At 39.0% G+C, this 72,089-nt stretch overlaps 1 long non-coding RNA gene across 2 annotated transcripts; it reads right to left on the bottom strand.

The window, feature by feature from the left end:
- Window positions 1–27,984: 27,984 nt before the first annotated feature.
- LOC109027210 (uncharacterized) lies at window positions 27,985–38,216 on the bottom strand. Of its 2 annotated transcripts, XR_008680768.2 has the most exons (4): window positions 37,230–38,216; window positions 36,166–36,340; window positions 35,629–35,898; window positions 27,985–32,549 (listed from the first exon to the last, which is right to left on the bottom strand). It is a non-coding gene; the product is annotated as an uncharacterized lncRNA (long non-coding RNA). The 2 variants fall into 2 exon arrangements; XR_002006315.3 differs by having other exon boundaries at window positions 36,166–38,216.
- Between the last annotated feature and the right edge of the window lie 33,873 nt (window positions 38,217–72,089).

The raw sequence follows: 72,089 nt of genomic DNA, 5'->3' as shown, positions 1-72,089 counted from the left end.
TGGGAGAAGCTCATGGGCGAGTAAGTCTTCCTCATTCTATCCATTCCCGGTTTGCTTCACGGTGTTAGTGCCCCCGGGCATAGGCTTCTAGTGTCCCTGGGTGTACCTCATGGGCAGCCTTATCCACAGCATGGTGACAGCAGCTAGAAAGGCCAGTGCATCTACCTGAGGTTTGTCTGGTAATATCACTTCCATATTACTGTTGAAGGTTTTTTTTGATGTATAAAACTTGCTTTGTTTGTTGTTTGTTTGTTTATTTGTTTTTGAGACGGAGTCTTGCTCTGTCACCCAGGCTGGAGTGCAGTGGCATGATCTCGGCTCACTGCAGCCGTCATCTCCTGGGTTCAAGAGATTCTCTTGCCTCAGCCTCCTGAGTAGCTGGGACTACAGGTGCGCAACACCACACCTGGCTAATCTTTGTAGTTTTAGTAGAGACAAAACTTCACTATGTTGGCCAGGCTGGTCTCAAACTCTTGACCTCAAGGGATCCACCCACCTTGGCCTCCCAAATTGCTGGGATTACAGGTGTGAGCCACTGCGCCTAGCCTGAAACTTGTATTTTTATAGATAAATGAATACTTAGCGTCGTGAGAAGACCTGTTTCATGTGTAAATAGCTAAGTATGCACATGAGGCACTACTTCCACTTTATTGCAGGGGTCAGTGCTAGTTTTTGCTTTTCTTCTTAAAGCACTAGGATTTTTAATTGAATGTACCTTAGCTCTGAGTTTGATTTGCAGAAGCGTACAAACCATATATATATATATATTTATATATATATTTATATTTATATATATATTTATATTTTTATATATATTTTATATATATATATACAAAGCAAATAGTCTCGTGATTCAGGCTTGATGTTATAATATACTACGTAAATTATAAAAGCCATGTACAGAAGAGAGTGAGGCAGTATTGGTTTGTTCCGTTCATTACTGAGCTGAGTTAGGTCTTGCTGGTTTTCTTTTTCCGAATCTGTTTCATCATTCATAAAATGAATGAGTGGATGTCTGATCAGCTTCTAATGTCAGTATCTGTGTCTCTCATTTTGTGAAAGAGACCCATTCCATTTTTTTACATTAGACATCTAAGAAATATTAAGTTAGAAAATACTAAATAATGTTTAACATTCCAGTGACATTAAATGTATTTTAAAACTTCTTTCAAAATTCAAAAAAGGGGGTACAATAGGCAACAGGAATCTAATAACTGAGGTTTACTGAATTATGAAAAATTATTCTCTGTAAAAATTCACAAGTTGAACATATGTATTTATAGAACTGACCTATAAATATGGACACATTACTATTTAATGTATATGAATATTTGAAGTAAACGAATGTTCCACATTTGAAATGAAATTTTCTTAAAAAATCACTGTTTTTAACTATAACCAATTGGAAAACTCATTCCTGTGAATAATTATAAACCCTGAATATGTGTTTATCTCATGATTATTTATATTTTCTCTCTCATTAGCCCTTTGTTACATTTTTTAGGCAATTTTTTATTCAGTTATAACAATGCTAGTGGGCACCTTTCTATGAATTAATATTTAGCTACAAATTTCAAACATCTGGGCAGTGAGTAGCAATTTATTTTGTTGAACACTGATTTTTCATAAATATTCAATAAGAAAAGTAATTAAAGAATAATTTCATTTGCCAGCTACAGAACTCTTCTACAGTATTTTTCTTTGGTCTTTACCTAATTTTCTTCTTGTAAAAGTACAACTTCTGACCTTCATTGGCAGCCTATTTTTCATAATCCTTTAGTAAAACCTGAAAATTTCTTTAAGAGGCCACATCTTTGAATCGAGAAAGAACGAATGAATTCCCAGATGAACTGATATCCTGTTGCCTCAGCTTAGTAAAAAATCCCAGACTTTAAAATAAACATGAGAAATAATATATTAAAATAATTATTACCTTCCACATACAAAAATGCTACTTAAGGATGGCATCTGCATCCACCAACCTTGGTGGTTATTCAGGACATATTTATAAAACCTCCCAAAGTATCTTTGGAGCCTAGAACTAGCTTATCTAAAGATTCTAAGTGGCAGCAAACTTTTTTCTCGTGTGTGTGTGTGTGTGTGTGTGTGTGTGTGTGTGTGTGTGCACTTTGACATCCCATTGCTATTTAAAGCAAAACGTGCTTGGTGGCTAACCCTAATACTATTTGCGATCAGAAATAAGACATGCTTATAAAATAATGAAATTTATTTATTCTGTGTTTTATAAGCTGTTCCTAAAGTCAATTCCCTTGAAAACATTATACAATAACTTTGAACCATGGCAGCTTCATTATAACAAGTATATAACCCTTTTAAATGAATAATTTAAATAGTGTTGTAAATGACAGAACACCATGGGTTGACTTAAGTAAAAACACCATCTATCAGATCAAATGACCAAAGCATCTGGCTGTAGGAACGGCTTGACCCAGGGGTGCAAACGTTACCTGTACTTGTTTTCACCTCTCAGACTATCTTCAGTTATATGGACTTTGGTATCTGACTCCATTTAAGCAGACAGCCATGCATTCACGTCTGGCTGAGAAGGGTTTATCTCTACCTGGCAACTTCAGATAAGTCTTGGAATTTACTCTTATGAAATAAAATTGGGTCCCAGTAGATGTAATTGCATTATTTGGTGGATCCTAGGCCATGTATCTATCAGTGAATCCATTGGGTGAAAAAGTGTAATGTTCCATTAAATGTAACTTTTGTCACATGCTTCATCCTTGGGCTGCCGCTGAAGGCCCACCCTAACACCTGGACCAGAGGAGCAAGATGTTTGTTTCCTCAAAGCAAAGCCACTATTAATGTAGAAAAGGAAAATGGATGTTGAGGTGGCAGGAACAACCTATTAGCCTACAAACTGATGCTTTTGAAATCAAATGTTGGCTTATGCTGCTGAAAAAAAATTCTCATTATTGTAAGCAATCAGATATGAATGTAGATGTGAAGATCTGGAACATAACTCTGTGTGCACATCCATTTTCATTGCTATAAAAGAATACCTAAGCCTGGGTAACTCATAATAAAAAGAGGTTTATTTGGCTCATGGTTCTGCAGGCTGTACAGGAAGCATGGGGCTGGAATCTGCTTCTTGTAAGGGCCTCAGGAAGCTTCCAATCATGGTGGATGTTGAAGGATAGTCAGTGTGTCACACGGAGTGAGAGAGAAATGTACCCTTTGTCACATGATTCATCCTTGGGCTGCCGTTGGAGCCCCACCCTAACACCTGGACCAGAGGAGCAAGAGAGAGAGGGGAGATGCACACTCTTTTTAAACAACCAAATAACACACGAACTCAGAGTGAGAACTCATTCATTACTGTGAGAAAGGCACCAAATCACTCATGAGGGATCCACCTCTATGACCCAAACACCTTCCACTAGGCCCACCTTCAACATTAGAGGTCATATTTTAACATAAGATTTTGAGAGGACAAAACATCTAAGTCATATTGTTCCGTCCCTGGCCCCTCAAATGTCATGTTCTCCTCACATTGAAAAATACAGTTATCCCTTCCCGATAGTTCCCCAATGTCTTAACTCATTTCAGCATCATTCAGAAGTCCAAAGTCTCATGTGAGACTCAAGGTAAATTCCTTCCACCTATGAGCCTGTAAAATCAAAAATAAGTGATTTAGTGATTTACTTCCAATATACATTGGTGGTACAGGTATTGTATAAACATTTCCACTCCAAAAGGGATAAATCAGCCAAAAGAAAGGGGCAACAGGCACTACACAAATATGAAACCCAGCAGACATTAAATCTTAAAGCTCCAAAATAAGCTTTGACTGTATTTGCTGCATCCTGGGCATACTGGTTCAAGAGCTGGGCCCCCAGGGCTTCAGGCAGCCCTGCCCCTGTGGCTTTGCAGGGCATAGTCCCTGCCCCTGTGGCTTTGCAGGGTGTAGTCCCTGCCCCTGTGGCTTTGCAGGGTGTAGTCCCTGTCCCTGTGGCTTTGCAGGGCATAGTCCCTGTGGCTGCTATCACAGGCTGCAGTTGAGTGCCTGTGGTGTTTCCAGGATCAGGGTGCAAGCTGCCAGTGGCTCCACTAATCTCAGGTCTGGAAGATGGCAGTCCCCTTCCCACAGCTCCATAGGCAGTACCATCATTGGGACTCAGTGTGGGGGCTTCAATCCCACATTTTCCCTTGGCATTTCCCTAGTAGAGTTCCTCTGTGGGTGTTCTGCCCCTGTGGCAGTCTTCTTCCTGGGCACCCAGGCTTTCCCAAACACCCTCTGAAATCTAGGCAGAGTCTGCCAAGCCCCCTTCACGCTTGCATTCTGTACAACTGCAGGCTTAATACCATTTGCAAGCCACCAAGGCTTATGGTTTTGTTCTCTTCAGAGTGGTGACCAGACCAATATCTGGGGCCCTTTGAGCCAAGGCTGGAGCCAGAGCAGTGGGGATGTGAGGAACATCCTTGTAGGGTGGCTCCTAAAAGCTGTGCCCTGGACCTGGACCCTGAAACCATTCTTTCCTCCTAGGCCTCTGGGCTTCCAGTGGGTGGGGCTATCCTGAAAATCTATAAAATGCCTTTGAGACCTTTTTCTAATTACCTTGTATATTGGCACTTGGCTCCCATTTAATTACGCTAATCTCTCTAGCAAGTGGTTGCTCCACAGCCCACTTATATTCCTCTCCTGAAAATGCTTTTTCTCTCTCTACTACATGGCCAGGCTGTGAATTTTCCAAATTTTTATGCTGTGTTTCCTTTTTAAATGTACGTTTCAACTTTAAGTCATTTCTTAGGTCCCATATCTGACCGTACGTTGTCAGAAGCAGCCATGTCACATCTTGAGTGCTTTGCTGCTTAAAGATTTCTTTCGCTAGATACCCCAAGTCATCATTCTTCAGTTCAACATTCCACCAGTCTCCTGGGCATGGACACAATACAGCCAAGTTCTTTGCTATACTATAACAGGGGAGATCTTTGCTCCAGTTTTCAATAAATTCCTTATTTCTTTCTGAGACCCTGTCAGCCTGGCGTTGTTCATATATCTATCAGCACATTGGTCACCACCACCTAACCAGTCTCTAAGAAGTTACAAACTTTCTCTCATTTTCCTTTCTTCTTCTGAGCCCTCCAAACTCTTCCAGCCTCTTACCCAGCCTGTTACCAATTTCCAAAGCCACTTTTACATTTTCAGGTAGCTTTATAGCAACACTCCACTCCCAGTACCAACTTTTTTGCATTAGTCCATTTGCATCGCCATAAAGTAATTCCTAAGACAGGGTAATTTATAAGGAAAAGAGGTTTATTTGGCTCACAGTTCTGCAGGCTCTACAAAAAGTGTGGTGCCAGCATCTGCTTCTAGTGGGGCCTCAGGAAATTTCCACTCATGGCAGAAGGCGAAGTGGAGTCAGCATGTCACACAGAGAGAGGGGAGTGAGAGAATAGGGAGGTGCCACACTATTTTTAAAGAACCAGAGATCACATAAACTGAAAGTGAGAACTCAGTCATTACTGTGGTGAGGGCACCAAGCCATTCCTGAGGGATGCACTCCCATGACCCGAATGCTTCCCACTAGGCCCCATCTCAAACACTGGAGGTCAAATTTCCATGGGAGATTTGGAGGAGACAGCAAATCCAAACGATATCACCTAGTGTTAAAACTAGCTTCATTAGAAGTATTAAAAAATGGATTCAAATTCACAATACTGTATTATTATTCTCCATTCATCATCTCCTGTAGGACAACTGTGGGTAATGAACCAGGCTCCCTTGTTATCACTGTCATTCTTTCAGGAAACTACCCTTACCTACTTAGGCACAGCTCAATGCTTAGAGATTTGCCCAATTTGATATGCAAGTTGAGTAGTTTTATTTTTTTTTAGTATCAATTTAATTAAAATCTGTAAGGTGTTCCACATATTTTTATGTATTTATCTTAAAGGCTTCACTTGTGGCTTTAATTTCTTCTATAACCTACTTGTTTTTGCCCTTTTATATGATAAAATAATCATATAAATGTCATGCAGGATAAGATGCAGGTTAGTATGTCATTTATCACTATATAAATGACAATTTAGTGTCCACTTCTTTTTTCCATACTGCATATTTAGATCAATTCCTAAAGCATCTTTCATCTTTAGAAGTCAGTAGACTACTCACTGTTCTCTCTTCCTATTATAAAATAATATATTACCACTTATTTTCTAACTTTCTGTGTTGCTAAAATATTCAACCCATTATCTCATGAAGCTATGCTGAGAAGATATAGAAAAAGGAGAAGTAGAGGGAAAAGAGGAACACTTGGCCTTGAAACCTACACTACTGTACTCTACTCTACTCTTCTACTCTACACTAGTCTACTCTACTCTTGGCCTTGAAATCTTCTCTTGAAGCTAGAGTTAGATAATTGGCCAAACTGTATTTTGTACTTGGTTCTGTCGCTGGAATTGAACATGATCTCTCAATATGTATTTTTTTCCAAATTTGCAATATAAATTGTAAAAAGGCACTTAAATCTAAAAAACATCATTTCCTTAGTATAAAATAAATTACTTCATTCTTTCTCTAATAGTTTTTGAAACAATGTAGACTGATGTATAAAAAGTATTAAGCAAATTTTAAAAATTTTTCTTCTTTTTTTTTCTTTTTTCTTTTCTTTTCTTTTATTATTATTATACTTTAAGTTTTAGGGTACATGTGCACAATGTGCAGGTTAGTTACATATGTATACATGTGCCATGCTGGTGTGCTGCACCCATTAATTCGTCAGTTAGCATTAGGTATATCTCCTAATGCTATCCCTCCCCCCTCCCCCAACGCCACAACAGTCCTGAGACTGTGATGTTCCCCTTCCTGTGTCCGTGTGTTCTCATTGTTCAGTTCCCACCTATGAGTCAGAACATGCAGTGTTTGGTTTTTTGTCCTTGCGATACTTTACTGAGAATGATGATTTCCAATTTCATCCATGTCCCTACAGAGGACATGAACTCATCCTTTTTTATGGCTGCATAGTATTCCGTGGTGTATATGTGCCACATTTTCTTAATCCAGTCTATCATTGTTGGACATTTGGGTTGGTTCCAAGTCTTTGCTATTGTGAATAGTGCCGCAATAAACATACGTGTGCATGTGTCTTTATAGCAGCATGATTTATAGTCCTTTGGGTATATAACCAGTAATGGGATGGCTGGGTGAAATGGTATTTCCAGTTCTAGATCCCTGAGGAATCGCCACACTGATTTCCACAATGGTTGAACTAGTTTACAGTCCCACCAACAGTGTAAAAGTGTTCCTATTTCTCCACATCCTCTCCAGCACCTGTTGTTTCCTGACTTTCTAATGATTGCCATTCTAACTGGTGTGAGATAGTATCTCATTGTGGTTTTGATTTGCATTTCTCTGATGGCCAGTGATGGTGAGCATTTTTTCATGTGCTTTTTGGATGCATAAATGTCTTCTTTGGAGAAGTGTCTGTTCATGTCCTTCACCCACTTTTTGATGGGGTTGTTTGTTTTTTTCTTGTAAATTTGTTTGAGTTCTTTGTAGATTCTGGATATTAGCCCTTTGTCAGATGAATAGGTTGCAAAAATTTTCTCCCATTTTGTAGGTTGCCTGTTCACTCTGATGGTAGTTTCTTTTGCTGTGCAGAAGCTCTTTAGTTTAATTAGATCCCATTTGTCAATTTTGTCTTTTGTTGCCATTGCTTTTGGTGTTTTAGACACGAAGTCCTTGCCCATGCCTATGTCCTGAATGGTAATGCCTAGGTTTTCTTCTAGGGTTTTTATGGTTTTAGGTCTAACATTTAAGTCTTTATTCCATCTTGAATTAATTTTTGTATAAGGTGTAAGGAAGGGATCCAGTTTCAGCTTTCTCCATATGGCTAGCCAGTTTTCCCAGCACCATTTATTAAATAGGGAATCCTTTCCCCATTGCTTGTTTTTCTCAGGTTTGCCAAAGATCAGATAGTTGTAGATATGCAGCGTTATTTCTGAGGGCTCTGTTCTGTTCCATTGCTATATCTCTGTTTTGGTACCAGTACCATGCTGTTTTGGTTACTGTAGCCTTGTAGTATAGTTTGAAGTCAGGTAGCATGATGCCTCCAGCTTTGTTCTTTTGGCTAGGATTGACTTGGTGATGCGGGCTCTTTTTTGGTTCCATATGAACTTTAAAGTATTTTTTTCCAATTCTGTGAAGAAAGTCATTGGTAGCTTGATGGAGATGGCATTGAATCTATAAATTACCTTGGGCAGTATGGCCATTTTCACGATATTGATTTTTCCTACCCATGAGCATGGAATGTTCTTCCATTTGTGTGTATCCTCTTTTATTTCATTGAGCAGTGGTTTGTAGTTCTCCTTGAAGAGGTCCTTCGTGTCCCTTGTAAGGTGGATTCCTAGGTATTTTATTCTCTTTGAAGCAATTGTGAATGGGAGTTCACTCATGATTTGACTCTGTTTGTCTGTTATTGGTGTATAAGAATGCTTGTGATTTTTGTACATTGATTTTTTATCCTGAGACTTTGCTGAAGTTGCTTATCAGCTTAAGGAGATTTTGGGCTGAGACAATGGGGTTTTCTAGATATACAATCATGTCATCTGCAAACAGGGACAATTTGATTTCCTCCTTTCCTAATTGAATATCCTTTATTTCCTTCTCCTGCCTAATTGCCCTGGCCAGAACTTCCAACACTATGTTGAATAGGAGTGGTGAGAGAGGGCATCCCTGTCTTGTGCCAGTTTTCAAAGGGAATGCTTCCAGTTTTTGCCCATTCAGTATGATATTGGCTGTGGGTTTGTCATAGATAGCTCTTATTATTTTGAGATACGTCCCATCAATACCTAATTTATTGAGAGTTTTTAGCATGAAGGTTGTTGAATTTTGTCAAAGGCCTTTTCTGCATCTATTGAGATAATCATGTGGTTTTTGTCTTTGGTTCTGTTTATATGCTGGATTACGTTTATTGATTTGCGTATATTGAACCAGCCTTGCATCCCAGGGATGAAGCCCACTTGATCATGGTGGATAAGCTTTTTGATGTGCTGCTGGATTTGGTTTGCCAGTATTTTATTGAGGATTTTTGCATCAATGTTCATCAAGGATACTGGTCTAAAATTCTCTTTTCAGGCTGTGTCTCTGCCTGGCTTTGGTATCAGGATGATGCTGGCCTCATAAAATGAGTTAGGGAGGATTCCCTCTTTTTCTATTGATTGGAATAGTTTCAGAAGGAATGGTACCAGTTCCTCCTTGTACCTGTGGTAGAATTCGGCGGTGAATCCATCTGGTCCTGGACTCTTTTTGGTTGGTAAGCTATTGATTATTGCCACAATTTCAGAGCCCGTTATTGGTCTATTCAGAGAGTCAACTTCTTCCTGGTTTGGTGTTGGGAGGTTGTATGTGTAGAGGAATTTATCCATTTCTTCTAGATTTTCTAGTTTATTTGCATAGAGGTGTTTGTAGTATTCTCTGATGGTAGTTTGTATTTCTGTGGGATCGGTGGTGATATCCCCTTTATCATTTTTTATTGCATCTATTTGATTCTTCTCTCTTTTCTTCTTTATTAGTCTTGCTAGCGGTCTATCAATTTTGTTGATCCTTTCAAAAAACCAGCTCCTGGATTCATAAGGCCATTACATAATGGTAAAGGGATCAATTCAACAAGAAGAGCTAACTATCCTAAATATACATGCACCCAATACAGGAGCACCCAGATTCATAAAGCAAGTCCTGAGTGACCTACAAAGAGACTTAGACTCCCACACATTAATAATGGGAGACTTTAACACCCCACCGTCAACATTAGACAGATCAATGAGACAGAAAGTTAACAAGGATACCCAGGAATTGAACTCAGCTCTGCACCAAGCAGACCTAATAGACATCTACAGAACTCTCCACCCCAAATCAACAGGATATACATTTTTTTCAGCACCACACCACACCTATTCCAAAATTGACCACACAGTTTGAAGTAAAGCTCTCCTCAGCAAATGTAAAAGAACAGAAATTATAACAAGCTGTCTCTCAGACCACAGTGCAATCAAACTAGAACTCAGGATTAAGAAACTCACTCAAAACCGCTCAGCTACATGGAAACTGAACAACCTGCTCCTAAATGACTACTGGGTACATAACGAAATGAAGGCAGAAATAAGGATGTTCTTTGAAACCAATGAGAACAAAGACACAACATACCAGAATCTCTGGGACACATTCAAAGCAGTGTGTAGAGCGAAATTTATAGCACTAAATGCCCACAAGAGAAAGCAGGAAAGATCCAAAATTGACACCCTAACATCACAATTAAAAGAACTAGGAAATGCAAGAGCAAACACATTCAAAAGCTAGCAGAAGGCAAGAAATAACTAAAATCAGAGCAGAACTGAAGGAAATAGAGACACAAAAATTTTGTTTTCATTTCATTTGAGTTTTCTTTTTATTCTTTTTCATGTTATTGACATACTTTATTTTAAATAATATTTAAATATTGCTAGGATGAGTAGAAATTGAGAAGCAGAAAGTTATTACTGTTGTATGCAATTTGTTTCCAGTATTTCAACAGTGAAATCTGTAAAACACATTCATTAACTCACTGCTAATGTACAAAATGGAAAATTTTCTATTTATACAATGAAAGTCTTTGAGGATATTTTCCTCAAGTAAGGAGAGAGGAGATCTTTTTATAGTAATTTGTCACTATCATTTCCTTTCTCTAAATACTTTAAAAAATAACCAGTCACCAGTTGAGAGTAAATGCTCACCAAGGATCCATATGCTCTCTTGTCTTTCCCAGGATCTTGTGTGGAGCCCTAGGAGTAGCTCCAGCCAGTAGACTAGGAGAAGTCCAAGGAGGTGAAGAGCAGTGTGACCTCTCCATAACTCTTTTATTTGCCACAAAAATCTTGAAGACCATATGTGCCATATGGCACAGTCACAAGAAGGAGGAAGGCTGGTCTACCTGAACTGCACATTGTACGACTGATAACTAAAATTGTACATTGTTAAACTATAACATTTTCAGATTTGAGCACCCTGATGGGTAAAATTAATCCAGATACATGCACCAAATTTTATTTAAAACACTTGTCTTACTCTCAATTGTAAAAACATTATGTAATCCTTGTAAATAAAACTTAAAAAAAACATGTAAAAAACAACTACTTTATGTCATCATAATTAGTATGACTATTCTTTGGTTTTCTACTACCCTATTATTATATTATATTATTATTTAGCATAGATTTATTGGTTTATAATCAGTAAAAAATCTCCTATATAGTAAAAGTGTGCACATTTATCAGCAGCTATATTAAAAAGATGACAGAGCATTATACCTGTGTCACCATGTCACCACTCCAAAGAGCAGTATAGTTTCAATCAGCCACTGTTTTGAGATTTAAATCCCACAAAAGGATAAACAGGTTGATGAGGACAGGCCTGCCTACCTCAGGGGGCTGCACCAGCTGCCTCCAGACTCCTATTTTTGGTATGCTTAGATGACATCAATTCCACACCTAAGCTTACTAACTTTGTTTTTTGACTGGAGCAAATTTAATATTAGGCTCAAGAAAAAAGTCCTTTGGAGTTAAGGTGCATGCTTCCATCTCATGGGGATTAATGGAGCAGCTCCTGATACATATCTTGGTTATAACTTCTAGGCAGAGAGGTCTGGGCACAAACGCAATGAGACTCAGGAATGCTATTCCACAATATTTTCAGACCAATTTAGAATTAACTCTTGCTCAAAAGTCAGACTGCTCACCTGAGCTGCTTGCAAAATAAAGCAAGCATACTGAAATTCTGTACAAAGAAAAGCTACTTTAAGAATCCAACAGACCTTAGAACGCAATCTGGAACTGGGTTTAGAAGCATGTAACCTGTCACATCCTAGTATTGTTGTTTATTTAATAATGAAGTCCAGATGTTATTTTAGAACCAAAAGACCCTTGGCTGGATGCCGCAGAATAATTCAGTATGTGCAGGAATACACGTGGGTGCTGTGAATGTAGAAAAAAATGGTGATTTTGGAAATGGCACACCTATAAACAATCGTGTATGCTTTCATTGAAAGGCTAGTATGTGTGCTTGAAATCTGGAATATAAAAAAAGTGATACCCGGTGGCTGTTCTCAAGGAGCTCAGAGTCAGGCAGAATATGGGTGTAACGATATAAGCAAAGCATAATAAGGTAAATACTATAACCAAGGGAACACAAAGAGCCGAGGAAATGACAGGCATCAACATTTAGTACTTGCTGGGTTTTCAGGGAGAGATACTGGAGAAAGAAGTATTATTGAATGTGAGTTTCAGAAATAAGTTGACAGGGAAGGGAAGGGCATTATCACGAGAGGATAGCTAACACAAACAGATGGAAGTAAAATGGATTTGTGAAAAAAAAAACAAGTAATAATGTATAGGATGGCTGCCCAAGAGTCACTTTTGCAACTTGAAGGCAGGCTACAAAGAACATTACATTTTGCTAAGGATTATTTTATTTATTTTTGACAGAAATTAACAGCCATCCATATATTTTTTTAATTATGGAAAATTACAAACACATAAAAACAGAAAAATATGCTATATACTTATAGCTTGAAACATTATCAACTCATGGTTAATCTTGTTTTATCAAAACAGAACAACACACACACACATACATTTTATTCATATCCAAGATTATTTAGAAGCAAAGAAAAAAAATTTATTCATAAATATTTTAGTGTATACCCCTACAGGATAAAAGCTCTGGGAAAACATAAGAATTCCATTATCTCACCTAAAACAATAAAAATATATTTTAATATTAATAACCACCTAATTGGTGTTTAATTGTCTTATTTATTTTATTTTTTTGAGACAGAATCTCTCTCTGTCACCTAGGCCGGAGTGCAGTGGTGTCATCTCAGCTCACTGCAACCTCTGTCTCCTGGGTTCAAGCAACTCTTGTCCTTGTCTTGTAAACTCTTGTGGAAAAATTGCTAATTGCATTCCTGTGGTATCTTTTAATATGTTCCTGTAACCCCCGAATTTTCTGTAAACTGGTAGCATGAACTAAAGGTTTACTCTGAAAACAAAGTTTACCAAACACACTTCTTAGATGGTGTTGTCTGGTTCCTTTTATCAGGAAGCACAAATTTCAGTTATCTTTCTTTTGCAATGAGAGCAATTACTGATGTTTATAACCTTGTTCCACAGTTTCACTAGGTGTCATAAAATAGTAATAATCTGATTATTATTCATTGATATATTCTTCATTTATTATTTTGGTCACTTCTGTCAAAAAACTTCTCACTACCTTTGCTCATACTGTGATCAAGTTCATAAAGTCAAGGCAAGCTAAATGCTTGATTTATTTTTTATTTTTATTTATTTTTACCAGTTTTCTTTCTTTCTGTTCTTCTTTTTTTTTTTTTTTTTTTTTAGACAGAGTCTTGCTCTGTCGCCCAGGCTGGAGTGCAGTGGTGCGATCTCGGCTCACTGCAACCTCCACCTCCCAGGTTCAAGCAATTCTCTGTCTCAGCCTCCCGAGCAGCTGGGATTACAGGTGAGATTACCACCACACCTGGCTAATTTTTTTTTTTTTTGTATTTTTAGTAGAGATGGGGTTTCACCACCTTGGCCAGGCTTATCTTGAATTCCTGACCTTGTGATCCACCTGCCTTGGCCTCCCAAAGCGCTGGGATTACAGGCGTGAGCCATGGCGCGTGGCCCTTTTTACCAGTTTTCAAACAAATGATTAGATTCCATATTTCCTGACAAGGTGACCAAAAAGGTCAGTTATTTGTATCTTTTATATTTTTAAAAACTAAGGGAGTCAGACATGTTGTGTATTCAGTCCACTGTGGTTATGATACTTACAGATGCTCAATTTTTTACTGTTTTTGGCCAGTGAAAGCTTCTGTGGGTTTTTTCATAAGCATTTTTATGGGAATATAACATACATATAGAATAGACAATATTAGTGTATAGTTCACTGAATTTTCACAAACTAGAATGGTCAGATCATGGAACAGGACATTACTAGCACGCTAGAAGCTAACCTATGATAATTGCTAAATATGGAAACTATAGGGAGGGTAGGTGGGAATAAGACTTCTGGCCATTTCATTGAACAATTTTTTTTTTTTTTGAGATGGAGTCTTACTCTGCCACTCAGGCTGGAGTGCAGTGGTGTGAACTCGGCTTACTGCAACCTCTGCCTCCCAGGTTCAAGTGATTCTCCTGCCTCAGCCTTCCAAGTAGTGGGGATTTCAGGCACCTGCCACCACGCCCAGCTAAATTTTGTATTTTTAGTAGAGAGAGCAATTCACCATGTTGGCCAGGCTGGTCTCGAACTCCTGACCTCAAGTGGTCTGCCTGCCTTGGCCTCCCAAAGTGCTGGGATTACAGGTGTGAGCCACTACACCCAGCCAACAATTTCTATTTATTACAGAGGTGGGTATCTTAGTCCATTTTATGTTTCTGTAACAGAATACCACAGACTAGGTAATTTAAAATGGACAGGAAATGTATTTGGCTCATATTTCTGGAGGATAGGAAGTCCAAGAGCCCAGAATTGGCATCTGGTAAGGGTCTTTGTGCTGCGTCATCCCATGGCAGAAGTGGCAGAAGGTGGAAGGGCAAGACAGTGTGCAAGAAAGAGACCAGAGGGGCCCAAACTCACTTTTATAGCAAGCCCACTCTCACAATAACACTCATCGCCCTCATGACCTAGTCTTCTCTTATTAGAACCCGCTTCCTCTCACTGTTGCACTGGGGATGAAGTTTCCAACATACGATCTTTAGGGGGCCGTTCAAACCATAGCAGGAGGTAAACAAATAGTCGCTTGGGAACAACTTGGTTAAAACTCACATGGTAGCATTGAAAGTCCAGGGTCTTCCTTCCAACAGAACAATCTGATATTGGAAAGTGTCTACAGATTCCTAAAGGAATTCTAGGACTTGGAACAACATTTGCAGATGATGAGCAATTATTTAAGGAGGAAGTTCTTTCCTAAATTGTAGGTTACAAGAAGAGCTCTCCCTTCTACAACCCAACCTTGACAAAATTTTAGCCCTGATATTTGAGTTGTAGCTTTGTATTACAATCCAATCGTGGTTTGCCAGCCTTATGTGTTTCAGGGAATGAGTTGAGCCTACATGAACATAGTCTGCTTAAGGAGTTTGCAAACAGGAAGATAAGTTGTGATGAAAAGTGGAAAATTAATATTTATTAAATATTATTATGTCAGGGACAACCTTTGGTTCTTTATCTAAGCATCACAACCAAGCTTTACCAGAGTTCCTTAGGCAAGTCTAAATAGAAAAGCTGACGTTTTGAAAACAAACATGAGGTGACTAATTCAAGGCCAAAAAATTGGCAAGTGATTGACCCTGAAACTGAAATCCTTTCTACCATACCACATATTTCTGTTAGAATACACCAGTGTTCCTCTTCACCTCAGACTAAATGGGGAAAGGTATATTAATAGACTCTTAAAACAGGCTGGAAGCTTACCAGCAACTGTTCTGATATCTTACTGAAAAAAATCAGTAATTGCCCACAAGAGTCAATTCTATTACACTGATAATCACATACCCTCTCAAGTTATCAATTCTTGTCTCTATCTATACTAATAACTGAAGATTTGGGAAAAGTCTAAGAGATTCTGCACAAGGCTTTGTCTATGCAAGGCCTTGTTCTCTGCTATCAATATCCTATAAGTTCCACGCCAAAGAGCTGTGGGCTCATACCTTTATAAGTTCCACACCAAGGAGCTGTGGGTTCATACCTTTATAACTGATGTCACAGAACCAATGTCAAGACAGGCCCAGAAAGGTGATGTTCTCTTGTGGCGCGAAACGTTAACCTACTGGAAAGATGATTCTCCCAGGGTTACTTGGCAAAAGACAGAGTCCCTGGAACCACGTTCTCCTGGATAATGTGGTTTTGAATTTTTATTTTGCCACCTGGAATGTCATTAAGGCTACACAGGAAAATCAGTTAACAATTCTTATTTATTTTCGTTGTGAGGCTCATATTACTCCCATCCTTTGTAGTATCCAAAGATAACTCCATCAGAAGATGTACATTGCTGGTTGAAATAACCAACACCAACAGAGAAGGCAGACATGCGTATTAGGTAAGCCAAAGGTGACTGTGGTGCCATATTATCTGTGACATTGGTTTGTCACTGCATTTTGCATCCCACAGTGATTTTGCCAATAATGTTTTTCACAGCAGTAAAGCATGGTTTTGTTGAAGATTTCATCATAGATTGATACTTTGATTACTATCAATAACATATCACTTTTTAAATTTTATTTTATTATTATTATACTTTAAGTTTTAGGGTACATGTGCACAATGTGCAGGTTAATTACATATGTATACATGTGCCATGCTGGTGTGCTGCACCCATTAACTCATCATTTAGCATTACGTATATCTCCTAATGCTATCCTTCCCCACTCCCCCCACCCCACAACAGTCCCCAGAGTGTGATGTTCCCCTTCCTGTGTCCATGTGTTCTCACTGTTCAATTCACTCCTTTGAGTGAGAATATGCAGTGTTTGGTTTTTTGTTCTTGCGATAGTTTACTGAGAATGATGATTTCCAATTTCATCCATGTCCCTACAAAGGACATGAACTCATCATTTTTTATGGCTGCATAGTATTCCATGGTGTATATGTGCCACATTTTCTTAATCCAGTCTATCATTGTTGGATATCTGGGTTGGTTCCAAGTCTTTGCTATTGTGAATAGTGCCGCAATAAACATATGTGTGCATGTGTCTTTATAGCAGCATGATTTATAGTCCTTTGGGTATATACCCAGTAATGGAATGGCTGGGTGAAATGGTATTTCTAGTTCTAGATCCCTGAAGAATCGCCACACTGACTTCCACCATGGTTGAACTAGTTTACAGTCCCACCAACAGTGTAAAAGTGTTCCTATTTCTCCACATCCTCTCCAGCACCTGTTGTTTCCTGACTTTTTAATGATTGCCATTCTAACTGGTGTGAGATGGTATCTCATTGTGGTTTGGAATTGCATTTCTCTGATGGCCAGTGATGGTGAGCATTTTTTCATGTGTTTTTTGGCTGCATAAATGTCTTCTTTGGAGAAGTGTCTGTTCATGTCCTTCACCCACTTTTTGATGGGGTTGTTTGTTTTTTTCTTGTAAATTTGTTTGAGTTCATTGTAGATTCTGGATATTAGCCCTTTGTCAGATGAATAGGTTGCAAAAATTTTCTCCCATTTTGTAGGTTGCCTGTTCACTCTGATGGTAGTTTCTTTTGCTGTGCAGAAGCTCTTTAGTTTAATTAGATCCCATTTGTCAATTTTGGCTTCTGTTGCCATTGCTTTTGGTGTTTTAGACATGAAGTCCTTGCCCATGCCTATGTCCTGAATGGTAATGCCTAGGTTTTCTTCTAGGGTTTTTATGGTTTTAGGTCTAACATTTAAGTCTTTATTCCATCTTGAATTAATTTTTGTATAAGGTGTAAGGAAGGGATCCAGTTTCAGCTTTCTCCATATGGCTAGCCAGTTTTCCCAGCACCATTTATTAAATAGGGAATCCTTTCCCCATTGCTTGTTTTTCTCAGGTTTGCCAAAGATCAGATAGTTGTAGATATGCAGCGTTATTTCTGAGGGCTCTGTTCTGTTCCATTGATCTATATCTCTGTTTTGGTACCAGTACCATGATGTTTTGGTTACTGTAGCCTTGTAGTATAGTTTGAAGTCAGGTAGCATGATGCCTCCAGCTTTGTTCTTTTGGCTTAGGATTGACTTGACGATGCGGGCTCTTTTTTGGTTCCATATGAACTTTAAAGTATTTTTTTCCAATTCTGTGAAGAAAGTCATTGGTAGCTTGATGGGGATCGCATTGAATCTATAAATTACCTTGGGCAGTATGGCCATTTTCACGATATTGATTTTTCCTACCCATGAGCATGGAATGTTCTTCCATTTGTTTGTATCCTCTTTTATTTCATTGAGCAGTGGTATGTGGTTCTCCTTGAAGAGGTCCTTCACATCTCTTGTAAGCAGGAAAGATCCAAAATTGACACCCTAACATCACAATTAAAAGAACTAGAAAAGCAAGAGCAAACACATTCAAAAGCTAGCAGAAGGCAAGAAATAACTAAAATCAGAGCAGAACTGAAGGAAATAGAGACACAAAAAACCCTTCAAAAAATTAATGAATCCAGGAGCTGGTTTTTTGAAAGGATCAACAAAATTGATAGACCACCAGAAGACTAATAAAGAAGAAAAGAGAGAAGAATCAAATAGATGCAATAAAAAATGATAAAGGGGATATCACCACCGATCCCACAGAAATGCAAACTACCATCAGAGAATACTACAAACACCTCTATGCAAATAAACTAGAAAATCTAGAAGAAATGGATAGATTCCTTGACACATACAACCTCCCAACACCAAACCAGGAAGAAGTTAACTCTCTGAATAGACCAATAACGGGCTCTGAAATTGTGGCAATAATCAATAGCTTACCAACCAAAAAGAGTCCAGGACCAGATGGATTCACCGCCGAATTCTACCACAGGTACAAGAAGGAACTGGTACCATTCCTTCTGAAATTATTCCAATCAATAGAAAAAGAGGGAATCCTCCCTAATTCATTTTATGAGGCCAGCATCATCCTGATACCAAAGCCGGGCAGAGACACAATCAAAAAAGAGAATTTTAGACCAATGTCCTTGATGAACATTGAAGCAAAAATCCTCAATAAAATACTGGCACACCGAATCCAGCAGCACATCAAAAAGCTTATCCACCATGATCAAGTGGGCTTCATCCCTGGGATGCAAGGCTGGTTCAACATATGCAAATCAATAAATGTAATCCAGCATATAAACAGAGCCAAAGACAAAAACCACATGATTATCTCAATAGATGCAGAAAAGACTTTTGACAAAATTCAACAACCCTTCATGCTAAAAACTCTCAATAAATTAGGTATTGATGGGACATATCTCAAAATAATAAGAGCTATCTATGACAAACCCACAGCCAATATCATACTGAATGGGCAAAAACTGGAAGCATTCCCTTTGAAAACTGGCACAAGACAGGGATGCCCTCTCTCACCACTCCTATTCAACATAGTGTTGGAAGTTCTGGCCAGGGCAATTAGGCAGGAGAAGGAAATAAAGGGTATTCAATTAGGAAAGGAGGAAATCAAATTGTCCCTGTTTGCAGATGACATGATTGTATATCTAGAAAACCCCATTGTCTCAGCCCAAAGTCTCCTTAAGCTGATAAACAACTTCAGCAAAGTCTCAGGATACAAAATCAATGTACAAAAATCACAAGCATTCTTACACACCAATAACAGACAAACAGAGAGCCAAATCATGAGTGAATTCCCATTCACAATTGCCTCAAAGAGAACATACCGCTTTTAATAATTAAGACTAAGAGATTTGTCAGAAACAAAATTTTGAACTGAACGTTCTGTTTCATCAGGCTGATTCATACGTTCCTATTTAGCGAAATCAAAATGCCACAGGGAAGCCCTCTGAAGCAGGTGATGGAAACAGAGCTTTCCTCTCAGTGTTAACATTTGAGAAGAATTTCACCCAGAACACACAGCAGCCTAAACGCAGCACAGGCAGGCAGCCCACTGTCTACAAAGAACAGCTGCTGCTGCGTCTCACGTTCTCCAGGGACGGCAGCTAATACCTCCGGTAGTCCTTCTCTTCTATTGTAATTTGGTAACTGAAAATCAATTCATCCACCAGGAAATGGAATTGATGGAACATTATCTTTTAGATGCAAATGATCTTCGTGTTTTCATCCTTTAAAGAGAATCTCTGTCATCATTGTACATCCTTGCAGAGTATGTTCAAAGTGAGACACAGTACCAGATAATCTAGGCAATTTGTCCTTGGATTATCATATGTTTAACGGAAAGTGCAGCAGTACAAAATAGTTCCACTTGCTTTGATTGCATGATACAGAGCTTGACAACTTTATTTTTCACGTATTCCTATAAGAAACCTAGAATTTGGGCAGTTGAAAAGAAAAATATATAAACTCACCACTCTTTATCTCTTCCCGGGTGCCATGTAAATATTCAAAGAAATTGAAAAGTGAGAATAAATTATCTTCTTCCTTCATTATGAAAACTTAATCTCAGTAAAGATTTGTAGATTGATAGAGAGGTACAAGGAAGATTTGTAGATTGATAGAGAGGTACAAGTGACTGATAATTTTATTACACCTTCTGGATTTGCCTTCCTTTGGATATATATATATATATAATAAAATAAAATAATTTTATTACACCTTCTGGATTTGCCTTCCTTTGGCTAGGTGACATAACTTTAATCTAACTAACTATATATATATTTATATCTCCTAAATATATGTCTCCTAAATTTATAGGAGATATAAATATATATCTCCTAAATTTATGTCTCCTAAATATATATATATAGTTAGTTAGATTAAAGTTATGTCACCTATCCAAAGGAAGGCAAATCCAGAAGGTGTAATAAAATTATTTTATTATATATATACATATATCTCCTAAATAGTTTTGGGAAAAGCCTGTCTAGTTAAGGATGCATGTTAATAAGTGGCTGCCTGGGCCAGGCGAAGTGCTCACACCTGTAATCCCAGCACTTTGGGAGGCCGAGGCGGGCGGATCACGAGGTCAGGAGATCGAGACCATCATGGCTAACACGGTGAAACCCCGTCTCTACTAACAAATACAAAAAATTAGCCGGGCATGGTGGTGGGTGCCTGTAGTCCCAGCTACTCGGGAGGCTGACGCAAGAGAATGGCATGAACCCGGGAGGCAGAGCTTGCAGTAAGCCGAGATCTTGCCACTGCACTCCAGCCTGGGTGACAGAGCAAGACTCCATTTCAAAAAAAAAACAAAAAAAAAACAAAAAAAAAACAAAACTAAAAGTGGCTGCCTCTTTTGCCCACTTAAATATAAAAAGTACTTTCACATTCCTAACATCTTCGTATTGGTCTGTACAGATAACCTCTCCAAACGCTCTCAACTTTCTGCATTGAATTTATCATTCCTTTTTCACCTTGGGTTAACTCTAGGAAAATACATATCACCCTCTATTGATTTATGTGCACTCAGTCATATATTGTCTTTTGTATGTCTTCAGGGTCTGATGGAGACTTGTAGATAATAGAATCTAGAGACTGTCAGATTTTCAACTAGTGCTATTTATGTTATCTCTGGTATATAAAAATACTTAACAGCAATTTTAATTCTACAAAATGTTAGTTCCTAGTGTGTCACTGATTTTGGTCACTTGTCAAAATAATCATATTGAATAATTGTGTCAAATCAAAACACAAATATTTGGTTCTTGGTCTTATTGTTTTAGTTGTTTCTGTCATTCCGAAATTAGTGATTGACATTGACTTAGTAGTATCCATTTAACAAGCCTCAGATTTAAACCATCTAAATTTACACAATTGTAAGACAGCCTCTGCAGAAGAGAGTTGTTTCCTTTGCCATGTAATGGGGATGACATATTTTAATATTGGAGACATAGAGAAAGGTGTACACCTTCACCTTACTTCTTACTCTGTATTATTCAAATGACTTTAGAAAGTCTTTGATCATTTGGAAATTGAAACAATAATTGGCCCTTTGCACGTGTGATGCTTCTTTTTAAAATGCATTTTCCTCCTTCTTTGCATGACCGGATTGTTTTCTTTGTCCTTCTGGTCTCAACTAAAATATCATTCTCTCCCCGAATATAGTCACTTTTCTTTTTATTTTTCTGTTTTAAAATTTCTTTGTGTCAATATATTTCTATCTGAATTTATCCTGTTACGTTTGTTTTGTTGTGTCTTGCCTGTTTAGCCCCTTTAGAATGTGAACTCTAGGAGAACAGGTTCCTGTCTACTCCCTGCTGTTCGCACAGGGTGTAGACCAGTGTGGGCACATAGTTGATGCTCAATAAATATAGATGGAGGCATATGGGCTTCTATTAGCTTTATCTTCATAGATTTTAAAAAATTAATAGACTTTATTTTTTAGAGGAGTTTTAGGTTTACAGAAAAATCTGGCAGCAAGTAGAGTTTCCATGTACTCTTTCTTCCCTGCCCTCACAGTCCCTGTTGTGAACCTTTGCATTGATGTGGTACATTTTTGCACTGGTGAACCAGTACTCTTCAATAATTTTTAACTAAAGTCCATAGTTCACTTTAGGGTTGCCTCTCTGGGTCGTAGGTTCTATAGATTTTGCCAAATGCATAGTGTCAGCCTCCACCATGATAGTCTCTTACAGGTTAGTTTCACTGCCTTTCAGAGTCCCCGCGCTTCGTCTATTTCTCTCTCTTCCCCAGCTCTAGCACCACTGATGTTTTTACTGTCTCCATAGACTTACGTTTTCCAGAATGTCATATAGTTGGAATCATACAGTAGGTAGCCTTTTCACAGGGCTTCTATCACTTCGCAATATGCATGTAAATGTCTTTTCTCTGACTTGATAACACCAAACAATTTCTTTTTGTCACTGAATAATATTCCATTTATGGATATACCACAGTTTGCTGAGCTCTTCACCTATGGAAGGGCATTCCAACTGCTTTGTATTCATAATTATTTAATTGTTATTTTGTTCATAATTTTGAAAAGTATGAACAAAGCTGCTATAAACAGTTTGTTCAGCTTTTTGAGTGGACATAAATTTTCATTTATGTAAATGCCTAAGAGTGTGATTAGAACTCCTGACCTCAGGTGATCCACCCGTCTCGGCCTCCTGAAGTGCTGGTATTACAGGCGTGAGCCACTGTGCCCAGCTTCCCATTGTTTTTTAAATTTGCCATTCCCTAATGACGTATAATATTTTGCATGTTTTCATACTCTTATTAACCATCTGTATATCTTCTATGGTAAAGTATCTGTTCAAATTTTTGGTCTGCCTTTTAATTGTTTGTTTTTTTGTTATTGTTTTTACTGTTTGGTTTTAAGAGTGATTTATATATTTTGGATACAATGCCTCTATTATGTGTTTTGCTAATATTCTATCACAGTCTGTGGCTTATCGTTTTACTCTCTTAACAGTGACTTTTAAAGAACAGAAGTTTTTTTTATTTTAATGAAGTCGAAGTTAGTGCTGTTTCTTTCACAGATTGTGCTCTTGGTGTTGTATTTAAAAACTCATTGCCAAACAAAATGTCATTTAGACTTTTTTCCTATTTTATCTTCTAGGAGTTTTTAGTTTTACATTTTGTCTAGATTTATTTATTTTGCATGTGGATGTTCACTTGTTTTAGTACCATTTGTTGAAGGACTAGTGTTTCTCCATTGAATTGTGACTGCTCCTTTGTCAAAGATTAGTTGATTATGTGGATATTTATGTGGAGATATTTCCGGGCTCTCTGTTCTGTTCTCTATTTATCTCTGTCCTTTCCTTCGTTAAAACTACTCTGTCTTGATTACTGAGGCTTTATGCTAAGACTTAAAGTTGGGTAGTGTCTGTTCTCTCACTTTATTTTTCCTTTTTAATATTATGTTGGTTATTCTGTTTCTTTTTTCTCTCCATGTAAACTGTAGAGTCCATTTGTAAATATCCACAAAGTAAAGTGATGAATTTTTTTATTGGGATTCCACTGAATGTATATTAGGTTGGGCAGAATTAATAACTTAAAAATATTGAGTTTTCCCAATCATAAACATGGAATATTTTTCCATTATTGGGGTAATCTTTGATTTTTAAATTTTTCCCCACATAGATCTTGTTCACAATTTGTTAAATTTATACAGAAATTTAACCAATGTTTTTAGTGTTTCATTTTTAATGTTGATGGTTAAGAATTTATCAATTTTATTAATCTATCCAGATAATCAGCTTTTAGTTTTGCTGATATTCTCCATTATTTTCATCTTTATTGATTTCTGCTCCAATTTTGGTTATTCCTTTTCTTATGCATACATTGAAGTTAATTTGCTCTTCTTTCTCTAGTTTCCTTAGATGTAGGCTGCTGTAGTTTGAATGTATCCTCCCAAAAAGCATGCATTGAAAACAATCCCCATTGCAATAGTGTTGGGGGTGGCCCTAATTGGGGTGTGTAGGGTTAACTTGGGTTATGATGGGTCGGAGACTGAAAGCTCAATCTCTCATCCTCCCCCTCTTGCCTTTGCTCAACCTCTGGCCTTCTGCCATGGGGGCAACACAGCAAAAAGGGCCTTGTCAAATGCTGGCACCTTGAAATTAGACTTCCCGGCCTTCAGAGCTGTTAGAAATAAATTCCTTTTCTCTATAAGTTACCCAGTCTCTGATATCTTGTTATAGAAGCACAAAATAAATTGAGACAGAAAGTTGGTACTGAGAGTAGTGTTATTGCTGTAACAAATACCTGACAATGAGGAAGCAGCTTTGGAACTGGGTCATGAGTCAAGCCTGAAATGGTTTTGAAGTGAATGCTAGAAAAAACCTGTTTTTCCATGATCTAAGCATTAAGGGTAATTGAAGGCTCAGAAGAAGGGAATAGTTGTAGGGAAAGTTGGAAACTTCTCAGATATTACTTAGGTTGCTATGATCAGAATCTGTGTTGAAATATGGATGGTAAAGGCAATTCTGATAACGTCTCAGACAGAAATGAGGAGCAAGGTATTGGAAACTGGACTAAAGGCCATTCTTGTTATATAGTAGCAAAGAACTTAGCTGAATTATGTCCATGCTTTAGGGCTCTATGGAAGGCAGGATTTAAAAACAATGAACTAGGATATCTGGTGGAAGAAATATCTAAGCAGCAAAGCATTTAAGGTGTTGCGTGGCTTCTTTTAATGAAATAAAACAAAACCCAAGAGATAAAAGATAATGTAAAGATGAAATTTATAATTAAAAGAGAAGCAGAACAGAAAGATTATGAAAACTCTCAGCCTGGCCATGTAAAAGTATAAAATGGTGTGTTTAGGAGAGAATACTAAGCGTGTAGCCAAGAGACCATTTGCTAGAGATTTGTATGGGAAAAAGGAAACCAGATTCTATTCATTAAGACACTGGAAGAATGACCCTGAATGCATTTCAGAGATTTTCCAGGCAAACTAGAACCTTAAGGCAAGGTTTCCAGAAAAGTGCCACTGGACGCCAACATTTGCTTTCCTGCACCACCCCAAGTGTCTGCTTCCTGTATTCCGATGTGGTGCTCTTTGGGTCTGTCAGCTGTGGATCAAGCCAGCCCAAGTGTGCCTTAGGCCAACACTCAAGAAGGTACAAACTGAAGCCTTGGCAGCATCCAGGTAATGCTAATTCTGCAGGTGCACAGAATGCAGAGTCTATGGTGGCATGACTTCTTGCAGTTAGATTTCAAAGGATGTTGGAGACAGACTTGGGGCCCAGCAACGTGTCAGGGGGCAGGTCCACTCCAGAGAGTCCCAATCAGGGTAATGCTTAGTGAAGCTATGGGAGCAGGACCACCTGCAAATTGCAGAGCTGCAGAGCCACTAGCGCATAACTTGAACCTGAGAGAGCTGCAGCAGGAGAAACTAACCCAGGAGAGCTGATATATGGGCTGAGCCCAGCAACACCATAGGGAAGGGCTGCCTGAGGCCTTTGGGATCCATTATTGTCCCACTATGCCCAGAAGGCAGAACATGGAGTCAAGGAAGATAATTTTGGAGCTTTAAGATTTGATGTTGTTTTCCCTATTGGATGTTGGACTTACTTGGGCCTGTTACTCCTTTATTTTCCCTGTTTCCTCCCTTTGGAATAGTGATATTTATCCTTTGCTTGTCCCACCATTGTATTGTGGAAGTGCATAACTGGATTTATTATCACGGGTTCACAGCTGGAAGAGAATTTGCCTCAAAATGAATTGTGTCTTGAGTCTTGCCAATATCTGAATTAGAGGAGACTTTGGACTTTTGAGTTGGTGCTGAAACAAGTTAAAACTTTGGGGCTTTTGAGATGGAATGCATATATTCTGCAAGTGAGAATATAATTTAGGGGGGCCAGGAGTGGGATGCTATGATTTAAATGAGTCCCCCAAAATGCACATGTTGCAAACTTAATCCTCAATACAATACTGTTGGGAGGTGGGGCCTAATGGGAGATGTTTATGTCATGAAGCTCCACCCTCACAAATGGATTAATGCTGATTATAACAGGGCTTGTGGCTTTGAGTTCTATCTTTTGCTCTCTTATTCTCCCTCTTGCCTCTGTCATGGGATGATGCTGTAAGAAGGCCCTCACCAGATGCTAGCACCTTGATATTAAACTTTTCCACCCTCAAGACTGATAAATTAGTTTCTTTTTTAAAAATAAATTATCTAATCTATGGGATTCTGTTAAAGCAGTACAAAATAGACTACAATAGAAGCTTAGACAACTTAGTTTATTTTTTTTCTTCTCTTCTAATGTATGCATCCAGTGCTATATGTTTCCCTCTAAGTGCCACTTTGGCTGTATCCCCACAAATTTGATAAGTTGTATTTTCATTCTCACTTAGTTCAAAACCCTTAAATTATCTTTGAGACATCTTTAACCTGTGGATTTTTTTCAAAAGTATATTGTTTAATAACCAAATAATTTGGATTGTCCAGCTATCTTTCTGTTATTGATTGCTGCTTTAATTCCATTGTGCTCTGAGAGCCTACTTCGTGTGATGTCTATTCTTTTAAATATGTTAACATGTGACTCCTGGCCCACAATGTGATCTCTACTGGTGAATGCTCCCTGTCAGAGGAACGTGCTTTCTATAACTGTTAGGTGAAGTAATTAGTCAGTCAGGTCCTGATGACTGACAGTGCTTTCAGTTCAGTTATGTCCTTACAACTTTTCTGTTTGTTGGATATGTGCATTACTGATAGAAGGGTGTTAAAGCTTCCAACTATAATAGTAGTATCTGTTTATTCTATCATTTCTATCTGTTCTTGCCTCATGCATTTTTACACTGTTTCTGGCCACATACACATTAGGGTTTTTATGTCTTCTTGGAAAATGTGACCCTTTTACCATTATGTGATGCCTCTCTCTATCTCTGATAACTTCCCTTGCTCTGAATTTTTCTGTCTGAAGTCAATACAGCTGCTCTCACTTTCTTTTGATTTGTATTAGCATGGTACATGTCTCTTCATCCTTTTACTTTCAGTCAATCTGGGTCTTTTTAAAGTGAGTTTCTTGTTGACAATATGTACTTGGGTCTTATTATTTGTATCCACTCTGAAAGTCTCTGTGTTTTAAGGGTGTACTTAAACCATGCACATTAAAAAATTACTGACATATTTGGGTTAATATCCTCCATATTTGCAACAGTCTATTCATTGTCTTTTTTCTTTTCATTGTACTTCCAGTGATTTTTGTGCCTTCTCTAGTTTTAGTTGAGTACTTCCTATGATTCCATTTTCTCTATTCTTTTGGCATATCAATTTGTTAAAAACTTTTTTTAAGTGGCTATTCTAGAGTTTTCTTTCTCTATTTATTTATTTATTTATTTATTTATTTATTTATTTATTTATTTATTTTGAGAGATAGTCTCATTCTGTCTCCCATGCTGGAGTCCAGTGGTGCGATCTCGGCTCACTGCAACCTCTGCCTCCCTGGTTCAAGCGATTCTCCTGCCTCGGCCTCCCAAGTAGCTAGGACTACAGGTGTGTGCCACCATACTCAGCTAATTTTTTTGTATTTTTAGTAGAGACAGGGGTTTACCATGTTGGTCAGGCTGGTCTCGAACTCCTGACCTCAAATGATCCACCAGCCTTGGCCACCTGAAGTGCTGGGATTACAGGCATGAGCCACCATGCCTGGCCCTCTAGAGTTTTCAATATACATTTATAATTAATCCAAGTCCACTTTTAATAACACTATAGTGCTTCTTGTTTACTGCAAGTATCTGATAACAGAGTACTTTCAATTTCTCCCTCCCACCTCTTATAACATTGCTGTCATTAATTTCACTTACCCATAAGCTATAATCATCAAATTCATTGTTGTGATAATGATTTTGAACAAACTATTCTCTGTTCAATCAGTAAGAATAAGAAAAATGAAATGTCTCATTTTACCTGCATTTATTCCTTTTGAAATGTTCTTCCTTTCTTTATATAGATCTGAGTTTCTGACCTATATCATTTCCTTCTCTCTAAGAAGCTATTTTAACATTTCTTGCAGGGTAGTTCTACTGGTGATATACTGCTTCATTTTTTTTTTTTTCTTTTTCACAGCGTCTTTCTTTCTCTTTCACTTATATGTTGTAATTTCACTGGACACAGAATTCTAGGCTGATGTTTAAATTTTTTTTCTTTCAACTCACTTCAAATATTTCACTCAACTCTCTTTTTGCTTGAATGGTTTCTGTAGAGAAGTCCTATGTAATTCTGATTTTTGTTCCTCCCTAAGTATGGTGGTTTTTTTTTCTGCCCTGTTTCAAGATTTTATCTTTATAAAAAGTTTCTGCAGTTTGAATATGACATGACTAGGTATAGATTTTTGGTATTCATCCTATTTGGTGTTCTGTGAGCTCCCTAGATCTGCTGCTTGGTGTCTATCAACTTTCCAAAATGCTTCACCATTATTTCTTCAAATATTTATTATTTTCCTTTCTTTCTTCTGCTTCTTGTATTCCTGTTATGTGTATTTTACACCTTCTGTAAATTGCCCACAGTTTTGGGGTATTCTGTTCCATATTTTTCATTCTTTTATTGTTGCATTTCAGTTTGGGAAGTTTCTACTGACATATCTTCAAGGTCACTGATTCTTTTCTTGGCCATGTCCAGTCTACTGATGTGGCCATCAAGGCCATTCTCCACTTCTTTTACAGAGATTTTGATTTCTAACATTTCCTTTTGATTCTTTCTTAGAGTTTCCATCTTTTTGTTTATATTATCCATATGTTTGTGCCTGTTGTTATTAACTTTTCCATTAGCATTGGTATCATATTAATCATAGTTATTTTGAATTTCTGGTCTGATCATTCCAAAATCTCTGCCGTATCTGAGCCGGCTCTGACTGTTGGCTTGCATTTTTTGATGTTTTTTTGCCTTTTGGCATGGCTTGTGACTGTTTTTGTTGCAAGACAGGCATGATGCACTGGGTAAAAGGAGTTAAAGGAGATAGGCTTTGAGTGTAAGATTTAGGTTTATGTGGCTGGGAGTCAGGCTATGTTTACCGTTTGCTGTAACTGTGGTATCAGAAGTTAAACATTTCCTCTATAGTCTCTGTTTTTGCCTCTCTGGTTTTCATTGAGTGTCCTTAGAGACTATGAAATAGAGTCTAATGCTAACAGTTCTTTAACTACAATTCTTTATTTCTATGCTATTGATGTGGAGGGGCCCCACTGATTTGGAGGTGAGCTGTTGGGAGAAGGGAAGCTTCTATACTCCTAAGACGAAGTTCTAGTCTTTTAAAAATTTGACGTATTTAAGGTGTACAACATGATGTTTTGGCCTACATATACACAGTGATATGATGCCTACGAGTAAGCAAATTATCATATCCTTCACCTTTCGTAATTACCTTGTTTCAGTCTTTTAATGAGCCTGACTGGGTATTTCCTTTCCCTCAGACTGGTTAGGTTTTATAAAAAACCCCAGTTGGTTAGGCGATAGTACACTAATTGTCCTTGAGGGCAGGTCTCCAAGGAGAACAGAGAGCTCTGGGCTTATTTCAAAATAGTTACTTTTCTTCTGCTCCAACAAGAACTACCAGGGACTTTTTCTCAGACCTCCTCCCAGAAAACCTGGGAGGCTTCTGGAAGCAAAACTCAGGAAAGTATGCTCGTCTCCTCCCCAACCCACCCCCAAAACTGGGATTTTTAACTTTCAGGCTACTTCACACGGAGCCTTCAGCAATTTACTAATTACCATTTAAGGCATCCCTACTTTAAACTTTGAAGTGGTTTCAGCTGTGGGCTTCTGCTCAGGTTAGCCGTGATTTTCTGTGTCCACCTGTCTGTCTCTCCAGTTTTTCAGGAAGCAGTTTGTCCTGTGACCTCCATTCTCTCATGGATCTAAGAAGAGTTGTTGATTTTCAGTTTGTTCAGCTTTGTTTTTGTTGTAAGGATAGGAGTGATGACTTCCAAATCCTATAACATGTCAGACTGGAAACCACTCTGCATGGATTTTTTATGGGAATTACTTAAGCAATCCATGTAATTGCTTTCTTTCCACTTCATTACTGTGGATGCAGCCGTGGGATCAAGGTGAGTAAAGACATGTCATTTATGTATGGAGCTGAGGCCATACCGCACATTCTCCTGTGACATGTGTAACTCGTGCTGACAAATCATACAGATCTGGAAACATTGTTTAATTTTAAATATTTCTAAATTTATGAATAAAACTTAGATCATATTTATACATGTTTATAAACAAGCTATATTCATACATATTCATATTCCTTCATATTATATATTGATTTTCATATATATTTTATATTATGTTTTTGCATATTGTTCATATATATTTAATTCATATATATTTCAATATTTATCACCTTCTATAAAGGGAAAAGGAATTATGACAGCTATAAGTCAGTAAACCTATTAAATATACCTGTTGAAGGAAACAAGTCTAAAGCCATGTTCCCTTCCATCCCAACATCTCTGCTAGTCAATGGCAGTTTCATAGAGGCGGCCTATCTTGATGGGTAAGAGCACATACTTTGGATTCAGACACACATGAGAGCAAGTTTCACATCTAACACTTGTAAGTTGGGCAATCTTTGTTAGCCACAGTTCATTGTTTATTCGATAGCCATATTAATAGCACCTAACATGCCTGATTCATTATTAAGTGAGCAAATGCATGTGGGTGTCCAGAAGCCTAAGGCACTCATGTTATTATCATTGATAACATCATCAGTGACATCACAGTCATTGCCCTTTTTATTATTTTTACTGCTCCTTATATGTTCTGTCACTTTCTGCTCAGCTTTAAATAAATTAAAAGCACAATTTAGCATATAATCTGGGTGTGCTACCCAGAAGCTACTGGCATCAACTCTCCTGTTTCTTGATAACTTTAAGATGAATATCTCCATCCCAGAACTTTCTTCTAAACTCTGGAGTAACAGTCTCATCTCTCAATTCTTCTCCATCTGGGAAAGCAGGGAGATCAAACTCATAGCCCACCTTTCCCCAGAAATCATTTTTTGCTAAATCAAATTAGCAAAGATTGAAACATATAATGAAAGTTGATAAAGGTATATTGTGTTAGTACTTTTACACACTGCTTAAGAGAGTTCATGTTTATTTATGAAAGCATTTGGTTACATGTATTAAAATCATTTAGGTATTCTTAATATTTATGCCAATATTTCTACTGCTGGGAATCTAGCCTAGGAAAACATTCAGAAATGTGGACAAATATTAACGTAAGATTTTATGAATTATGCCTCCATTTATAACTGGGAAAATTAGGAAGAATCTGAAGGTCTGATTATTGAGTAACGGTTATATATATATATACACACACATATATACACATACACTACGGGGGATGTCAGCTATCCAATATCAAGTGAAAAATAAGAAACCACAATCCATCTACAATAGTCTGTGAAAGTAAACACGTATGTATGCAGGCACACACAACATACTCACAGGAGAAAATTGAAGAATCCTAAATTAGTCAGTATGTTATGGCTGGAAATTGAGATATTGTGAATTGTCATTTTCCCCTTGATACACATCTCTAATTCTACATTTTATAATTCTGATAAAAATAAATACTAAATTACTATAGAAAAAAGAGTAGGCTTACAGTTTGGAAGTGTTGTGTTTTATAAAGTCTATCATCTTTATTATTAATTTTGTTCAAACTCGAACTGCTGTAGATTCATGTGGTGTACTCTGTGATTTGTCTGTGGTAGATTTTTAGGGTGGTTACTTGAATACTTGAATTCTTATTTAATGTATTAAATGTTATTTAATGTATCAAATGTTATTTAATGTATTAACTGATTAAATAATACAGGCAGAATAGTACGCATCACAGCTCACTTTACTCTAGAGACAAAAGTGAAAATGGTCTGAGAAAAATGAATGTCATCAGAAGATGGTGCAGGCTGGGCTCCTAGGATGGTGATGTGCGGTCTTCCAGTCGCTTGCACTTTGGGGCTCTGAGGCCGTATTTCTAGAGTGCGTGGAGACGCCATTTCCCCCTCATCCTGCTGAGGCGCCTGCAGCATTTCCTACAGCTGCTTTTATAAAGGTCAGAGGGAACATAGCCAGATGCTCTGGCAGTAAGCAGGATGGGGGAAGAGATCGCTGCTGCATGAACCCCATGTCCAGGGGCTCACGGACAGACAGAAAAGCAAACTAGGGAAGCCAGACCTGCCTTTCATTTGTATTGTTCTTATTGTGTTGGGAATTGGTGGGTTCTTGGTCTCATTGACTTCAAGAATGAAGCTGCGGACCCTCGCGGTGAGACAGCTCTTAAGGTAGCGCGTCTGGAGTTTGTTCCTTCTGATGTTCAGATGTGTTCGGAGTTTCTTCCTTCTGGTGGGTTCGTGGTCTCGCTGGCTCAGGAGTGAAGCTGCAGGCCTTGGCGGTGAGTGTTACAGCTCTTAAGGTAGCGCATCTGGAGTTGTTCGTTCTTCCTGGTGGGCTCGTGGTCTCGCTGGCTTAGGAGCGAAGCTGCAGACGTTTGCGGTGAGTGTTACAGCTCATAAAAGCAGCGTGGACCCAAAGAGTGAGCAGTAGCAAGATTTATTGCAAACAGCGAAAGAACAAAGCTTCCACAGTGTGGAGGGGACATGAGTGGGTTGGCACTGCTGGCTCGGGCAGCCTGCTTTTATACTCTTATCCGGCCCCACCCACATCCTGCTGATTGGTAGAGCCGAGTGGCCTGTTTTGACAGGGCGCTGATTGGTGCGTTTACAATCCCTGAGCTAGATACAAAGGTTCTCCACCTCCCCATCAGATTAGTTAGATACAGAGTATGGACACACAGGTTCTCCAAGGCCCCACCAGAGTAGCTAGATACAGAGTGTGGACTGGTGCACTCACAAACCCTGAGCTAGACACAGAGTGCTGATTGGTGTGTTTACAAACCTTGAGCTAGATACAGAGTGCCGATTGGTGTATTTACAATCCCTGAGCTAGACATAAAGGTGCTCCAAGGCCCCACCAGACTCAGGAGCCCAGCTGGCTTCACTCAATGGATCCTGCACCCGGGCTGCAGGTGGAGCTGCCTGCCAGTCCTGCGCCATGCACTCGCACTCCTCAGCCCTTGGGTGATGGATGGGACTGGGCGCTGTAGAGCAGGGGGCGGCGCTCCTCAGGGAGGCTCGGGCTGCACAGGAGCCCACGGAGGTGGGGGAAGGCTCAGGCATGGCGGGCTGCAGTCCCGAGGCCTGCCCCGCGGGAAGGCAGCTAAGGCCCTGCGAGAAATCGAGCACAGCGCAGGTGGGCTGGCACTGCTGGGGGACCCAGTACACCCTCCGCAGCCGCTGGCCCGGGTGCTAAGTCCTTCATTGCCCGGGGCGGCAGGGCCAGCCAGCTGCTCCCAGTGCGGGTCCCGCCAAGCCCATGCCCATCTGGAACTCCAGCTGGCCCACAAGCGCCGCAGGCAGCCCCGGTTCCCGCTTGCGCCTCTCCTTCCCCACCTCCCTGCAAGCTGAGGGAGCTGGCTCTGGCCTTGGCCAGCCCAGAAATGGGCTCCCACAGTGCAGCGGTGGGCTGAAGGGCTCCTCAAGTGCTGCTAAAGTGGGAGCCCAGGCAGAGGAGGCGCCGAGAGTGAGCGAGGGCTGTGAGGACTGCCAGCACGCTGTCACCTCTCATTATGGCAAGGACACACTCCCCCAGCAAGTTAGACATATTGTTATTTTTCTTTTACCCACAAGGGAAGGAGGCTCAGAGAACTTGTGTAGCCTTGTTAACTTTATGTGGCTAGGAGTTGGCAAGGCTGGGATGTGGACCCCAGATGTGTAACTGGCAGCTCATGTTCTTGTCCTTGTTCCCTGCTGTGTTGTTGGGGGTAATTTAGGGATATTGTCCCCTATTCATACCACGCTCAGGGGAGTGACCGTATGCAGGCACTCAGGAGATGGAGGCGGGGGTGATTCCAGGAGGTTCAGATGGTCTGTGTGATGGTTAATACTGAATGTCAACTTGAGTGGATGAAGGATACAAAGTATTGATCCTGGGGTGTCTGTGAGGGTGTTGCCAAAGGAGATTAACATTTGAGTAGGTGGACTGGGAGAGGCAGACCCACCCTTAATCTGAGTGGGCACCATATCTAATCAGCTGCCAGTTCGGCTAGAATAAAAGCAGGCAGGAAAATGTTGAAAGAGAGACTGGCCTACACTTCCTGCCTACATCTTCTCCCTGGCAGGATGCTTCCTGCCCTCAAACGTCAGACTCCAAGTTCTTCAGTTTTGGGACTCGGACTGGCTCTCCTTGCTCCTCAGCCTGCAGATGGTCTATTGTGGGATTTTGTGATGGTGTGAGTTAATACTTAATAAACTCCCATTTATATGCATATATATGTATACATATATGTAATATATGCGTATATATATACATTATGTAATATATGCATATATATGTATACATATATCCATATAAATGTATATAATTAATATACATATATACACATAATACATATATACACATGTGTATATGTGCATATATACACACGTGTATATGTGCATATATACACACGTGTATATGTATACATATATGCATGCATATATGTATATATGTATATATACACACGTATATATATACATATATACACGTGTATGTATACATACACACGTATTCATGTATACATACACACGTATGCATGTATACATACACACGTATGCATGTATACATGCATGTATACACACACGTGTATGCATGTATACATACATGCATTATACACATGTATGCATGTATACACACACATATATGCATGTATACATACACACATGTATGCATGTATACATACACACATGTATGCATGTATACATACACACATGTATATATGTATATATACATATATGTGTATATACACACGTGTATATATGTATATATACATATATACACACGTGCACATACACATCTACATATATGTATATACACATATAAATGTATGCATTTATGTATATATACACATATGCATATAAATGTATATCCACATATGTGTATATATGTATATATGTACGTGCATATGTAGATACACGTACATATATGCATATATACACATGTATACATATATACATGTGTATATATATTTATATATGCATATATATTACATATATGTATATAAATATTCCATTAGTTCTGTCCCTCTAGAGAACCATTTTATATATATTATATATATATATATATATATATATGTATATTCCATTAGTTCTCTCTCTCTAGAGAATCTTAACTAATACAGTCTGGAAGGGAGAGAATTAGTAAGGCCTGTGGATCACTCCTCTTTCCCCAGTACCACAGAACCTCAGCTTCTTGCAGTTGTGATACTCTGGTAACTGGTCACCTCCCTTCTCTGTAATAAATTGTATCCATTGCTGTTGGAATACAGCACTGAGTGTGTATTGACCTTGCACCAAAAACACTGGTGGTGGAGGGATTAAAATCCTAATCCTGCCTGGCACTCAAATCTCTCCAAATTTGGCCTCAAACAACATTTACAATTCTTAGTCACACATATTCTCCTGCATGTACCCTCAAAAACGGTCCAATGACATGGACATCACCTTCCTCTTCTCAGACTTACCTGTTCTGTCACCTCCAGACACTTACTCAAGGTCTTCCCTCTTCCTGGAACACATGTCCACACCTCTCAGGAATCAGCGATGTTGTCTCCACCCAGCTGGGAGAAATTGCTTCCACCTCTTATACTCTCAAGATATTTAAATTATATAACTTCCAGGGCTCAATCACTTTCTCTATTATGGAATGGTGGGGGCAGAGGGCAACATGACAAAGCCCAGTGGCTTCTGAGTCCACAGTGAACATGCAGGCTTCATCACTCTCCTTGTGTGACCTTAAACACAACATTTTAACTTCTGTCAGACACAGATCCCTCACTCCCCAAATGGAGACATTAATATCAATCTGACCGAGTTGTTCTTGGGATTAAACGTGATATTTTCTTGTACCTGGTTATGCCAGATGCTCAACAAATTTAAGTTAAACGAAATAACAGCTACAACACTGAGCAACTGTACCGTTCTTAACTGCTTTCTGGATACACGCTTATCTTAGCTTTACAACTGATGTTTGAGAGTAGCTCTGCCGCCATTTCCCTTACCATAGAGATGAGGAAACTGGGGCCAGAGAGATTAATGAGTCCTCCAAGGTCACTCCGCAGCGGAAAGGACAGCTTAACACTCACTGTCTTATGTTCTGATTGGAGAATCAGACTAGAGCCAGGCCGTGTCTTCCCACAACCCTGTCAGCCCGGAGCCATCTTGACCCAGAAGGACCTCAGGAGAAGGGAGAAAATAGGAGTTAGACTTTTTTAGCCCTAGTATACACATTAAGCAGAAAATGAGGACTTAAAGAAAGAAAACTGAGCCTGGCATGTTCTGGAATATGAAGGCAGCATTGTGGTGCTCTTCCTCAGCGAAGACAGTGCATATCACAGTGCAGACAGGCGTAGAAACAGTCCTAGCCCGTCCTTGCCTGTTTGCAAGAAAACAAATGCCATACAACATGGAAAAACTACACCTTTCTCACAGTGTCCATTCTAGAAATGTGCAGCTGTGTTCATTGCTTAATTATTCTATCGGGAGAGGGTAGCATTGTGACTAAATCCTGGCCCTTTTTACTAAATGTTTCTCTTTAACTCCTCAGCTGGGAAGAGAGCTCAATGCATCCACCACGGTCATCATGCGTTCGACACAGCACTGCCTGGCTGGTCTGCCCTGGCCAACTGGGTCTCCTCCGTGATTTTGTGTCCTTGCTAATGATGAGGGGTGTGCAGTCCTAGTCTTGCTGGCTCAGCCCCAGGGGATATTTAGCAATCCATCTTATGCCTTTCTCATGCAGAGGACATCTAACTGATGTAACTTATTTTTATGACATTAATTTTAGAATATATTTTTTCTGCTCTAATATAAATATTCGTTGGCCAATAATTCAGGAAAAATAAACAATAAACCAGGATAAATGCACAAAATAAAAAAGTGAGCCCACTAAATATATTATTGGAAATATCTATACAAACACTAGAAATGAGGATGATTTGACCTCTAGGTATTTATGAGCTCTTAAAACATTATTTTCCAGGGGAGGCCTACGCCTACCTCCTGTTTTACACAGGGAATAGTGGTGTTCTATCTGTGAAACTCAGTGTTGGTTCTCTCAGCTCACCCTGTTGGATGGTATCGCAACATTAAAATATCTGTGTCTTCCATGAAAAGACCTCAAATGTATTCCTTTCTCCCCTTCACACAGCCGTGAATGCAGCTCAGGAAGCAATGGGACTTGCAGCCTCATCCCACTGTAATTATTCCACTGGCTTCCAGAGCGTCCTGAGGTTTGCAGGCTCTTTACAGATAGGTTGCTTCCATTTCTCATGCAGTGTGATCCAGCAGCACACCCAACAAGGCTGTGAAGGCAGCTCAGGGCTCGCAGCATCTCCAGTGCTCCACCACAGTCCCGCCTGCGTCGGTAAAACTGCTTAAGGCAGCGCTAATTAATTTCTCCTGCTTATCCTGCACTCCCCTCGCAGGGTATCGGGTCTCAGAATCGACTTCCTGGACTTGTATTCATTCACAATCCAAATTAGCTTAATGCACGACAGAAGTCTCATCTTGACCTAGAGGTAGCAGTGAGTCTCTAGGGAGAAATCAAATACTGAGTCAATTTAAAAAAATAAAATAAAATTAGACCTACCGCATCAAATTTATTTCCAGCACCTTTGAGATGGGAAGGAGAGGAGGGGAGGCAGTGACTCTTGGTTCCTGAGAGAAGCTGTGTGTGCACACTTGGAAAAGCAGCTGCCGAACGCATTCCTGGATTTTAACTAAATTACGTTAGTGTCAAAATGCAACGTATGCATCTATTGACAGCATAGGGACAAAGAAAACAAATCGTAAAGCAACAATTTTAGGTAATTACCTCAAAGTTATCGCCAGTTCTGTCTCCTAGTTTCCCCCTCCGTCTCATGCCTATATTGTTTAAATTTATCAGTTGGTTAGTTCAAATAAAGCACCAAGGCATATTCAACATACCACCTGTGTTCAGGATATATTTCCCTGAGTTCCTGCCAGTCTTTGGCACGTCTGCTGCTGGAAATGAATCAGAATACAGGGAGAGGGCTAATTGACAGGTCTGTGGATGCCGAAGGTAAGCTGCGACCTAAAATGAGAACTGTTCTCTTAATGAGAGACAGCAGAAGCGTGTGGCCGGGCACGCTCGCGCCTCGCCGCGGCCAGCAGATGGCAGCAGAGCCTTGGAAGCCGGCGGGCACCAGGCTCTGTTGAAAATGCCCTCCTTCATTTCCATTCATCTTCACTTGCCAGAGTCTTATAAGTGCTTTCTGTAGAACTGACCCTGAAATTGCATCATTTAATCTATAATCATATATTGCCAACATTTCTCCCTTTTACCGCTTATCAATGACATTAATTCAGAGGAAACAGGGACCACTGATAGCTTTAGGCAACTCTGCAAAAAGGAGATATTCCTAACGGGCAGATACACTGCCAGGGACAGCCAGCTTGCCCGAAATAAGGAAATGCATTTTAACAGAAACGGGGGAGCACATGAAAAAATCATTTACACTTTGTATTTCTTTCTTCCTTTGCTTTTCTTTAGCACACTTTACTTTGCACTCAAACCCGATTTTTGATTTAAGGTGCATTTGCTTTAACAACCAGTTGAATATTTCCCCATATTTAATAAGATTATTTTTATGTAACATTTTAAAATATTCTTTCTCCAGGATATATAATCAGAAATTGATGTCTAGGATAGAATTTCACATGGTAAAGACTAGGCCCTGTAATACCCCAATTACTTTCAGCAATATCTTAGCGGTCTGATGATTGCAAAGTAGAGGCGTTTCTGGGAAATGAAAAGATTCTGTAGGAGTGATGGCTGTCAGCATACATAGATTTAATTCTTTACAGCTACACTGATGAAGAAAATACATTCTTTTTCTTCTCAAACCTCTCAAAATTCCTCGGAGAGTAAAAGAATGCTTTGCTTATTAGAAAGATTGTCATGATCTGCCAAGACTCTAGATGGTACTATGGATTCACCCTGTCGTTTCTATACTAACATTTGTTAAGATTCTTCTTTTTATCCACTTTTTAGGGTGTATGGGATACTTGCATGAGAAAATACACAGAAAAGAGCAGATATAAAGAATAAAAGGCAATGCAAGTAAATCACGAGAAATTGACAGTGTCTGAAGATGATGAGATAGACGTGTGTTTAATTTTAGACCCCATAGTTAGATTGACTTTTAACTGAGTATAACAGTCAAAAATGTTCTAGAAGTACTTAATGGCATCAAGCTGCCACATTAACGTATTAGGCTGAACTGAAAGGAGGTTTTCCTCAAACTCATCAGCAAATAGAAGGAGGCACCATTTGTCAGGAAGTAGGCGCCAGACTCTTCTCTCTGTATCTTGTGTGTGAGAGTGTGGTGTAGGCATGTGAGAGTGTGTGTGTGGTGTGAGCTTGTGTTATATGTGTGTGTATGCATGTGTGAGTGGATGATGTTCTGTGTAAGTGTGTGGTGCAGGTATATGTGAGTGTGTGTGTGTGTGTAGCGTAGGCATGTGTGAGTATGAGGTGTTGTATGTGTGTGGTATAGGTATAGGTGAGTGTGTGGTGAGTGTGAGTGTGTGGTGTGTGTGTGGTGTGGTGAGTGTGTGTATGATGTGTGTGTGGTGTAGGTCTGTATAAGTGTGCGTAGGTATGTATGAGTGTGTAGTGTAGGCATGTGTGAGTGTGTGTGATGTCATGTATGAGTGTGTGGTGTAGGCATGTGTGAATGTGTGGTGTTTGTGTGAGTGTGGTGTTTTGTGTGACTGTGTAGTGTAGGCATGTGTGTGTGATGTTATGTGTATGTGTGTGAGGTTTGTGCGAGTGTGTGGTGAAGGCATGTGTGTGTGTGATGTTATGTGTGAGTGTGTGGTGTAGGTATGTGTGATTGTGTGATGTTAGGCATGTGTGAGTGTGTGGTGTTTTGTGTGAGTGTGTGGCGTAGTTATGTATCTGCATTTGCCTTTTAATCTTCTTTTAATGGAAAGCAGCTCTGTGTTTCCCAATGCCCAAACCCCAGTGCACACATATGTGCCTGCAACACGCCTGGACCCCGTTTCCTCAGATATACCTGCCGTGGGTACTATTTTAAGATCATTCTGTTGCCTTCCAGGCGAACAAAGTGGAGACATTGTGCCTCCTGTTATACGGTGAGGTGAGGAAAAGGAAACCAGGTACAAAGCCGAACTGGGAGTAAGGATGACTATTTACAGAAAATATCCTGTGACTATTTATAGAGCTGTTCAGTCAGAAAAAGGTGATGCCCTGTACCTTACATGGCAATGGCCCTAGGGAAAGGGTGCCCCTCTTTAGCCCTATTCCGGGCATGCTAAATGGTGGCCCTTGCCTTCACCTTCGCAAGGCATTTAGAACAGGGGTCTTTGGAATGTGCCCCAAGTCCCTTTTCAGGCTCTTTATTCTGCTATTGCCCACCCACCCCCCTTCCAGGCACCCTCAACCACGAACAAACTTTACCTTTCCGTTCATGGACTATTCTTCCCCTTCCTTCCAAAACGCACACACAGGCACACGCACACACAGCTGTCGTTGAGTGTTCACTGGCTGCCAGATCCCATCTGTAAACACTGCACTACGTGACCTCAATCTCACCACACACTGCTCTTCCTCAGAAGACATCATCCCCACGTTACCAAAAACATCACTGGGTAAGCAACTCGCCCCAGGGCTCTCAGCCAGGAATCATGGAAATTAAAACCTATTCTCATCTCATTCTAAATCCTTTGTTGTTAGCAGCTGTGTTAACAGGTCTTGTCATAGTGTAGGAAAATCTATCCTATTAAAAATGTACATGAGCAAAATCCTAATAACCTAAAACCTCTTCCTGGGTCCTTCATCCACTGCCATCTAGTACTGCCTCATCCTCGTCATTAATTCATTAGCAAAACCTCCCGCAGCCCCTGCTTGGTGTGGTCACAGTTTTCTGTGAGCTCACAGCCATGTGAAGGCAGCCACATAAAGCCACTGATACAACCAAGAGCGCCAATTGTGTGTCTGTGTACTTAGCAGGACTCCAGCACACGTGGCTAAGCTGTTGTGCTCCGTCCGTCTAGAGAATTGTCATGGACAGTCATGCACAGTGCAGCTTCTTTGAAATTAAGGTCTCCATTTCTGTGCGTGTGTCACAGCTATTGTCTCTAAAGTTATGAACCTTTGAGTTTGATGTTTGGAATGTCCCATATCAGGATGTCACGTATCAGATTACACAGCTACAACAGATACATAGAATATGCATGTTTGTTGATTTATCTTCCTGTTCCAAAATGAAGAGAAAATAATTTTTCTTTCCCTCATGATATTTCGCAAAAGGAGCATACACGCAGGTAATAATAGCACAATAAGCCCTTGGAAACAAAGCCCTTTGGGAAAGGTAGGTGGGGCAGCCTCAAAAAAACAAACATCCCGCAGTTGTAATGGGGACAGAGGCCTCCACTGAAAGTGAACCTGCACCCATTCTCCATGAGTGACTTTTTCCCTTTGGAAACCTGGGCTTTTTCCATGGAGCAATGCTTATCCCAGCCTGGACAACATATTTACTGTTAGAAGATTGCTTTACAGTAACTGATATATCCAGATATCAAGAAATCTATCTTTCCTTGAGGGTAAATTACTTTTACTATCAAAAAAATTAATTATGAAACATACATACAAAACAAGGAACATTCCAGCAGTTTGAAAGGCTGAGGTGGGAAGATCACTTGAGCTCAGTAGTTCGAGACCAGCCTGGGTGACATGGTGAGACCTGATCTCTACAAAAAAAAAAAAAAAAAAAACACGCAAAAATTAACCGGGTGTGGTAGCACACACCTGGAGTCCTAACTTCGAGGGAGGCTGAGGTAAGAGGATCGCTGGAGCCTGGGAGGTCAAGGCTGCAGTGAGCCGAGATTGTGCCACTGCACTCCAGCCTGGGCAACAGAGTGAGACTCTGTCACTAAAAGAAAACCCCATAACAATAGAATTGTATATATTGCGACTCTGGAGGAAGTTCTCCTTCATTCCTCCACGCACTCAATGAACATCTTCCCAATCACGTTTTATGACCTCCTTTTCCCTGAGGAAAATAACTTTTGGAATTTGATGTTGATGATACTGACACATTTCCTTCTTATTTTTATTTAAAAATATATTTATCATTAAGCATTGTATGATATAATCTTGCATATTTTATATACTACATAACTGATGTAAACCTAATTTTTTTTCCATCAACGTTTGTGAGATTAATCCATGTTGATGTATGGAGGTGTGATTCCTATATTTTCATTTTGGGACAGTATTATATTTCTTTGCAAGCTCCGCCTCCTGGGTTCACGCCATTCTCCTGGCTCAGCCTCCCGAGTAGCTGGGACTACACCAGGTGCCCACCACCACACCTGGCTAATTTTTTGTATTTTTAGTAGACACGGGGTTTCACCGTGTTAGCCAGGATGGTCTCGATCTCCTGACCTGGTGATCCACCCGCTTCGGCCTCCCAAAGTGCTGGGATTACAGGCGTGAGCCACCGCACCCTGTGACAGTATCATATTTCTTGAAAATACTACTGTCTATGTAAACATTCTTTTATTAGTAGATATATTTGTCATTTCCATGGGAAAAATACAATTAGAGAACATTCATTGGCCATGTCCACTTGTGAACTTGTAAAATAATTTTTTCTAGAGTATTAATATTAGGAAACATATTTACTGAGCTGTAGGGTATTTGCATTTTCAACTTAATGTTGCTAAATTAATATTCAATGTAATTGTGTGAAATTGTATGATTATTAATGGTGCAAATAACTGTTCACATGACCCTACATACTTGGTAACAACATTTTAATTTGTGCAAATGTTACGTGTGAGAAAGAAATTATATATTTTAAAAGGAACACTTTTTGATTGCTTTTGAAGTTAGATTCTTTTTCATAGTTTAGTTTACCTTATATTTGGATTAGTTTGCTGTGAACTGCTAGTCTAAATCTTCCATTCATTTTTCTATTAGGTTTATCTTTTCTTACCTTTGATACTGTTGTTTATGATGTACAATCTAGTTTGCTTTTTTGGTTATATGTGCTGTAAATATCCTCTCCAAAAATAAATGTTATCTTTTCAGTTTCTTATGGTGTGTCTAGATATGAAACTAATTTTTATATTGGTGAAACTAATCAGTGTCTATTTTGTCATTAAAAAATAATTCCCAAGATTACAAACTCTATAATTTCTTTCAATATTTTAACGTTTTTAAGTATTTAATCTATATAGAAATAATTTTTATATTATTAGAATGTTATATACAAATTAAATTTATACAAATATAATTTTATATTATATATGAGTGTTATATACCAATCCAGTTACATTTTTTTCTGCTACATAGCCAATTGTAATGGCATCATTATTGACTGCTGTGTAATTTGCACACCATTCTGTAATTTCACTTCTATATGCCTGAATTTTCCATATATATGAATATCCTTAGCTGGTTTTTTTTATTGTGTTTTGTCATCCTTTGCACTCAGACTTCAATCTTAGATACTATAACTTTATAGAACCTTCTTGTCTGGTAGGAAAAATCCTCTTATATTTTTCTTTTTCAGAATATTTTTGAGTGTTCTTCACTCTTTATTGTTCTATGTAGATTTCAGATTCAGCTTGATAAGATCTATAATATGTTTGTACATGCCTGCAAGTTTTCTCCGTAGAAATAGGACAATATAGAAACAAGACAATCCCTATAATACTTTTTTTTTCTTGGTTTTGTGTGCTACTTGGGACCTTAATACAATGTTGAATAAAAGTGGTGTTAGCATACACTGTTGTCCTTTCACTGGTCTTAGAGGAATTATTTTAGACTTTTTATAGTCATACTTCTTCTGTGCTGGAGTTGTTTTTATTGTTGTTTGTATTTTTGTAGTAACCTTTTCCAAAGTTAAGGGAGATGTCCTTACCCCTAGCTTTCCAGAATAATAAATTATGAGCAAATGTTGAATTTTGTCCAATACTATCAATTTCACTAATGGATTTTAAAATTTGAAATAAACATTAAAATTCTGAAATGAATCTAATTTGAGCATAATATGTTTATTTTATATATTTATATATAAAATTGTATAATACTGTTTTTAGGCATTTGTATTTATGATAATGAATCTGATTACTTAATTTGCTATCTCTTACTGTCCAAGTTTGGCTTAGTATTATGGTTTTTCCGTACTCACAAACTGGAAAATATTTCCTCACTTTTAATTCTCTGGAAGGGCTTATATACATTGGAACTAATTTGTCTTGAATATTTTGTTAATTCTGTTGAATAGTAAGGATTTGGTGTTTCATGTGTGAGGATAAATTAAATCATTATTTGAATTTGTTTAAGGAATATAGGATGATTCAGATTTCTGTATCCTTTTGAGTCCCTTTGGAAAGTTTTATTACTATATGCAAGTGTTTGTTCCTTTCACCTAACTTTTCAAATTTATTGATGCGAAATTGTTCATAGTATCCGTTATTATCATTTTAATATCTATAGCACCTGTTGGGTTGATCTCTGTTTAATTCTTAATTTTTTTCTCTTTCTCTCTCTCTCAAAAATTCTAATCATTAAAGGAACAATTTGTATATTTTAGGAACAAATTAGTTCAAATTACAATTTTATCTTTATTGATCATTTATAATCAACTTTTTTATTGCTTTCTGCTTTTAGTGTTATATGCTTATTTTTACTTTATATACATTTATTATATTAATTATTTCCTATCTTGACTTCCTTTTTTTTTTTTGAGATGGAGTCTTGCTCTGTCACCCAGCGTCCAGAGCGCCACGGCGCCATCTCGGCTCACTGCAAGCTCCGCCTCCCGGGTTCATGCCATTCTCCTGCCTCAGCCTCCCGAGTAGCTGGAACTAGAGGCACCCGCCACCCCGCCCAGCTAATTTTTTTTTTTTTTTTTTTTTTTGTATTTTTAGTAGAGACGGAATTTCACCATGTTAGCCAGGATGGTCTCGATCTCCTGACCTCGTGATCTGCCTGCCTCGGCCTCCCAAAGTGCTGGGATTACAGGTGTGAGCCACCACGCCCGGCCATGTCCTGACTTCTTAAACAGATTAACTTCCAATGATAAATGCAGCTAAACAATAATTTGAGGCAAATTTATCACTTCGAATATGTATGTGTGTATATGTTTACTGATTTTTTTTTTTTGAGAAGGAGTCTCATTCTGTCACCAGGCTGGAGTGCAGTGGCGTAATCTTGGCTCACTGCAACCTCCACCTCCTGGGATCAAGCGATTCTCTTGCTTCAGCCTCCCTAGTAGTTGGGACTACAGGTGCACACCACCACACCCAGCTAATTTTTTGTATTTTTAGTAGAGATGGGGTTTCACCAGGTTGGCCAGGATGGTCTCGATCTCTTGACCTAGTGATCTGCCTGCCTTGGCCTCCCAAAGTCCTGAGATTACAGGCATGAGCCACCACTCCTGGCCGTGTTTACTGATTTTAACCTAAGATATATCTTTGGTATGAGTTATAAACATAATTTATTAATTTCTAGATATTGATTTTTTCCTCCAGTTAACTTTTTAGATTTTGATCTAATTTAATCACAGACTGGCTAATTTTCAGTTTTTACAGTATCACAGACACTTAATTTTCAGTATTATTTCTTTGAATCACTTTTGGCTCGCAGATTTTATATGGTTAATTTTCTAAAATTTGCTTTTAAAAGATATGATTTGTGCCTGTGAGTCACACTTGGTCTCTGGGCAGCCCCAGCATACCCACCCACAAGGCCAACTCTTGCAGCCCTAATCATCAGGCACCCACAGACCTAGCCTCTAGGCTGGCTCTTGTAAATATAGGCTGCAGGCTGCCCAGTGCCAGGCTTCCTCTGAAGCCCATGACTCCAGGCTGGTACCTGTGAACTCAGCCTCCAAGCCTGCCCTGGGGCCAGCCAGGATTCTGCAGCATCAGGTTCCAGGGATGCCCTGTAAAGTCAGTCTTTGGGTGAGCCCCAGCACTGGGCTAGCCCTCACAGCCTCAGGATTCAGGCCCTCCCCAGCACCAGGCTGGCCAGCGTGACTCTAGACATTAGGTTGTCACCGAAAGGCCTAGCCTCCAGGCTAGTCCCTACAGATACAGTATCGATGACCCCCGGTGCCAGGCCAGCTCCTGAGGCCCCAGGCTTCAGGCCTGCCCTCGCGGCACCCTTGGCCTCAAAAAAGCAGGTGAACACCCATAGACACAGGCTCCAGGACTCCCAAGGGCCAGGAAGGTCCCCACAGCCCACACTACAGGTTGGCCCCTGCAGCCCCACAATCCAGCAGACCAGGGTAAAAAGCTGTCTAGATCTGGAAAGTCCTCCAAGGACCCAGGTTCCAGGACCACCCCTGTGTTCCCAGGTCCCAGGCTGGCCCCTGAAGACTCAGGACCCAGGCCAGCCCTCACTTCGATGCCAACACCAATGGACCCAGTCTCCAGACTCCAGGCCAGCCCTAATGGCTCCAGGCACCAGGTTAATGCCTGTGGTCTTAGGTACCAGACCAGCCCTCATGGGCCCAGCCCTTGCTGGAGGCTGACCCCAAATTCAGGGCAGTCCTCATTGCTCCAAACTTTAGAGGACCTACGGTCCAGGCCAACCTCAGTAGACCCTGGTAACAGGCTGGACCCTGTGGACTGAGGTTCCAAGACTACTTCTGTAGAACTAGGCTCCAGGCCAGCTTGCATGTACCAGGACTCAGAACTTGGGTACATGGTACATGGACTCTGGCTTCAGGCTTATCTCAGTGGTCACAGGAATGAAGCCCAGCTCAGCACCAGACCAGCACCCATGGACCCAGGTGCCAGATCCATCACAGTTAACCCTGGTGCCCATCTAAGAGCATTACTACCCTTGCAGATTCAGGCTCAAGGATTACCCCATTATAAGATCAGCCCCTGTAGATCCAGGCTTCAGACTGACCTCCATGGATAAAGGATCCAGACTCACTCTCCTGAACCCAGGTTCCAGACCCAACTCCACAAGCCCAGGTGCCAGGTCTATCCACCTACTTAACCCAGGCACCAGGCCAGCCTGCCTGAGGATTCTAGTAGCAAGCCCATTCTTAGACTATGCCAAACCACCTGCCAGGAATATCTGGATAGGCTGACAAGTAAAGGTCTTTCTTGGACAAAGCCCTATACAAAGACTAACATAATTTCCTACTTCTTCAAATGCACAGGCAATAATGTAAGGCAAAAAATACATAAAAAGCCAAAGAGACATGGTATCACCAATTGAACACAATAACTTCTCGGAAGATGATCCAAAAGAAATGGAGATATACAATCTGCCTGATAAAAATTGAATATAGTTGTTTTAAAGTGGTTCAGTGAACTTCAAGAAAATAGAGAGAAAAAAATTTCATAAAATCAGGAAAGCAACAAAAGTCCAAAATGGGAAATTTAACAGAAAGATTGAAATTATTTAATAAATCATATAGACATTCTGGAGCTAAAAAAAATACAAAGGATAAACTTTTTAAAATGCAATGGAGAACATAAACAGAAGAGTTGACCAAGCAAAAGAAATAATCTGTGAACTTGAAACAGGTTATTGAAAAATATATAGTCAGAATAAAAAAAATTAAATAAAATGAAGAAAGGTTATGGGATGCATGGGACAGCATCAAAAGAGCAAATATTGGAGTTATAGAAGTTTTTGAAAGAGAAGAGAAAAACAAAGGAAAGCTTACTAAAGAAATAATAGCAGAAAACTCCCCAAATTTGGAGATACAAATATTCAGATACAAGAACGTCAAAGGTCTCTAATCAGATTCAGTCCAAGTAAGACTTACACCAAAATATGTTATAATCAATCTGTCAGAAACCAAAAATAAAGAGAGGTTCCTAAAAGCAGCAAAGGAAAAGAAGCAAACAGCATATAATAGAGTTCTAATAAGGCCAGCAGAGAATTCATCAACAGAGACTTTATAAGCCGGGAGAGAGTGGGAAGATATACTCAACAGACTGAAGGAAAAAAAGCAATACAAAACTGTCAACCAAGAATACTGAACAAGACAAAGCTGTCTTGCAGTTGTCCTTCATATATTTAGTGTGAATGTTAAAAGACAAAACTATCAAACCCAATAATAGTTATAATAATTTCTTAAGAAATAAAATTTAAAAATGTAAATTGTGACATCAAAATTTTTAAATGTGGAGAGGGTGGAGTGAGAGTTTATATTTAAGCAATCAAATAAAACTTATTTGCTTTAAATAGCCACATGTAACATTCTTGTTTAATTATTGCAACAACCCTGAGAGACCATTTTATTTTCACTAATATTTCCGTTCCCAAAGATCTCTTCTGCTAGAACCTTCAGAATTATATGCTTTGTTTTTGTCGTGAAGTCCAGGGCCTCATGACGATTTAGCAACTTCCTGCACCCTGCTTACCCATATCCAAAGTCACAGGCTGTCTGTGAGCTGGAGAAGAGGTCTTGGTGTGCTGGTGTGGCTCCTGGAAGCAGTAGGTGTGGCTCATATACACGTGCCTGGTGAGTGGGTGATTATCTGCCAAGAATGTTTTGACTTAAACCTGCCTTGGCATCATAATGCTTCCCTAGGAGGTGAAGAGTCAATGGCCCCGCATTACGATTGCTCTTTTTCTTCTCCTGGCTTATGGTTAACACCTTTCTTTAGCCAGTGAACTGCTAAGTAGAGAAAGTGCAGTACTTCTGTTTGTCATCTTCAGACCAGCTGGAGCCCCTGATGTGTGTGGAAATGGAAGAGGCTATTACTTGACACCTCCAAGATCCATTGATCACCTGTACTCCTGTTATCAGAGCCAACATGTCTTTCAGCTTTTGGCTAAAGGCATGAGATAACATGTGAAGATTTGCACAAGCAATATAATTTGCTTGCAGTTGTTCTTCTGAGCAGTAATTTTCCCAATCATATCTCCTTTCTGGGATTGAAAAATGAAATAGCTATGAACTGATGTGTCTGATGTCAGCAAAGAAAGTATAAAACTGGTAACTATTCTGCAGATATAAGAAAGAAATCACAGTAGCCCAATAAATTCTGTGGTTCATTATTTGTTATTCATCACATAAAAAACACAAATGAAAAGACCTGACCTTTCCCGGGCGGCAGCACTGCTCTGACAGTATAGTCAATAGTAACAGCTAATAGTGTGCAATTTAAGATCTGCCGTATAATGATGCATTTGTAAACACATTTTTTTTTACAGAGCAATGTGAGTAGCAATCTACTGGCAGCAGGTATAAAAATAAAACATCTCCTTCCTGCTGGTTGTTATCCCCTCTCCTATAGTTAGAATTCATGGGAGATTCATCCAGGGACACATGAGGCCCAGGGTTGGAGGAGGCAGTGGAAAGAAGGTGGTTGCAGTGGAGATCCAGGCCCTCTGTGTTTTCTGTAACCAAGCCTTTTACCAACTAAAAGTCTATGCTTCCAAAAATATTATGTTGACTATTGGAGAGCAGTTTAGATGTTTGTGATGAAGGAGATGCAAAAAAAAAAAAAAAATCTGTATATTAAAAGAAAGTGGCAGAGGTGACAATGATATGGTTAGAAATATAGTCTGTAATCAGATTCACTTTCAAATCTAAGATATTATATCTGTCTATTAAAACTGCTACTTACCCTGCTTTTCAGTAGTTATTTGCTGACCCCTTTGTCAATATCCGCATACACATGAAAATAGTCTCATAAAAAATAAAATACCTATTTTTGTCATTTTAGAGGTGTGAATTTTATAGGCTCGCTCGTTTCTCCATGGATATAAGCTGGCAGTCCCTATTCCGATACCTGCACATCTGGTACTTCACCAGGAAACCTGCCAAAACCATCAGAAATGCTTAACACAGGGTTTAGGCCAACTGTGTGCTATCAATTCAGAGAGCAAAAACGGAAAAATGAAAGGAAAGGAATGGTGCTAAATTGCATCAGACATTTAATTACCCTTCCTCCGCACATCCACATTCATGCATGCAGATACACACACACACACACGCTACTCACTAGAAGCTTCAAAATTAAATAACATCATAGCTTCCTTTTTTGCTCCTCAGCTCCGTAGTCTCCCACGCCCACACACACACAGCCATGGTCCAGACACTTGCAGGCCCTGTGCCAGTGCTGCAGAGAAAGATGGCTCTGCCCTGGACCCCTCACAGAAAGAATCACAGTCTAGTGGGAGAAACAGAGCAGGAAAAAAAAAAAGTAACATAGCTCCTTGAATAGACATCTCCAGAGATAAAAGTAGAAGCAGAAGTGAGGATCTATGCAATTTTGCCTCTAGAATGAGAAAGAGCATTATTGAGAAGGCATCTGTTGAGCAGTCTCATCTACATTGTCAATGTAGATGCAATACAGGGGCTTGGAACAGCTGGAACAGCAGCTGGGGCAGATGAGGGGACCGTGAATTTTGCCTGCTCTTTCTAAGGCTTACACTGGGCATGGGAGCCCTGTAATGGGTGAGAGAGGAGCCAAGGCCATAAGCCATGTCACAGTGGCTTTTCCTGCCCCAAAGAAGAGCTTGATTTCTAGTCCACAGTGGAGGCAGCTCCCAGCTTTCTTGACTTTTTGACTCTTGGGAATCACCTCCAGTTACTCACAGTGATGACTTGATTGATCGCACATGTGTTATTGGCTACCTTCCTTCCCTGTCTCTCTTTTCCACCTCTGATTTCTCCAACATAAAGTACTTATACCTAATTTTTTTCTTAGTATTAACTTTGGGGAACATAATCTGTAATAGTAAAGAAGGCTGTGAGAGTGCTTCTGTGAATAATGTTCAAGAGAAAGAATCGTCGGACCATAGTTGATGTTTGGATTCATAGAGTAAGGGAGAGGGAAAGGACTAAGATGAACTCTAGGCTTCTGATCAGAATAACTTGGTGAATGTCATTACCATACGGAACGAAGGACAAAGAGCGAAGTTGAAAAGGAAATGAGGCATATAAATTTGGAACATGTGGAATTTCAGGAGCTCTGGAGGCAATCAGAATTGATATTAATAGGCATCTAGGACCAAAGCTTAGAGGGAATTCTGAACTAAAGAGAGATATTTGTGAGTCATTAATCTGAAGTTGAAGTCATGGAAGAAGAAGAGGCTTCAAGGTGAAAGAGGAGAAAGCGCCTGAAGAGATAACCATGAGTTATTCCAATATTTAAGGGGGAGAAAGAAGACAGTCATGTAAATTAGAAGGAGAACAAGTGCCAGTAACATCAACTAACTGGGGCATAATTACGCATAGTGAAGAGAGGACGTCAAGAGGTAAGGAGAAGACCAGTTTATAATATATGCTTGGTGGTCAGCTAAGACAAGAAAGAAAGAATTTGGGGCCTGCGGTGGACAAAGGAGGATTTTGATAGGGTGATCTTATTGGAGTGAATGGGCAGAAGTGAAGATTAAGCCAAAGATGCAGAAACAGAGGCAGGGTTTATGCAGCAGAGATATTGAGATGTTTAACGACCCCTAGGGCTGAATGCAGAAAATCTGTATAGATGGATGTTGGCGGTGGTCTGATGCAAGCTCTTCAGACCAGACTGGGCCAGGGGTGTCCCTTCCAGCGGCTGGATCATGATGCAATCCAGTTTTGGAGGAGGAGCGTCATAGTGAAGGGGACTAGGGGAGCTTGGGGTGGCCGCTCTTTACCAACAGAATCACACCAAGTTGTACTTGCTCACTACCAGTCGTGCGTGCCCTTGCACTCTACATGCAAACCTTACATATACACGTTAAAAACAATCTCCACCATGCAGTTGCGGAAAGGCCCCAGTGCAGTCAGCTGTTCCATTGTGGGGTATGGCTGCTGGTGCAGCGCGTGCTGACAGGAGGTGGGGGTGCAAGGCATGCGGGGTCAGGGCAGGGATGCTGTGGGGTCTACTGAGAAGGAATATTTTTAAAAAAGGGAAAGGAAGTCTAGGATGCATAATTACATTTGGAAGAGAGACGATGATTAAAATTAATTAAGTGCTGATGTGAAATCAGACACTTTGGAATCAGGGTATCTATGTACTATGCACTGTGTATGATCGGCCAAGGGGGACTTAGAGAGAATTGGCACTCTAATCTCTCCTTGGTTGATATCTGAGGGACTTGTTCTGCTCTTTTTCAGGGAATACAGGAGATATTTAACACCGTTCCCTCTCCTGACCCATGCCTTTCATTGCAGAGAAATGTACGGACCCAAACTTGTGGCCAGTTGTCTACTTTTCTGGCTAAATCTAATTCTCCTTGATGAAGTGAGTGAACAAAGTCTCCTCAGTTCATCACTGTTAGCAAGGCTCCTGGAGTAACGGGGGAAGGATCAGCCCCTAGGTGTGCAAATTCAGAGGTGTGCTATAGTGTGCCATAGTGTCCATGTGTGTGATGCTGAGCAGCTTCCCAGGTGCGCTTCGTTGTATATGCTCCCAGATGTTCTATGGTGTTCAGGTTTTCAGGTGTACAGGGGCTCAATTGTGCATGTTTCCAGGTATGCTATGGTGTGCAGTTTCCCAGTGGTGTAAGTTCCCAGGTGTGCTAGGGTATACAGGCTCCCAGGTGTGCTATGGCTTTTGGTTCCTAGGTCTTCAGATTCCAAAGTGATCAGCTTCCCAGGTAGGCTATGTTGTGCTGATTACAAAGCCTATTATATTGTGCATGCTTCCAGGTGTGCATAGTCCCAGGTGTGCTATGTTAAACATAATCCCAGGTGTACTATACTGTGTGGGCCAGGTGTGCTCTATCCTGCAGAATCACAGATGTGTTCTTTTGTGCAGGTGCGTAGATATTCAAGTTTCCAGTGTGGTCTGGTTTTTCTGTTCAAGTCAGGTAGAGTCTTGGCTGGCAATTCAACTCTCAGGAAGCATAACCAGTACAGACCTGTTTGTCTATCCCCAGTGTTCACAGGTACATATTAAGGATAATGGAGATTCACACAAAATGTTTACGTGCTCAAATTGAGGGGAGTCACTTTAAAATTCACTTGTCCTTTGGGGAAATGGATTGAGCAGCTGCCACACTCTTTTCCAAGAGAGGAGGCTTTGTGCCCTTATATAGAAGCGCTGGCATTTTTCCAGCTCATGGCCACATTTAGCAACAATATTAATTTCAGCTTCTCACAGTTGCAGCTGTGAACAACTAAAAAAGGTCATTTTTCTATACTTGAAATATAGAACACATATTAATTTTCCAGTAGATTAACCTAATGATCAAAACTGGAAAAGAAAAGAAAATACTTTTTTGGGACAAGGGAAGGAAGACAGCCATTTCTTTACCTTGAATCCGCCTATTTGACACAGTTTTTTTTTTCCTGCAGAAGTCCTGTAGTCCGTAGCTGACGGCCACATTCAGATTGTGTACAAGCCTATGATCTGATTCAGAATAAGCTTCTGAGGGCCTGCCCATGGTGGTCAGGGGAGGGGCTGCAGAGGACACTTTTATTATGCAGAGAGAGACACGGGCTTCAAAAGAGGAGATTTTAGGCAGTAGATTCCCAAGGGTGTTGCTACCGCTAATTGTCACTTTTGCCTTGAAATCTCTGGAGTTCTTCTTCTTTTCTTTTTAAATTAGAATACCAAGATCTGGGCAACTTGAATTACTTGACACACTTTTGCTGACCACTCTCACTTCAGTAACTCCCTCCTTTGATTTTCTAGGATTCTCACAACATAAACACTTCTACCAATTGCCATTTTGAGAATGGCATTTAAATGATGATAAAGTTGTGTAAGCATTTTGATCAAATCCACAGCCAAATATTCTTTTTTAATTCAACTGAATCATCTAGTCACTTCATAATCTCATTGCTCAGTTGGGGAATTCAACCAAAGGGTTGAAAATACTTGAGTACCTACATTATCTTAGCTACTGCAGATAAAATAACGATAAAGGAATACAAGAAGTGACAGAGTAGAGTGTGTACACAAAGTCAGTGTTATGAATAAGATCCCTGATCATGATATTGAAAGCGAAAGAAAAAAAAAAAAAAGCAGGGGTTTTGAAAACCAGGAGCTAGTCATGTGAAGGAGGATAGTATCTTACTCTCCTTTAGAAACTCTTTCTTGCCATACAATCTCTTTGAGATACTTCTGTCTTCTTTTATCCACTTCCTTTTGACCTACAGCATGACTGGCACATGGCTGAGATCATGATAAGTTAGCTCTGACCATGAGACGATGCAAGTAAATGCCAGTATTCTGCCTGCAGAAAATGGAATTCAGTTTATCTGATTTCTTATGAAGATTAGAGAGAGAATAGAAGGGAAAGACTTTGTACCAAAACCCCAAATTATGGGTAATCATGGAATTATTTATATGCACCCTCCTTTGGGTACAGACATTTTCTGTGTTGTTCTTCATTTTGACTTTCTAAAAATACTTCCTGCATTTTCTCTCTTCTATCTTCCCCCAAATGCTGGCTTTACATTAGAAAACTATTTTCCTCAATAACATTGCCACATTTATTACTATAATCTACATAATGTCTAAGTTTTTGTAACTCAGATGTGCATATTCTCTTACATTTACAACTATTTTCCACAGAGAAAATGAGGTTCAAGCATTGAAGCTCCATTCTTTAAGACTTCAGGCATGCCTGCATTTGTATATGAACTTCCCTTATATCTACTTTGTTTGTTTATTTGTCAGTTTTGATAAAAAAAAAGTCTTGCTGGGATTTTAATCAAAATTGCATTAATCCTATTGATCATTTTGGGGGAGAATTGACATCTTAGCTTTATTGAGTCATCCAAACCATATACGTGAAATATTTTATTTAGGCCTTAAATTTCTTTCAGCAATGTTTTGTAGTTTTCAGTGTTTGGACTTTTTGTATTTTTGTCAAATTCATTGCTTAACATTTTTTAATGCTATATATTGTACATGGAATTTTATTTATTTCAATTGCCATTGGTTTATTGCAAGTACAGTTGTTTCTTGGTATATGCAAAAGATTGGTTCCAGGTTACTCCCCAAAACCAAAATCTATGTGCACTGAGGTCCTACAGTCAGCCCTGTGAAGCTGCGTATACAAAAAGTCTGCCTTTCACATGGTGGGTTTCTCTTCCTGTGAGTACTGTGTTCCGGATGCAAGTTTAATTGAAAAAAAATCTGCGTATACATGGACCTGCACAGTCCAAATCCATGTTGCCCAAGGGTCAACTGCCTATAGAAATACAAAATAGTTTTATAGAATTTTCTACACTGCAACTTGGTAAACTCACTTATTAGATCTAGTATAATACCTTCTTTTACAGTCTATCAGATTTCTTTTGTGGATGATGTTGTAACCTACAATGTAAGATAGTTTTTTTTCTTCTTAGGAGGATGACCTTTATTTCTATTTCTTGGCTGATTGCACTGGCTATGATCTCAGTATAACGCTGAGTAGTGGTTGAGAGAGAAAACATTCTTGTCTAATTCTGATCTTAGGGAAAATCGTTCATTCTTTCACCATTAACTGTAATGTCACTTTCAAATTTTGTAAATGATCTTTATCAGGTTGAGGAAGTTTTACCATATTCTTCTTTTTCTACTTTGCTGAGAGCACTTTCCACAAATGGATGTTGGATTTTTGTCAGATACTTTTATGCACTTATTGAGATGATCATGTTTATTTTTTTAAATTTTTTTAATATATTGAATTACATTGATAGACTTCTGAATAGTAAACCAACCATTTATTGCTATAGTGAACCACATTTGCCCATAATATATTTTCTTTTTATGTATGTTTGGACCAATTAGCTAAATTTTGTTAAGGATTTTAGCATTTATGTTTATGGGGGATATCAGACTATTCTTTTCTTATCTGGTAATGCCTGTTTTTCTGGTTTTGGTATCAGGTTTCTGGTTTCTGGCCCTACTAAAGGGATTGGAAAGAATTCCCTCCACTTTAATATTTTTGAATAGTTCAAATAGAATATATTCTGCTATTAGGTGCATAAATATTTAGGATTGTGATATCTTTTTCAGTAATTTACTTTCTTATGGTTATAAACATATCTTCCGTATTTCTGGTAATGTACTTTAATTTGAAATCCTTGTTTGGTGTTAATATAGCCTATCAGATCTCTTTCTGACTAGGGTTAGCATGATTATATCTTCTCCCATGCTTTCCCTTTTAACCATTTTTCTTTATTTTTAAAGTACATTTCTTGTAGGCAACACATAGTTTGGTCTTGCTTTTTAAATCCAGTTTGGCAATCCTTTTTAATTGAAATATTTAGACAATTTATATTTCAATGTGACTATTGCTATATGCAATTATATCATCGTATTTCTTTTTAATCTATCCTGTTTGTTCTTCGTTACCATTTTCTCCTTTTTTCTTTCTTTTGGAGTAATAGAGCATGGTTTATAATTCCACAGTATCCCCTTTATTGGCTTATTTTAATATTTGCAGTATGTCTGAAAATGTCTTGGTTTTTCATTTTGTTTTTAAAGATTTTTTTCTACATATGGAGTTCTAGGTTGACAGACTTTTTTCTTTTAAAGATGTCGCTCCATTCTCTTCTCACTTGCATTGTTTCCAATGAGAATCTCCTATTATCTTTAACTTTGTTCCTCTCTACACAATGTGTATTTTTTTCTCTGTCTGCTTTTAGTATTTTCCCTGTTCATTTTGGTCATTTTAAATGATTTCTTTCTCAGCATCAGATACTTTTTGTGATATAAACGCACTGATTGATACTCTGCGAAAAACTTGAGAGGGACCCTCTGCAAAGATCAGGATCTGTCTCTCTTAGGCTCTATCTTAGTCTCTCTCTCTCTCTAGGTCTCTCATCTCCAATATGCAGTCCTGTGATTTCTAGACAGTTTGGTCTCCCCAAAGCTTTTACTCTGGTACCTCAAATCACAGAACCACAAAATTTCGCCTAATTTCCTCTTCTCTGTGCTGTTCCCTGAAAACTTTTGAAGGCAAAAAACTGTGGTGGTTATTGGGCTCACCTCAGTTGTTTCCAATATACTAGGGATCACTGTCTTTAATGGCATGATGTCCAGTCTCTCGAAGGTAATTGTTTCATGTATTTTGTCTATTTGTTTGTTTAGCTTGTTTCAGGCAGGGAGTAAAATCTAGTCTTGTTGAGTCCATCTTGGCCTGACATAAAGGTGCCATTATAGTTAAATCTTAAAATTCACTTAGAATGTGAGATATCTTAATGCATTTAGCAATTATGGAAGATTGTGTATTCCTTCAATTCGTTTTTCTTTGGATCAATACACATTGATTCTGACAATTGATACAGTTATTGGACATGCATTTCCCTTGGAATCCTCTAGTTTCAATCAAATCGATAGTTATTGGTAAAGAAAGAAACATTCATTATCCCTCTGAATTTACCTAGGACCATAGAATATATTTATTGGAACTAAAAAGAAGTGCAGAATTGTTAAATGAAAGACACTTTCACTTAACTGTTGGTTAAGGTCCAGAAAAATATATGTTCTAGTTGTCTATTGGGGCATAATAAGTGCTTCCATAACAGAGTAGCTTTAAAAAGCAACAATCATTTTATTATTAGCTCTCATGATTTTGGACCACAGCTAGACTCTAAAAGATGGTTCTTGCTTGGTGTCTCTCTTGCAGTGGCTGGGCTGAGGTCACTTTGAGTTTCACTCACATGTCTGCAGGTCGGTACTGGGTGTCACCTGGCAGTTCAGTGTGCCATCTGTAAGAACACCTATGCATAAATGCTGCATGTAGCCTCTCTGCTTCTCATCTCATGGTGAATGGCTTCCAAGAACAAGTGTATCAAGTGGATCTGGCAGAGAATGTCCATTGCCTAGCCTCGAAAATCACATAGTGTCACTTTCACAGTAGCCACAATCCCACTCAGGGTGCACTTGATGGTAAGGGTGTCCAAGTCACGGTATAGGAAGGAATTAATAGGAGACCCTTTGAGGTCTTCATGGAAAATATAACCTGCCACTGTGACCTTTAATGAGATCCTTGACTATTATAATATGTCATAATAAGTGTACTGCCATGAGCAAGAGTTTCCAAAAAATATCTAAAGGCTCATTCTGGGTTTTCTGGGCAATGAACTAACTAGAACTGAGAGTTCCTCCTTCCTGTAGTGGTAGGAGAGTGATGGCATTTCCCCCCCAATAGTGGAGATGGTCCTTCCCACAGACTCTCTGTTTCCAAGCTGCTGAGCAGTTGAGTTTCCTAGATAACTCTTCTGAAGCATTGGCACCTGCATCCAGACTTCTTGGGGTGCCAGGCAGCCCATGCCTGGCCCCACTGAGAAGTTTGCCTCACTATGCTCATCCCACAGGAGGCCAGATTACCATGGGGACTTGCCCTTCCAGAGCAATAGCCTGGCCCTAGCTTGCCTCCCTGTGAGATGATGGGAGAGAAGGGGACTGCCTTTGGTATAGTGGGTTTTCTTTTTCTCCAATGAAGTATTTTTCTCAAGCCATATTGTGCGATTTTGTAAAATGTTTCTTGGCTCCTGATGCATAATTGGCAGAAATTCAGAAGCAAAACATTATGGTACAACCATATGAAAGAGTAAAGAAATAAGTCTGATATGTATTTACATGATATATATCTCACCAGTAGCATTCATGGTGAACATTGATAGAATTTGATGAATTTTCTAATTTCACTTATGTTTATTTGCTAGATGGTTGATAGTTGTGCAATTCAGAAGCATATAATAAAAACTAATTTGGCAGTTTGTCAGCTCCAAAATACAGGGAAGGTACCTCAAATACCTCTATTGTTTAATGTGGCACCTGGCACTTATCAGTGGTTCAATACTTTAATTGAATGAATGAACAAAAGAATATGTAGAAATTTATTGGTCTTTCTTACTGCAAAATACCTACTTTCACAGCTCCTTAAAAGGCCGCCTTGCATTTTGTGATAGGTCCTCAGTTATCTCAAATTATATTGTAAACATTATAATTAACATAAATCTCAATGGTTCAAAACTGATAATGTTCAATGGCTAAGAGAATGTCTTAATGTTTCTTGGGCACATGATTTATCATAAGAAACTGTAGATGAAAAATTTTAAATGTAAAAATAATTTTTATGTATAAGACAAGCATACATTCATATCTTTAATGTTTAAATACCTTCATGAATCAAATAAGAAAAATTAATATGAATCAATAGAAATAATGATTAAAGACTACAAATAGCAGTTTCCTTGTGGAGGAAACAGAAAGACTGATGAACATACAAAAACATTCTTTGTGTTCACCACAATGGAAATGATTAGTCAAATTGAGAATGATAAGAATGAATGATAATAGACATTATCAATGACAGTGAGGTGAAAAATACAATGTTATGAACATCTAAAAAGATGGCAAATTGATCCAAAATTTTTGACCAAAATTATTGACCAAGCAACTCTATTTATGTAAAGTCAGCCTAAAAAAGTAAAGATATTTTCAGGTTTTTAGTTTTATTCTTTTGTCAGAAAATTGAGATAACCTTAGGTCCATCAAAAGAAATTTTTTTAAATTTAACAACACACCTACCCATGGAATATTATGTAGTCAGTTCAAATTATGTTGAAGAGTAATGTTTTATAAGATGTATTTTCGCCATATAAAAGGCATATTTTAAATCAGTGAGTACTGTATGATCTCTTTCTGAAAAAAGTAAAATGACAATAAATAGAATAATAACTTGGCAGATTATAATAAATTGCTGAGAGGGAAATCTCAGTGGTAGTGTTGTGGGTGATTTTTATTTTCTTACTATTGTTTTTCTGTATGTTTTCATTTATATGGTACAAATGAATTAATTTTTTTGTTGGAAAAACAATAACAAGTAAAAACAAATAAACAAAGCCTGAAACTGAATACAGCCTTGAGGCTATAATATCTTCTTTGATAGTGGTCTCCTCACCAACTGAAATAGCAGTAAAGCCATCTGTAGCTGTGATTCTGAGAACATATGCACTGACAACTTAACAGCTTTTTCAAGCTCTCTTCAGTTTCACTTGGATAACTTACTGAAGTCTAAGTTAGATAACTAAGAAATTTCTCCCCAGTTACAGGATAAATAGTTTGCCTATTTCAATCAAAATATAAGTGACTACTAATTAATTAACTCATTCATTCAAAATTAAACTAACATTTCATTGGGTCTCTGCTGCCGGGGTAAGTTGTGGGGCATTTATAATACAGATGACTGGTGCTTGCCCACTGAGTGCTTGTTATTTATATGTCATCACAGGTCATTTTCATGCATCTTGACTAGTGATTTAAATATATATTTTAAAATACGTTTAAATCAGCAGGTTAATCTCAAAATTGTCCTGTCTATTAATTAGCTGCATTGTTGCATTCAACAGATGGTTACTTATATTGGGTAGTGATACAGTTTGGCTGTGTCCCCATCCAAATCTCATCTTGAACTGTGGCACCCATAATCCCCACATATCATGGGAGACACCTGGTGGGAGGTAATTGACTCCTGGGGGCAGGCTTTCCTGTGCTGTTCTCATGATAGTGAATAAGCCTTACAAGATCTGATGGTTTCATAAAGGGCAGTTCCCTTGAACATGCTCTCTTGCCTGCCACCATGTAAGATGGGCCTTTGCTCTCCCTTCACCTTCTGCCATGATTGTGAGGCCTCTCCAGCCATGCTGACCTGTGAGTCCATTAAAACTCTTTCTTTTATAAATTACTCAGTCTTGGGTATGTCTTTATTAGCAGTGAGAGAACAGGCTAATACAGGTAGTATTTATTTTTTTAGGATAGATTTTTCCAAAAGGGTATTCATGATATGTCCATTTAACCTGTTGTAGATCTTTCTACTTAATGAGGAGAAAACTTATTTGCAGGACTCCCGTATTAACCTCAATTATTTCCTCTTCCACGCTGCTTTGAATGATCTTCACATTTTCAGTTTATGTATAAATGGTGGAGCCAGAATACATTTTTAAAAAAATTATAGAGTAAAATGTAACCAATATTGAAGGAATCAATTGAAACTATTATTGTTAAATAGAAGTGTTCACATTATTTTAATCAGATATCATGAGATACAACACATTGTCTGGTTAATATGTAGTCAGGAGAAAGTGCATATGACATTGATGGAAACACAGGAATTGGATTATCAACCGAACTCCTTCCTGGATATGAAATATAAAGTTCCTCTAACATTCCACAGAAAGATGCAGTTATCTTTCTGCATCTCTGAAAACCTCCTGTCTGGTTTACATAGTGAAGTAAAAATGTCCATAATATACCAAGAAGTCTGAGGCAGGTACATAAGATCAAAGATTTTCTTTCCTAACCCAAGAGCTAAAATGAGAGGAATCCTTCTGAGTTTCCTGTTTAACCAAAGCAGCTAAGCAGTGATTATGGCCAAAGGCTGTCTTCCTCTCTTTTGATATTCAAGAGATTTAAGTCACCATCTCTGTAATCATAGCATTGAGTACTGTAATAGACTTTTCTGAAAGAAGATAAAAAAACTTCCCTCATCTTTTTATGATAAAAATTCAGTGCCATATAGAAGTAGAAATGCTTTTCAAGCTTTCTAGAGAAGTTCATCCCTGCAGAAGGTTAGTAATTTGACATGACAGAAACATATTCTCTTGGTAGAGAGAATAATTGTATCCTGCCGTACTCTGTGCATTGGAGACAATCATAAAGATCTACTCAGCTTTATCTAAATGCAGCCCAGCAAATTACACTAATGAATGCTTGATGCTAGTTTAACATTCAGAAAATCCATTGTTTTGGCTTCATATGATTGCAGTGACTGAACTAATTTGGGACAAATCATTTGAGCATCGTCATTGTCTTCTGTGTATAAAGTAAAACTTTATTCACCATCCTGAATTAGTAAAAACAGTGGCTCGATTTGAAAATCATCTAGGGTGGACTTAGAGTGGAAATGAACTAAGCAGTATATTTCCTGCTTCCATTGTTTATGATTCCTATATTATCTTTACTTTGCCATTCTATCACTTTTGATTACAAATTCTTTATTGTGTGATTTTCTTGCTGATACATGTATTCCAAGCTTCTTTTTTTTGCCAGTGCCATGGATAAATGTGGATTTACAAACTGTGACACAGAGGATAAGGCCAACGTGCTGGTGCCCAAATCGGGTATAGAGAAAGGAGTCCTTGAGCTTTTGGAGTCAGACCTCTGCATGTGATGAAAGTCAAGGTCAAGAAAAGCAAGGAATCAAAGGCAAGACAGGCATGCAAGAGTCAATTAAACACAGTCAGCACAATGGGACTTGTAGGACCACAGTCATCAGAAATTAGTGGTTAAACAGAGAAGAAATAAGCATGTGGGAATATGGTAACATGGAAAGTCAGAAGTTGATAGTCAAGTATCAAAAAATTTTAAAGAACCTGGCGAAAACACAAGGGAGTGAATTTAACATCCAGGCTAGGAATTTCATTGTCAACAGGATCAGATGTAGTGTAAAATTAGTGAAGCAGAGTCTCTCCATTATATCCCATCTCATCATATTGTAACGTCATTTTTTTCAAAGGGGAGATAAAAATTCAAGTTACACCAGGTCTTCAGTGAAGTGTTATGTCCATCCTGGTTCAGCTGAAATAATTATGGTAATCATCCTGAGTTTAAGGAGAAGGGAAGTACAGTTTTTCACACTAATAGTACTCCATGTCACATTTATTTGACATGTAAAAGATATTAGAATCTTGGATATAAGGTATTATATAAATATTATTTGTACTTTAAGCCCAAAGCCTTTTAATATTGAAGTAAGTATACAGAGACATATCAAATTAAATGTTTGAATTTAAACTAGGAGTCTTTTATGAGCGTCAGGAGAGAAATCTAAGAGACGTAATTGGGTAATAATGCCTGGACAGGCTGGGCAAGGAGAGATAAGAGAAACTTTCTTTCCCAGATGTGATCCATTCAGTTGCTTTTCCTTAAGCCATTCTTTTACATTTCTAATGAATAATTTCCTGCTTCTTACAGATGCCAGTTTCCGGGGCAGGGGGAAATACTGGTTTATACAGAGAAATGATCATCACATATTTCTCCCTGAAAGATTTTTTTTTTAAAGAAGTATATGTAGGGTAAAACCTGCATATTAAGCTAAACACAATATGTTATCTCTTGTACTATAAGTTTGTTTCATAATCAGTATTGTTTAAACTGACTGGAGGTTGGAAATAACTTTGTTCTCCATAATGTGGTCTGATTAGTGAGTGTTCGAATAATCACTCTTACGATGCCACTCCTGTCTTACCCTACCTACTTCCTCAGTCTGCTTTTGTTTTCAAGAAATGCAGCAGAAGTGTTGATGCTGAAGGGACCCATAGCTGCCACCTCCACCCTCTTTCCACTTTGCCATTTGGAGTGGAGCTGCAGGGGTGCATTGTAGAGTTTCCTACCATTTGAGTCATGGTCTACCAGCTGTACATGTTGCCTGATATTTTCACCCAAGTTAATCTTTAAAGCAATAGAATGTGATAAGTTCCAGATGTCTTTCATAGGAACATCTAAAATTCCAAAAGCACAACTGATTTTTCCTCTGTCGATACAGAGTATTTGCCACCAAGGTATTCCAGTTTTGCTGGTCAGAATCAGTGATGAAGATTAAAGGGAGCAACGATTTTCTGATTGAGTGGACAGGGTGATAGAATTATGTTTACTGATCTCTTCATAAGGAAATTTAATCTTGCTTTACTTTCTTGCAAAGTCCCCTAAGCTGTGTCATCAGTGTTCTCTGTGACAAAGAATTTGAACTCTTTATTTCTTTGGAAAGTGAAGGCAGGACTCTGCCCCTTTAGATCTTAGATTATAAAATTCTTAAGGGCATGGACTTTATTGGCTAAATTCACTTGAAATCAAGCATCATACCATTACAGAGAGAACTTGACATTCCATTCTTTTCTATAGGTGATTTTTTCCTACCATTATTCATAATATATACAGTCCTTTTTATGTCCAAGCTTCAGAATGGGTCAGTACCTTCCATGCTCTTTGTAACAGCACCAAAAAGATGGCTGTTTCTCCAAATGAAATGACTGCATCTACAACTGATTGATCAACATAATATAGCCTTGCATTTTTGCAGGATTGTTTCAGAACTCTTTGTTGAAAGCATGGCCATCTCACTACCGCATGTTCATTCCTTTAAAGTTGAAATAAATTGAATTTTATAATCTGGGCTCTCTGACATACCAGTGCTCTTGTATTCAAAGGTGCTGATGGTAATGACCATATAAATCAGGATTTTTAGGAGAATGACAGGTGACAAAATGTTACCATTGAATTGTGATTAAGTTGTTTGAAAGGGCCATCTTAGTTTACAGTTCTGCTTGTAGATACAATGATCAGTGTGAAGGCTTTCCTTTAAAAGAGCAATTTACCCTTTAGAGCTGCTAACCAGAACAAGTTGCCTTCTGGGACAGCTTCCTAGCTCTCCACAGCCTGGTTACTCAAAGTGTGGGCCCTGGCTGGCTACCCTCAGCATTGCCTGGGAAGTTGTTAGAAATGTAGAAATCTTGGCCTCCAAGCTCACTCCAGACCTATTACATCAGAATCTGCATCAGAACAAGATCTCATGACAGCTGTGCACATTAACATTTGAGAAGTGGGGCTCTATATTGGTTCTGAGGTGATTTAAGGACCCGTTTGTTTTTGCTTCTTTGGATGTGATGCCCTGTTTCAACAAGGCCTTGTTGAGCTGGGTACTGGTCCTCATTTTATGCATCTGACGAGTCCAGTGGAAACACTTCATGGAGAGCATCTCTTCAGTGCCAAGCGACTTCCTGAGTCTCAGGTCTGGTTATTGATGATTTTTATTCTGCAGCCCTTGTGTCTAATGCCACCGTTTCTCGATTTATTTGGTTAATAAAGATAGAATTGTGGTATAGTATGATGCAGAAGAACTTTTATTCCTCTGAAGCCTTCATATGACTACCAGTGACAAAAGAAACCAAAGGCTTATGTGTCCACAGCCTACGCTGGTGTTTTGACACCAAGATGTCCTGATGCTGAAAATTAATGCAGATGTTGTTTTAAGCTTTGGAGCAGGGTGCTCAAGAATGCCTATTTAAACTTAATGGATACAGTATTAAAGACGTTAGACCAATATGCAGAACATTATCAATTAGACTAAGTTTATAATTAATTGAACTTTTTGGAGCACCTCTGGACGAAGTTGAGAGAAGTAAAACTGTACCCGTGATGTCATCTTTGTCATACCCTCATGAAGTGTTTACCTGTATGGAATTTTTTTTTTTCTTTTTTTTCTTTTTCTATTTCTTTTCTTTTCTTTTTTTTTTTTTTTCAGGTGGAGTCTCGCTCTGTCGCCAGGCTGGAGTGCAGTGGTGATCTTGGCTCACTGCAACCTCCAACTTCCGGGTTCAAGCGATTCTGCTGCCTCAGCCTCCCGAGTAGCTGGGATTACAGGCGCTTGCCACCACGCCTGGCTGATTTTTTATATATTTTTTAGTAGAGACAGGGTTTCACCGTGTCGTCCAGGATGGTCTCGATCTCCTGACCTCGTGATCTGCCCGCCTTGGCCTCCCAAAGTGCTGGGATTACAGGCATGAGCCACTGCGCCCGGACTTCCTGCACGGGATTTTAAGGTTCCCTGAGATATCATAAAAGTACCACTCGTATACAAGATTGAGAATTCCTCATCCGCTATTAACATTGCTTGCAAGTTTCATTTGAACACTGGGTTTGCAAGGTCCCTACTACAGACTCTTCAATGTTCCATTTTCAGGATCATGTGTGCATGGAACACAGTATAATCACATTGATCACACCAGGGATGAACTTCTTATCATTACCTCAGTGTCGTCACTTAGCAACAGTTAATAATTATCAAAATTAGGCATAGAAACAGTTTTAAAACCTGCTATCTTACCAGGTTTTTTCAGAACTCCGTCCCATAGGTTGATCTTTACCCTGTTTTAGTTTGGATTCTAGTTGAATGGACTATTCATTTCTCTCTTTCACAAAGTTAGATTATCTAACTTTCTGTTTTTAATTTTTGAAGAGTTAGACTTTATGCAAAGAGCTACCGATGACATAGAAATTTAAGAATTATTTCAGTGTCTAATCCATCAGTAGAGACTTAAACACTTTCACACTAATTATCGTTAACTCACAGCTCTCTGACTATAAAAACTTTATTATTATTTTCGAGTATTGTCTTATATGCACTGTGACCTTATGATTATTCAACAATATCTATTTCTGGATAACTCTCTTCCTCACTTTTGGTGCTGCCGGTAGAGCTGTATGCTGGTAGCATTTCACAGAAGTCTAAACACAAAACTCTTAGAGCTCTCGCTTCGTCTTGGGCATGGATGGCTGATAAGAACAGATTGATCCACACAGTGTCTTTTAAAATTTATATATTTTTACCCTGGTACATTTATGGCATATTAATCTGCAGCTGTGAGTAAACTCAACAGGATAATTAATTATTATAGACAGACATCAAAGCTTACTTCTTAAGTTAATACTCTGTGGAGTCTAAAGGCTTGTAGAGATCCCCATTAACTCATTAAAATTGAGGGTCTAGTGTGCATCAAGCATTGCTATGCACAGAGGATGCAATGTAGAAAATTGGCGTAAGATGCACCTTTGCACCAATAAATGGGCCAAACAGACATTAAATCATCACAAAAATAATTGTTCACTTATTTGACTGAAATAATTTGCATTGTCTAGAGATGGAAACTGAGGAGTCCGAGGGACCTTAGCTAGGAATTTGAAAGAATTCACTAGATAGATCACACCAGAACTCCTCTTTGTGTAACTAAAGGAGCATTCTTTAGGCAGTATAGGGCTTTTTCTCAGTCCAAGCCAGTCTGGAGGAGGACCCTGCAGAAGTGGAGAGAAAGTAAACATTATTCTGGGAACATGTTCAAATTATGTGACTTTCAGTGATTTATCTTTTTCCACATTACAGCCTTAAACTACGTAGCCTCTGAGAATATATATTTGTATCAAACAGGTTGGAAAGTTAAACCTTGAAAATTATTTGAGAAAAGACATAGGCATCTGTGCAACACATGCCAGTGAAGTATTGCATGGAGATCTGGCATGAAGGGACCATTCCTACCTAAAGTGGGCTCTGTTTATAACAACAGAGTCCATTCCTTGGGACAATTTTATGATAATTGATAAATTAATGACTAGTGCTAGAATCCACAGTAGTCAAATTCGCCGGCGAATGACAGGGATGGTGGAAAATGCGCTAATAGAGAGATAAGAGGGAAAGTGATCTCCCCTTTGAGTATTGGCGAGGTTCTAAAAGAGTGGAGGGCTATTCCTAGGGAGGAGCTTAAAAGAAGAAGGAGTTGCAGGAGAGATGGGAACCTGAGAACAGGTTTGTGCTATGTAATGGCAGTATGCCAGGAATAGGCCCTTTGGGGGTGGGGGAAGAAAGGATTTAGCTTCCTAGCAGCTTTTCTTTTGGTGGTGAAAACATTAATGTGATGGTAAATATTAGCATACCTCTCTAGGTTTCTCCCTCAGATATCAAACAGTCCACGTAACAGCCCTGTCTGTAAGCCTGCGCACAGCGGTGTTGTGTATAGCTACAATATCTGGTGTGATGGTGAAGCCAGTGCCGCCAGAACAACAAAGCAGTAACTGAGGAGCAGTTATGCTGCCAATCCACACGGCTCGTAGTGGTGAAGGGCAGCAACACCCTATTTAGGTTGTGGGTCTTCAAAGGAATAAATGTGGAGTGGAGGCCGATATAAGGGCGCCCTCATGTGGAGAACTCAGGATAATTTTAGGTCAAATATGTCCACGTTGCCTAGAAAAACTTGGCCTGCAAATAATGCATGGTGGTATATGGTGATGAATGAAGAAGCTTAGAGTTTAGTTATAATCTGCAATACTTCCAAGGACAAACTGTGTAGAGATAGTTGTTCTTGCTTGCTTGGTTCTGATAATGCTCATTTTAAACACACACACACACACACACACACACACACACACACACACACACACACGAATACAACGGGAGAGGAGAGAGAAAGAGAGAGGAAACAGGAGAGGGAAATTGATTTCGCGAATGAGAAGCATAAGATGAGGCTGATCAGGTTGTCAGGGCTCAGATTATATAAAGCCTTGTAGATGTTACTAGGATTTCACATTATATTCTAAGTGTAATGGTTTTAGGCTGAATAAACTTTAAATTGTTCTTTTTGTGTTTTCACATTGGAGATCATCTTGCCAGCATTGCAGAGAATAGATTAGACAGAAGCAAGGATGAAACAGGGAGCCAGTTAAATAACTATGACATTAGTTCTTTGGGGAGCTGATCCTGTCTTTTTCGTTTTTATAAAGCCAAGTGTGTAGATTCCAGTTAGGTTTAAAGATATTCATATTTTAAAGGCATTGAAGAAAAGTGTGATATTCATGTTTTAAAGGCATTGAGGGAAAGTGTGATATTCATGTTTTAAAGGCATTGAGGGGAAATGATTATTGGTACAAAAGTACCAGTAATGATTTATCTTGGAAACACTGTTAAAGTAACAGATGAGAAATTCATATTTGAAGTGTTGGGGTTTGGTTATGTTTTGGGGATACCTGTGGGATCAGTGGAAACACAGTCAGGTGAATTTGAAGGTGTATAGGTTTGAGGTGAAGACGTATGTACATTTAGAATAAGCAGGACCCATAGCATCATATCATGTAAGATGTTGTACCAGAACGAATCCCAAATTTCAGAATCTAGAAACAAACTAGTGAAAGGGGGACTGCAAAAAAGGAATGAAATTTGAGTTTGCACGAGAGACTCAAAAAGATCTGCCAAAGAGGAATAAAGAACACTTATAATTTGTGGTATTGTATGTATCAAGAGAAGAGCGTGTTTCAAGACAGAAGCTAGTGGGAAGCTGTGAGAAGTCAGATAAGTACTTAAAAATGTCAGTTGAAGTCACCAACATGAGCATCATTGGTGACCTTAGCAAGAGTAGGTTAGATGCATGCTATTGGTTAGATGTATACTGGAGTGGACAGGTGACTACTGGAGTGGATAGGTGGCTTCTGGAGTGAGTAGATATCTACCAGAGTGAGTAGATATCTACTGGAGTAAGCATATGTCTACTGGAGTAAGTAGACGTCTACTAAGTTGGTAGGTGTCTACTGGAGTGGACAGATGTCTACTGGAGTGGGCATATGTCTTATGGAGTAAGTTAATGTCTACTGAAGTTGGTTAATATCTACTGGAGAGGACAGGTGTCTACTGGAGTCAATGAGTGTGTACTGGAGTAGGCATATGTCTCTGGAGTAAGCACATGTCTACTGAAGTTGGTACATGTCTACTCGAGTGAGTACACGTCTACTGGAGTGAGTAGATGTCTACTGGAGTAGACAGATGTCTATTGGAGTGAGCATATGTCTGCCGGAGTAAGTAGATGTCTACTGCAGTTGGTAGATGTCTACTGGAGTGGGTAGGTGCCTACTGGAGTGGGTTGGTATCTACTGGAGTGGGGAGATGTCTACTGTTTGGTAACTATCTACTGGAGTGGGTAGTTGTCTATTGTTGGGTTGATGGCTACTGAAGTGAGTTTAAGAGTGACGGGACTTTGAAGAAAAAAAGGCATGCTCTATATGCATGCATTTTTATATTCTAAATATTCATAATTTGGAATATTGGATTATTTCTTCAAGACTAGTTGTGGAAGCTTGCATATGAATTCTCAATTCCTTATTTCAAAAGTTCAGCAGATGTTCTCTAAATCCTGGAGTTTTTGTTGAAACCCTAACACCATTGGTGATGTAATCAGAGAGGGGGTAAAGGTCCATTTTCTGCATCTGCCTACAAATAGAATTTGCAAACTGTTTCTGTTAAAGCCTCTCAGGGGTGCGAATTTTGCTCTCTAGAGCCTTGTGTCTCATTGATCATGCTTGTTATTTTCAGCTGGGAATCCTCATATGACTTTCTCGAATATTAAAGTATTACACTGAACATTTCTTTCTTCCTTTATTTAACTCTCAATCTCAACCTGAAACAAAAATTACTGGGTGTGAACCCCCAAAATCTGAGACGGGTCTCAGTTTATTTAGAAAGTTCATTCTGCCAAGGTTGAGGACACACACCTATGACACAGCCTCAGGAGGTCCTGACGACAAGTACCCAAGGTGGTAGGGGCACAATTTAGTTTTATACATTTTAGGGAGACATAAAACATCAATCAATATGTGTAAGATGTACATTGGTTCAGTCCAGGAAGGTGGGACAACTCGAGGCAAAGGCATGACAACTAGAAGTAGAGAGGGGACTTTCAGGTCATAGGTAGATAAGAGTCAAATAGTTGCACTCTTTTGAGTTTTTGATTAGCGATTAGCCTCTGCAAATGTGGCAATCAGATATGCATTGATCTCAGGAAGCAGAGGGGTGACTTTGAATAGAATGGGAGGCAGGTTTGCCCTAAGCAATTCTCAGCATGACTTTTCCCTTTAGCTTACTGATGTGGCGGCCCCAGGATTTATTTTCCTTTCACATTGGCATGGCTTGATAATGCCTAATGTGGCAATCGTGGTCTAGATGGTAACACTCACTAAGTATAAAATAACAGATTTAAATACATGGCACATGGTTGGTGCTTAATAAATAAGACCTCTTAGTAATATTACTATTAGAAAGATGTAAAATAAAGCCCTGATTTAATCACGTATGGAAAGGAAAAATAAAGATTTTCTTTCTGTCATTTGTTCAAGTTGTACTATAAAATTTAAAAATGCCTGTTTTCTTTTTTTTTATTTTTATTATACTTTAAGTTCTGGGGTACATGTGCAGAATGTACAGGTTTGTTACACCTGCCATGGTGGTTTGTGCACCCATCAACCCGTCATCTACATTAGGTATTTCTCCTAATGCGATCCCTCCCCTAGCCCCCCACCCCGCTACAGGCCCCAGTGTGTGATCTTCCCCTCCGTGTCCATGTGTTCTCATTGTTCAACTCCCACTTATGAATGAGAACATGTGATGTTTGGTTTTCTGTTCTTGTGTTAGTTTGCTGAGAATGATGGTTTCCAGCTTCATCCATGTCCCTGCAAAGGGCATAAACTCATCCTTTTTTATGGCTGCATAGTATTCCATGGTGTATACGTGCCACATTTTCTTTATCCAGTCTGTCATTGATGGGCATTTGGGTTGGTCCCAAGTCTTTACTATTGTGAATAGTGCCCCAACAAACATAGGTGTGCCTGTTTTCTTATATCCTTGCACTAGGCTGATACATTGTTATGACAGAGATTCACAGATCTACATCTCTAAGCTACTCACTGGTGACAGAGGTGGTGCAGAATAGATTCAAGGTCATCTTAGGCAATATCTGGAAATAACAAGAACTAAGCTGTGAACTACTCATAGTCACACTCCCAGGTCAGAGCTTTAAAAAAAAAAAAAAAACCCTGAGAGGTTGCTATACCATGATTACATCCTCTCATCTCTACACAGTACAGTGGTAATTGTTGGAAGTTTATTTTGTTTCTGGAAAGTTTGGAATCAAGAACTCAGTATTTATGGAATGCAGCAAAACTATTTCTTATTCTCTTCAAATATACTCGAAGCAATTGTATTACCATCACAGATATGGCACATTTACCTTCCCAGCTACTAAGCCGAGACTTTAAGCCAATTTAGAAAACAGCCACACACCAAAGTGAATCACCTAAATCAATTCATCCTTAGACATCAGAGGCATTTTAAACTCTCAAATGGAATCTCAGATAAAATTTAAAAAGCATGGGAATCTGGGACAAATTTAAGGATCACAGCACATTTCATACTGGACACCATTTTATTTAAAAATGGAAACAATCTTGTATTTATTGAATGCTTATTCCATGCATTCACTTTTTACCAAGAAATAATGTGCATCTTGTTTATTTTGTCTAAAAAAATCTTATAAAACTAAACTATTTTTTATGTCTAATCACATATAAGAAAAAATAAAATGTTAGGAGCTCATGTAACTTGCCTGTGTTTACAGCAGATAGGTAGCATAAATAGAAT

This window comes from Gorilla gorilla, chromosome 5 (genome assembly GCF_029281585.2).
Source record: "Gorilla gorilla gorilla isolate KB3781 chromosome 5, NHGRI_mGorGor1-v2.1_pri, whole genome shotgun sequence".
Classification (NCBI taxonomy): domain Eukaryota; kingdom Metazoa; phylum Chordata; class Mammalia; order Primates; family Hominidae; genus Gorilla; species Gorilla gorilla.
Note: the sequence above shows the minus strand (reverse complement) of the source record. Positions and strands in the feature narration are given on the sequence as shown.